The sequence below is a fragment of the Protopterus annectens genome, chromosome 2.part0, assembly GCF_019279795.1.
Source record: "Protopterus annectens isolate FY-2018-M chromosome 2.part0, PAN1.0, whole genome shotgun sequence".
NCBI lineage: Eukaryota > Metazoa > Chordata > Ceratodontiformes > Protopteridae > Protopterus > Protopterus annectens.
Window position 1 is genome coordinate 234,533,714 of NC_056728.1, and position 72,089 is coordinate 234,605,802.

The window sequence follows — 72,089 nt, forward strand, 5'->3', positions numbered from 1 at the left end:
TTAAAGGTGACAAGAAGGAAAAATACACTTTCAAAGGATTGGAAAAGGACCAGGTTTAAAATTCATAAAAGAATGGGAAACAACGAACTGAAGAGATCAAGCCTTCTTCTCCTTCCCACCCAGGACTTGCAATGATTTCTACTTCGTCACATTACCGAGGCTCATCATGGCTGACAGACTATACTCCAAGGAGGAGAAAAGGAGCCTTCTCCTTGAAGCAGGAATTACTGCATTTTTTGTCTTCCAGACCAGCATCCTCTGCTTCCTTTTTTTCCTCAAGGTCTCTTTGGAGCCCTACTCAGACCAAATGGAACAAGATGAGGTCAGTATTTATGAAGTCTCAGTGTCAGTGCGGTGTTTTCTCTGCCCCTTCTGGTTCCAAGGTAGTATTTGAAAAAGTCCCACCTTCATTTATTTCTCTTCCTTCCATGTGCCTGTTTTAGCACAAGGGCTTATGGAACCCATGCTTATGTTTTCACCTCCACAGGATTATTTTTAATTGGTGTCAAAGCCCTTGACGTCAGTGGATGGGTCAAACCAGACAATGTCAGTGCCAAGCCCAACCAGGCCCAAGGGGATCAGTGCTGGCAGCTGTTTAGCATTGACATCAGCGCCAAACCTTTCCAGCCTCTTGTCAGTGTTGATACTGTTGACGTTTGTTCCAGCAGTGCCACAGTCCACCTTTATGTCATCAGTGCCAATGATTGGCTCAAAGATTGCTCCCCTTTGAGTTACATGTGCACCCATTTGACACCAGTGGTATCAATCCCTGGTTTGATGATGGAGTTGTTAGTGTTGAGGGGATCAGACCCGGTCCCTAAGAAAGAACAGGCGTTTCCTCTGTTGGTTCTGCCCTTGAGCCTGATAGAAGCTGCTTCCTCCTATTTCTCATCAGTCTTGTCCACTAAGGAGAGACAACATTGTGCACTATCAATACTCCCTAAGTTTGGGCTTACTTTTTTTGGGGAAAGCTTGGATGAGTCCTCTCAGAAAAAGGATGTGTAAAGGAAAGCACAGACTCCCCCTTCCCAGACACAGATCTTGAAGGAGCAGTTTTTCTGAGGACACTCCATTTGGGGAGATATTGGAGATGACGTGGCAAAGAGTGTCTTGGGTGGTTGACCCAGTCTCTCCTGTAGAAGAACTTTTTCAGAGAGCATACAGGTCCTCTCCCCAATGACCTAGGTGGTCCCTCCACCAATAAACTGATCAATATGATCTATTCCAAAGCCTGGAAAGAGGGAGACATCACAGAACCCATTCTCTACAACCCAGATGGACTGCGCAAAGCACCAATGGTAGGCCCCACTGCAGTAAAGGGCATCTTGTGTATTCTATCATAATTGTAGCAGCCACCAAGAAGTCAGACCCAGACAATGCCCAAACTATTCATCTTCCTAACAAAGAAGTGTTGATGATAGATAGGCTAGGGAAGCATATATATGCACTGAGTCCTTTTACAATCAGGGTGTTGAATTATTTGTCACACATATATAGGTTTCAGAAGGATCTGATGGGCAAAGCAAGGCAGACATTGAAACAATTGCCCACAAGCAGCTGGAGACCCTAATTGCCACCATCAACTCCATGACTTCATTGTCTGTTAGGCTATTACATAATGGAGAGGATGGAGCAACTTGGGTAGTGGGTTCAGGCATAGTAATGTGGGGACAAGCCTGACTTCAATTAACAGGATTTGTGGAATGCTTTTAAGGCATCATTTGTCAAGGACCCATTTGATGTATCTTCTCTATTTGGGCAGCATGTCAAAGACAAGCTGCAGCAGTATGAGCTGGAAGTAAATCACTCACAGTTGTTGGGAGTTAGGTTCAGCTCCACAGAGGTCATTCTAAAGAAACCAAAAAGGGACCAAAAACCTTTGATTTTAAAAGCCCGATCAGCCACAGAACCAGCAGCCCTTCAACAGAAGTTCTCATTACAGGGGTAACAACTATGGTAGCCATCACCAGAGAGGCATCAGTAAAGGTTTCATGGGTCCTCATCCAGACCTAGACAATATCAACTCTAAATCATTCACTGCTTAACTCTGGAGGCAACTGGGAATTATCTCTGCCTGCACCTGCTTGTGTGGCTGGCCATCATGCAAGAGAATAGAGTCATGGAGATCATATCCAGAGACTATTCTATACTGTTTTAATAAAGCTGAAACAACCACCCTTCCATCCTCCAACAGTGCTACGCCGTTAAAGGAAGATGGCAGAACAAGATGTACAACATCTTCTCCAAAAGAGAGCCATTTAGGAGGCCCCACCAGATCAGACAGAGTCCAGATATTATTCCAGGTTCTTTGATGCCCATTTTAGATCTCATTTGTCTAAACTGATATGAGAAGAATGTGTCATTTTGGATGGTCATAGTGCAATCTGTCCTGCCAAACTTGCAAGCAGGAGACGGGATGTGCATTCTGGATTCTACAGATGCTTCCTACATATCAAAAAAGCCAAACTGTCCAGGAAATTCCTATGCCTCCAGGTGAGAGACATTCATTACCAATTCAGAGGGTCACCATTTTGTTTCACCACAGCCCCGCTTAGTGTTCACAAAATGGATGGTTCCAGTCACTGCCTATATGCATCTACTGAGAAAAGGAATATTTCCCTACCTAAATGATTGGCTCGTCACTACTATTGCTAAGGGAAAACTCGTCATCAGCAATACTTACTCCAGGTATGCCTATATTTTGGGAACTTCAGTAAACTTCCAAAATCCCAACTGGAACCTTCTCAGTCCTTTAAGGTCATAGGTTTTCAGTTAGACATCACAAAATGTTGGTATATTACTACAAGAAATAATATTTACTATAGGCCAAGCAGTCATGGTGTCTCACAGCAGACCCAATTCCAAATGCTGCAATATTCCTGAGAGAGTTAGGCACCATGGCAGCTTTCATAAGCAGTTCTTTATACCAGATTACACATGAGAATATTTCAATGGACACAGAGTCCAGTGAGGCCAAGCAGCAGAGTTTATGTTAATGACCATCAGACCATCCACAGCTGCAAGCAACACTAGTCTTTGGTGGACAAACCCAGTCAATATAGTGCCTCGGGAACCCCTTTTGTCTAACACTGGCAGCCACACTAGCCATAGCGGTATGTTTGCTGGGGTTGGACGCAGTTCTTGACCAGGACTGTCCAAGGGAAGTAGAACACAGTGGCCAAGTTGCCATTTAGCATATTGGAGATTAGAGCACTCTTCCTATCATTGCAGGCCTTCTAAGACCATCTCCCACAAGGTGCTGTGTCCATCCAGGTTAGTAATATGGCAGTGGCATGGAACATCACTAAAACAGGGAGGAACCCATTCCTACCCCCTTTGCCAAGAAGCCAACACCTTTATTAACATCTCATATTGTACAACGACAGGAGTACACATTCAGTTATAAAAGATAAAACAAACCATTGCAATTTTTTTCCTTTTCATGCGTTTTATATAGGTTCTTTATTAACAATTATTCAGTTTAGCATTAGATAGATTCCTGAGTTGTACCATCCCTGAAATTTCACTCCTCCTCCTCAACATTACTCTGTATATATTGTTCCCATAGATTCCATTATTTCTTTGTAGTTTGCTCCTTCCCTTTTTAAAGATCCCACATCTGACAATTCTTTTTATCTCCTTTACAACATTCAATAATTCTGTTATAGTTGTTTTAGTTTTTGATTTCTATTTTCTAGTAATTACGTTTTTGCCAGTCAAAAGTATTAAACTTATCAGGACTTTAATATCTCTAGGCAATTCAGTTTCTGTATCTTAGTTCAAAAGAATCATTCCTTTATTTTAACTAAGTACACTGTGGAGAATTTCTAAACTTTACCAACTTGTTGCATTCCCAGTAAACGTATTCCCAAGTATCCCTTTCTTTCCCATCACATCTCCAGTAATTGCCGTCTCTCTCTGTGAAACAAAATTCTCTGAAGTCTACTTGGGGAATACAAATACTTCTATGTAAAAATACCAAACCTGCCAGATTTTGTTGCATACTTGAAAGCCATACAAATACTCTCCCATCATTTCTTTGTATATTGCCTTCCCATTCTCACTGTCCTGTCTTTTCTGTACACTTCTAATTGATTTTTCTCATTATCATGAACTATTTCATATACCCTACTGATATCCCTGTCTTATGTTTCCCAAGAAGCCATGAGTATAGAAATGAAGCATTGCTTCACATCACTTTCTCAGAGCAATGCACTTTATGGGAACATCCAATGTACTTCAGGACAGGTTGGGCAGATACTGTTCCCTCACAAATGGTCTCAACATGTCAATAACCCAGAAAATTTTCTGCAAATGGGGAGCAAATTGTGATCTCTCTGGTACACCATCCAGAGCCAAATGCAACATGTTTCTCTCCACTGTCCCTCAACAGGGGTATCCCCGAAGAGACATCTTCACTTACATTTGGTCCCCAGGATTCTTTTATGCCTTTCCCTCCATTCCACTCACAACCAGATTTCTACAGAAAGCCAGGATGTGCAAGGCCAAGGTCATTCTCATGGTCTTGTACTGTCCATGCCAGATTTGGTTTCCTCTGTAATGGCCTCATATCAGAAGAAGATCCCTACGTCACTCCAATTAACTGCATGCTTTTTCCAATTCTAGCAATGGCTAGGGATACAGTGCTCCTGTCACAAGTAAAGAAATTGATTGTTGCTTCTCAGAAGCCTTCAACAAGGAAAATCTACAAAGGTAAACAGAATACTTTATATGAACAAGTGATCACAACATCGATCCTTATCTAGCTCCAATTCTTCAAGGTCTAACATTTATTTCAAAACTGCTGCAAAAGGGAGTTATCTGTGATTCCATTGAAGTACATTTAACAGCAATTTCCTGTTTCCATTTAGGATTTCAGCATCACATAAGATGTGTAAGGCATTCCTTAAAGGAATTTTTCACTCCAGACCCCCACTACACCCCCATCCCCCACTTGGGGTTTGAACTTTGTGTTAGAAAAGCTCATGCTATTTTCCTGTGAGACAGCAAATATGACTGACATGAAGATTCTGTCATGGAAGGCCCTTCTCTTTGTAGCTATCACAGTGGCTAGTAGAATTTTAGAGTTTCAGACACAATCTTCCAAGAGCCCTTATCTAGTACATCACAAAGACTATGTTTCTTTAATAACTGATCCATCTTTATGCCTGAAGATTTTACACAGACTAATTTGAATCAGTGCATTGATTTTACATAGACTAATTTAAATCAATGTATTCATCTGCATGTATTTACCCCAAAATTTACAAAAAAAGGTAGTCCAGAAAGCTTGAGTCAGGTCTGGTATCCTACCTGTGACCCAGTAGGTGACAAGTCTAACAAGAAATGGGGTGCAAAAGATTAGTCCAGATAAAAATCACATTAGCCAGCAGATCTAGGAGACCTTCTCTTAGATGCCCTCCCTATGTGAGGAATATAGATGCCTAGTTGACAGTTCAAGTAGTTTTTTTCAGTTAAGTAGGTAGATGGATTAGTGTTCTTGTTCTAATACATGACATTCAACATGTCAATTATTTAAAGGCAGTTACGGACATGGTGGGAGGATCCAGGGGAGATGACTGAAGGAAAATCTAGGAGATGGAAAAAAGGAGCCAATCCCAAAGTTTACTGTGTTCCCCATTTATACTGATAGGTGTGTTATTTTCTTATCTTTTTTCCCCTCCCAGATGTGAAAAACAGCTTGTATGCTTTCAGAAAAGCATCCACTTTCAGACCTAAAAAAGTGCACTCACTAGCTTATCTTTAAATAAAACTAAATTGTACACTGTTCTATTAAACCCATTAATGTATTAAGGCTGATAGGGAAGCTGCTGTCTCTTATTCACTTCCAATAACTTCAAACTATTTTCACTGAATTGCTTGCCTTTGTACCATTAAAATTTTACATTTTCCTCAACAAAGAATGCGCAGAACTCACAAGATTAATTGCTTGCACCTGCAGACAGCTCATCTCCATGGAAACAGCAATAAGAAAAAACAGCTAACAACACTGCAGATGCAGAAAGGAATCTGTCAATTTCACTTAAAACAAAATGTACATCTGCCTTCAGCTGCAGACTTAACTCTGGCTGAATATTTGTTAATGGAAAAAACAAGTTAATATCATTGCAGATGCAAGAAACAACATTTTTCATGTTTTTCATTATTTTGTCTTATTTTTCAAGCCTACTTGCTTACAAAAAATGTTTATAGTGTAAGTCAAGGGCATTAATCTAGACACTCTAGACTTTGTAAAAAATAAGTGAAAATATCTTAATTCTACATATAATATAATCAATGCACTGTTACACCCCCAGTCCTACCCCAGCAGTCCAAAATCACAGCATTTTTAAACTTGCTTTTGTTCAAACTTTCTTCTTTTGTGACAAGGTAAAACCAATATTTCTTATAACTAAAAAGTAATTGTTTACTTTGATATCTTTAACACATACACAGTCACTGAAAAGGCTCCACCCCACACATTTAAAATATCCCTGACTACATAATACATTAAATTGCTTTACTATGCAACATGCAGTTTATATCTTGAAATGTTTTATAAAAATACTGTTAAGAACAACAATTGTTTGCCTACAGTTACTTTTTACCTTTTAGTGCCCTTCTAAACATTACAGACATAAAGTGGACTATATGCTATACACTCTACCCAAATGTTTAAGGCAACAAAAGTCCAATCTTTCTCAGCCACTTTTTCTTGCAAAGCCATATTTCACAAATGTGATTGATGTTTTATAATGTCACATTTATTTACTAATTTCAGTGTTGCTTGTCTTCCTGTTCATCTCCATCTCCAACACCAGACTCTGGTTCAAGTCCAAGGTACTCCTGTGCTTTTTCTATCTCTAAAATGTTTTCATTTAGAACAATGGAAAGGTTTCACTAGAAAAGTCCCTCTATGAGCTTTATTGTCAAAAGAATGAGAAGCACAGCCCCTTTCTGTTTGCTTGCTCACTTTTACCCCCTGCCATGGTTTTCAACCCCAAATAAGATTAGGTGGACAGTCCTTTACATTTTGTTGATTGCATGCTATGTCAGTATCAAATGAAAGAAAGTTCATCATCTACAAGGACTCCAAGATCATTTTACTATTTCATCAAATTTGTGTTGTTACCTCATCAGTAGCATAAGGCTGTCATTTTTCTGCAAGTTCCTGAATGCTGCATTTTTACAATGAAAACACAGTAATTTCTACTGCATTACTCATGTGTATTTTGTAGGTGTTTTTGCCCCATACCTGCCAACCATCAAACTTCCCCCACTGGACTACAGTCTATTCATTCCCTCATACTGAGGCACCCCCTAGCTCAGGAGCAAAAGCTGTCCAGAGAAGCTGTCAATCAGATAACTATAAGTGTCACTTGTACTATCACTGGAATCCCAGCAATGAGGGAATATAGTATAGGACATGAGCTCCCTCAACTGAAGGATATGAAATCCACATCACCACAGGAACCACTATGCTCTCATCTTGTAAGTGTCTGCTCCTGTGCATTCACCAGATAGATGCCTTGGTGGTTGAATGTCACTCACAGTGCCAACCTTTGAGTTTCTAATCCTCATCCAAGGGGTTGTTGCACTAGACAGCCATTGTCTGACCCCTTCCCCCAGCATGGGCATACCCATTCTACTCACACTAACTCCAGCTTCATTACATGCCTGATCTGCTAATTGAACTAGGTCACCTAATTTTAGTCAGGGCTTTATTCCTCTACACAAATTAAGGTGGCCATTTATGTATAATGTCCAGTACTATTTGAATACATGGGTCTATATTACCATGTTGACAGGGCTGTTCATCGAACGCCCGCATGTCGACACATGTACACCGAAATACCTAAATGTCGAATGGCCACAAAAGTGATTTTTCCCCAAGGAAAAAAAAATCATTGGGCTGTTGTCAGGAATTTGCAGTTTCCGCCACTGTAGTGTGATCTTGAAGTTGGTATATTTAAGTAGAGGGGTGTGGGGGGCAAAATCCCCCCACTTCATTGCGTTTGTTGGTTTGTTTTGTTTTTTGTTGGCCCAGCAATTTTTTTCCCTGGGAAAAAAAATTGCTTTTGTGGCATTCGACATTTAGTTATTTTGGTTTACATGTGTCGACGTAAGGGCATTCAATGAACAGCCCTGAAGACATGGAAATATAGACCCAAATGCATAGTGTGTATGGGATTAAGGACATTGCTGCCAGGTTGCAAACATTTGTATTATTTGGTAAGCCAGACCTTGGAGTCACTCTGATGTCAGAGAAAAAGATGCCAAAAAGGACCGGTATTCTGGACAGAACTTTGAGGGACTCCACTGGTGACATGGGACAGTGAGGAAGAGAATCCTCTTATTCTTACTTGCTATGTATGACTACATATCCTGTTGTTGACTCAAGATACTATGGCTTCATTTACCTTTAGATCCTCAAGTTGGTGCATGATTTTACCAGGGGTACAGTGCCAAAACACTTTAGCCAGATCAAGGTAAACTGCATGGACAGCTAAACCTTCTTTCAGGGTGTTTATTACACTAAATGTATGAGGTTAAGAGTGCAACCTCTACCTGACAAAACCACATTGCAATAAGTCATGGCGAAGAAGGTTTCCGTCATCTGCCTGAATAAGTTCTATAAATATTCTCTACATCATTTTGCACAATATGCTTATGAGGCTGATTGGTATGTAATTATTGAGGTCTGTAGAAGGATCTCCTTTGTGGATGAGGACTATAACAGCCTATTTCCAGATATCAGGGACACGCCCAGTTGTACCGCTCTATTAAAATATGATTAAAGGAGAGACTGTACCAGAATATTTCTGACTGTATAAACTGGATGTCTTGGTATTTTATCTTGCCACATGAAACTTTTGTTTCTGAACTTACTGAGGACAGAGGTGCCCATTCCAAATGTAATTTCAGGTGGGATTATGTTACAGCTAGAAATGTACTCCAAATCTGTATGCTAATGTACTAGCTATATCTGTGAGCTCTTTTATGGTGATATAAAGCGAACTATATTCTTGCTTCTTCCCCTTCATTTTCAGATGTGGTTGTAAAAGGTCTTACTTTAAACATCTTTATTGACTCAGTGTACATAATTGCAGATATATATATATATATATATATATATATATATATATATATATATATATATACATTAACAGAAAACAAACCATACTGATATTTTTATTTTCACGTAGTATACATATACATTTTCTTTTCATAATCATTCACTCCAACATTGTATAAATTGTTGAATTCCTACCTTTACTTAAAACTCATTCCGCCTCATACCTCTCAGTTACTGTTATTTAGGCACAGAACAATGATTTGGGCTCTTAAATTTAGCCTTGCTCAGCTTAGGTTTATGATGTTCCTTGTAATGCCACGCCTGTTTACGGGGGGGGGGGGTCTATATTAAAAACTCAAAGTTACTGAACTTCGAATACGATATGGTCGATACCATATCATAATTCAGTAACATCGAGTTAGTAATAAAAAAATGACAGAAATGAAAAGTAATTGCTGTAAGCAGGGGGCACCCCCCACACCCCCCGCTACTTAAATATACCAACTCCTAGATCACGCTACAGTGTAGGAAATGGAAAATTTCCGTTTCCACACTGTAGTGCACTGAAGTGCGATCTCGGAGTTGGTATATTTAAGTAGTGGGGGGTGTGGAGAGCCCCCCTGCCTACACCATTTAGTTTTTTTTTTTTTTGAAGTTTTAACTTTTTTTCGGAACATTCAATGTTTTAATAGTTCGATCACTAAGGGTCGACCTTTAGTGATTCGAACTGTTAAATATTCAGTGTTCCAATATAGACCCATTTACAAGGTATATATTTTATCAACTCCATAAACTAAACTTACAAAAGGGTTCACTACAACTAACTATGTATGGTCTAGTATATAAAGACTGTCAGTTGTGAAAGAATGTGCTCCAATTTCTGATCCTCTGCGACGATTTTTAAAAGCCAGTGTTATGATTTTTAATGCTTGGAGATTGAAAGTTATGCTCCTCCTCCTGAGCATTATTCTGTGTATTGTTCACACAAATTCCATTTATTTCCAAGTAATTTGCTCCTTTCCTTTTCTAAGCATCCTGCATCCAGTTCTTTCATCTCTTTGCTATTTACACAAAAACAGCAGCAATAAATCTAGCAGGAAAATCAATAATCAAAGAAATTAATTAACTGAAGGAAGCTTTCACAAATAATGCTCCATCGGGTTTAAATGTACCATTCACTGTAAACTACATAAGCTAAAATCACATGATCCTGACATAACTTCCTGTCCTATGCAGATTTCAGAACAGGTTTTACACTAACATAACCTTGCAACCAAGATCCGCCATGACACGAAAAGCATTTATCCATTTGTACTCAACATTTTCTGTTTCCACAATTATGTCACTACCCCAAGCCTTTCATGGACAACTTGTAACACAGCAAAATGAAAACGAGAGTCTTCATTTCCATGAATGTGTTTTGTAATGCAGATAAGTGACCATCTTTATGTTCTTTACTTTTCTGATTTGTTTTATCAACATAACATGACTGACATGACATGAGGATTGCAATATATACTAGATTTTAAGAATCATAATCAGCAAAAGTTCTAAAAAACAACATTTTTGTATGTAGCTGGGTTATAAAAAGTTTTTCCCTACTAGATGCATCTAAACTGGCATATATTGCACAGGAATGCACCTTCCCTTTGACACAATCTAACATTCTCTAATTTGACTTGTTCTTTGTAACAAAATTTTTGCTTTACATCCTGTGACTTATTACATCCAAATGAATATCATTAGGGATGACATGCTTTAACCCACTGATGTCATTGCTATCTAACCGAGGAAAAAAATCTCTAAAACCTGCTTGAGGTATAAAAATACATATGCAAACACTTCCAAGCAAAAATCCTAAACCTCCTGGACTTTGTTACATATTTCAGAAACATATTGATGTCCACCCTTTATTCCTCTGTAAATTGCCTTTCCAGTTTTCTCTTTCAGATCTTTCATAACCTATTCTGATTTTTTCTTTCAGTTATCGTGCAGTATGGCATATGCCCTACTAATTATCAGAAAAATGGACCAAAAGACAAACTATTTGATTAAAAAAAAATGCTAAATCTCTGTTGGTAAAGCTGCCAGTTTGTTTTATTAAATACACTAATGATAAAAGATAAGCGTTTTCATCTGTACAATTTTCAAGACTTCATAGGTCCATAGGTAGGTACTAGGCTATTGGCCCAAGGGCTTAAGTAAGACTAGCTGACAAGGTTCCCTGGCTTACGCCTCCCAGGAAAGTTATTTTCCTGTGCCCCTGTCGAGCAGAGCCACAGAAGTGATCCCTAGGGAGTTTTCTGATCATCAAGATTTTTCTTGAAGAGTGTGAATGAGAAACTTTGCTTGACATAGATGGGTAGCTTGTTTCAGAGTATGGGAAGTCTCTGGGACAGGAATCTATCCCTCCAGCATGTCCTGTTTACTGTGGTGACAAGGTTTAGACTCCTAGAGCATGTAGTTCAGAGGGATTTGAATTTCTTTAGGTGCAGCATGTCCAACAGCTCTGGGTTTGACATAGCTTTATATGTTAGGCAGAGATCACCTCGGAGTAGGCGATATGCTACGGAGTAAAGCTAGAGTTTTTTGAGACGGTCAGTGTAAGGCACCTGTTTGAGGCCAGTAATCCGCTTTGTGAGGTACTTCTGTGGCCTTTTCAACTGCTGCAAATTTCTTGTGAGGTACTTTCCAAAAGGGGCATTGTACTCTATAATGGGTCTAATGAGTGTCGAGCAGAGGGGAACAATGACCTCTTTTTTCCTGGATGAGAACCCTTTTGTGATGAGGTGTGCCATGTAGAAGGATTTCCTGACTACTGTGGCGATGTGATTATCAAAGGAGAGACTACTGTCCACCTGGTTCCCATTCGCACATTTCAGTGTTAAGTAGACTGCCACCTACGTGGTAAGTTCATGGGTACAGAATTTTTACCAAAGCGGTTGACAATGCACTTTTTGGCATTGAGCTTGAGTCCATGGCTCTGACACCAGGCATCTGTCTCAGTGAGGCCCTTCTGTAGGATGTCCACATCATTTGGGGACTTGACTATAGCTCCTAGTTTGCAGTCATCTGCAAACTTTGTTATCCAAAGGCCTTCTGTGTTAGCCTGTACAGAGAAGTAGATACCAAACAGGAGAGGTCCCAGGACTGAATCCTGTGGTACTCCACTTGTCACTGGTTTGAAGTCAGATTTGGAGTCTGCAACTTTTACAGTGTGGGTTCTGTCAGTGAGCCATTTGGTAACCCATCTTGTGACGTAAGGATTTATACTGAGTTTAGTGACTTTATCTATAATTCCAGAATGGGGAATGGTGTCGAAAGCCTTGGTGAGGTCAAGATAGGCTGTGTGAACCATCTTACCATTGTCTACAGCTTTGGTGACTGCCTCAAAGATGTTGATCAGGTTCAGGAGGCATGATCTGCCTTTCACAAACCCGAAGTGGGTGGGGTCCAGAGTTTGGAAGTTACCAATATCTTTGTTTATGAGTTCCATGATGATACGTTCCATGGCCTTACAGACCAGGCTCGTCAGGCTAATAGGACAATAGTTCCCGGGATTAGTGGTTGCTCCCCCTTTGTGGAGTGGGATAACTGTTGCTGTGCACCATTCAGTGGGCACAAAGCCTGATGTGAGGCTATGATTAAACATGGTGCTTAGGTGGGGAGCCAGTTCGTTCTGAAGTTCGTGAAAAATGCAGTCTGGGATCTTGTCCAGTCCCATGGATGCTGTGTTTTTGGCTTTAGAGAGTGCAGCTTTTACCTGCATAGTTGTGATTACAGGGACTCTGCATTCTTCCTGTATAGATATGGGCCCTTTAGGGGGTGAGAGGGGGGTAAAGTTAGCACTGAACCTATCTGCCAGGATGTTGGCAATATCAGTTGGTTCTGTAATTTTCGTGTCATTGTGCTGTAACTCAGAGCAGATCTGGGTGTTGCCATTGAGATTCCTGACATAGCTATAGAATGCTTTGTGGTTGTCCTTAGAATCAGTGGTGATTTTGTTTTCGTAGCTAGCATTGGAGGATCTTATAAGGGATCTTAGCTTCTTACTGAGGCTGACCAGGGAGCTCCTCCACTCATGGGATTTTACTCGCTTTTGCAACAGTTTCTTCTTTCTGTTGTAGAGTTTGTTTATGGTAGGGGACCACCAGATTAGCTTCCTTTTTTTGGAGGATAGCGTCTTGGTTCTGCTTGGGATACCACGATCCATGCACTCGTGTAAGTGCTTATAGAGTGTATTTTTGTAGGATTCAGCAGTCATAACTATATTGTCCATCTGCATGGGTGTCATGAAGTTCAACACTTCTATCTTAAGAAGCATGAAGTTGGCTTTGGAAAAAAATTTTAACATGGTTTCCTTAATGGGGGGTGGGGGTGGGATGTGGATATCTAAGGTGATTAGCTTATGGTCAGATCTGACCAACAGGGAGTTGACTTCAGGTGTGGAACACCGGTCACTCATGCTGGTAATGAATAGGTCTAGGATATTGTTGCCCCTGGTGGGGGTGTGGATAAGTTGATCCAGGGCACTGGAATTTATGAATTCCAGAAAGCGTTGAGCAAAGGAGTTGGTACATGAGTAGTTTTCCCAGTTAATGGTGGGATAGTTGAAATCACCCATTATCAGGGTGTTTGGTTGAATACTAATATTTTCCAGTACATCAAGAAAAGAGGAGTGGGAATCCTGGGGCATGGTGGGGGATCTGTAGCAAGCTACAATTTGGATTGAAGTTTTGTCCAGAGTTAGTTGCACTTGGATAACCTCGGATGCATTTTGCTGAGCAACTAGACTGGAGATGTGGATATTCTTAATGAATATGGATACACCTCCAACTTTGGTGTTCCGGTCCAGGTTAGATGGCCAAAAAGTGTGGTATGAGTTATAGCCTGGTAATGCAGGGGTGCACTCTGGAGCCTTGAACCAGGTCTCCATCACTGCACTGTCATCGGATATGTCCATCCAATAAAGTTCAACCTTTTAAAATTTTCAAACTAGTCACATGATACTTATTAACAGCAGCAATTCATTATTAAAAGCACAGTGCCCTAAGGTTCAAGTTGTAATACATTGGTCGAAATAAAAGCATTATTGTTCAAGAATAAAAAAATGCACAGATGAAAATTTAGCATAAAAATAAGAACACATCATCTATATAGATATAAATATAAGTATCAATATTGGCCCAATAGTGCTTAGATCCCTAAAATTAGGACAACTAATTCACTTAATTCAAAGAGCTAAACTAAATAAATTAAGGCAAAGCTACCATTTGTTTCTGAAAGTGCATCATGAAAAGCCCAAGTAAAATGTGACATTTTATAAACTATAAAATCTGTGAAAAATCTGTAAACTAATACCATGTATGTAAAACATCAGATATCAGTATGTAAAAAAATGATGTGTAAATGTGAAATAAATAAGCTAAAATTACCATAAATAAAACTGATGCTCGATCAATAAATTATCATCCATAAATTTATGAAAGCATGATTGTGTGATTACAAAACGGCAAATGTAATGAATAAATGTTACCATTATAAGTCCTATACTTCAGTCAGTACAATACAAGTCGTTTAATGCAGCAAACTGTTACGCTATGGGATTATCATTTCATCTATTAAAGTACCACAACCTCAAATCCTAGCTAGACATCCTTTATTATTAACTATAAACCTTAAGTAAAAGAACATACCCTAATGTAATATGGTAAAATTAGTTATAACATATAATGTATAAAACCATAGACTTCATCTGGGAAGGGCCTTAAGTTTCAAGATAATACTAATCGATATGTGTTCATTTAAGCCTGGCCAATGGCAGATATTCAACAACAGCTGCCAATATAACTCCGTATTTTCTAAAAAAGTGACCATGGCCCACCTCTAATGTTTTTATGTACAGTCTCTATAATTATAAACTTAAATTCATGATTTACGTGTCCCTGGATGTATGTAAAGGGCATTATTAATTTAATTTTTTCTAATGTCATACTCATGCTCATAAATGTGTTCATGTAGTTTTCTCTTGGTTTTACCTATGTAGAAGCTTTAGCATGATTGGTATAAAGCAACATATACTACCCCCATGGTGCGTGAACCCAGTTTGAATGACAAGCTTAACGAATTGGACTACAAATTGTTTAAAATAAGGAAACTGCAGCTCGAAAATGCCTATTTTTTCGGAATCCATATAGGCCAACAGGATTCTGAACAGTTGAGAATATGGCGGTATCCCACCAGCCTTGAAAAGAACTCGCCATTACACCATGATTTCTTGGCTCTTTTTGATAAGCAGGGTTGCAAATTTTTAGAACTTTTAATTAAACACAACACAAAAGTGATTGACCAACTATCAACAGAAATTAACATTCTTGACGGGCTTATTACACAGGACCTACAATATGAACATTTTAAATAGAAACTTGTCAGAATATTTACTAATATAGAACAAAAGGTTCAGTGCCTTAAAGCAACTAAATTAGAAAAATGGAATGGAATAGGTTGGACTAATCTAACGAGATGACCTATCCTAGTCCCCCAGAATCACAAACATGGGGAAAGAAGAAATTCTGGGGAAATTATGAACAATCTCCCCCTAACAATACTAATAATTTCAGTAATCCTAACTATATGCATAACAACATTCCTCATGGCAACAACAATAATTGGGGCAATAATTATAGTACTTCTGAAAACAACCAAAGTTATTCATTGGAAGACCCTTTAGAATTTCTCCCATTGAGGCGTTTCAAAAGAATTGGGGAGAGAAACCAGAGGAACCAATGGGGACAATCATATTCTCTCACACCTTACTGGAGGGACCAGTGGCAACCGAACAACAGACCGTCATCTCCACAACCCAACCAACAACTCCGACAGCAATAAGGACCAAGAAGATAATTATGAACTTGGACTCTAGCTCTATACTGACTGAAGAATTGGAAGTAAATGGTGAGTTAAGTAACTCTGTTAGTACTATTGTAACAAACTACAGTGATTTTAAAGTATATAACTTTCCAACCCCCAATATTGGCATTGATAGGGTGGAAATGTTTTCGAAAGGGTTAACTTTTGTTCCTACAAATAAAGCTAATATAGCAATAGCCCTCATGGACCTTAAAATGTACTTAAGAAAATTTAACTTTAAAATTATGTTTGATGAGGTTTCAGCCTCCATGAACAGTTTCAGAATGTCAGGGTCATTTAAACCCCCCTCCATCTGGATCTGCAACTGATGAGAAAGTTTGTGACCAAGATATGAGGAACTTATTCTCAAATAATAATAAAGGTATCTCTTATAACATGAGTATATATGAACAGAGTCAAATGAAGTTTATTAAAGAACAGAATATTAGGATTATGAAACCGGACAAGTGGGGAAGTTTAGTAATTATGGACATACACGACTATAAAAAAAAATTTTAAACATATTAAGGGAGGACACTTATGAACTCTTGTCAAGAAACCAACTACATGGGACTTACCAAAAAAATATATTTACAGCTTAAGGATATGTTTAGAGAGAGTCATATAAGTACAGATGAATTTAATTACCTTAATATGGTTTCTGCTAAGGTACCTATGCTGTTTGGGGTCTCAAAGATTCATAAAAATGTTAGGAATCCCTCAGTGTATCCAAAAGTTGATAGATTATACTTGCATGTGCAAAATACTTGTACAAAAAATTGAAGTCACTATTAGAGCAAGAAAATCACATATGTAAGCATTCCAGGGACTCCCTAAACAGAATTAATACCTTAGAATTTAATGCTAATGATATATTCATAACAATAGATGTTAAAGATTTATATATGGTGATCCCTCAGCATTTGGGTATGCAGTGGTTTACTGACTATTTAGCTTTGAGATGAATTCCACAGGAATTAGTAAATTTATATGAAGACCTTTTGGAAATAATTTTGAATAACAATTTTTTAATTTATAAGAGGCAGTATTATTTACAAAAATGTGGCGTTGCAATGGGTTCTCCCTGTGGATCCCTTTTTGCTAATATAGTAATGGCTCAGTGGAAGCATACATTTTTGACTGGTCTTACAAGGAGTCATTTAGGTTGTACATCCATTATTTGGACGACATATTTATTGTATGGAAATACACGAAAGAAAACATAGGGCCTTTTTTAGACTATATCAATGGCACAACTGATTTTTTTGACCTTTACCTATGAGATGGAGGACAAAAGAATCACCTGTCTGGATGTCCTGTTAGAGAAATATGTGAAGAAAAACAGATTTATTATCACATATTTTTAGAAAGCCCAATTCCTTTTTATACTACAAAAGCATGCAACCCCCCCCCCCCCCCATAAAAAGACGAGTAGTTAACGGGCAACTGGTGAGGGCTGCAAGGATGATCACCTTAAATTCCTATTTTAGAGAAGAATTTTCATTTTATTTATTTATTTAACATTTGATCTGATGTTGTCAATCTTCATTCATTCATGACAGTTGGGTCTCAGTTCCGTCCTCGGAACTGACTCGGCCGTTGTAACAAGCTCGCGCCAGCCAGACACTCTTGAGCTAATTACCGATAGTACCTCTCTTCCCTTCCCTCCAGATCTCGTTTGCCACATAGAGTTTTAAGACGCGTCATGCTGTGCTTTCAAGCTAAGTGCTTTATTTTCTAAATATTTCTGGTATTTTTTCTCTCTTATAGCTCCCATCTTTAATATTTCTTAGTCACTTATTCCTTATTAGTGTATTAGAGTGTGAGTGCTGTTTTACCCTACTTTTTACCCTTTCGTTTTTCTGCTTACCATAGTTGATATAGGCCCCTCCCTTCCCTCTTACCTCAGGTAATTCTTAAATACCAAAGTTGGCATTCTTTCCTTTCTTCTTCTTCTTCTCCTTTACCCTTCTGGGTATTTCTCTCACTGCCATTGTTGGTATGTCCCCCCCCCAAAAAAAATCTATCCTTACTTTGCTCTGTTATTTAACTGTTGTTGTGCATGTGTGTGTAGTCATGTTAATGGCAGTTAATTACTCTAGTGACTTACCTTGGAAATGGCTGACAAAAAAGGTACAACTGGATTCAAACAGTGTGAGTAAGATGCCCAACTCTGATGGGCATCTTTACTGCATTTATTGCTTGGGGGTTCCCCACTTAGAAATTCAGCCTCCGTGCGATCTCTGTAATGGTTTTAGTGCCCAGGCCCTTGCAGAGCATCAAAATAAGTTGATCCTAAAGGGGTTGTTAAAAACCCTTTTTCAGAGGCTTTGTCTGAGGCGGAGGTGTCAAAACCTCCTAGAAAAGAAGCAAAAAATCGGAGCCATTCAGTTCCAGGCTCTCCACATTCTCAGCAGCCAAAATCATCTAAGGGCCAGGTTTATAGGTGTGTACTAGGCTAATGGCCCTGGGGCCTTTACAAGCCTAGCCCATAGTTTTACCCTGGCATCATGCTACCTGAACTTAGTTCCCAATGCCCTCTGTCGAGTAAAGCCACTGGAGTGATCCCTGGGGTGAATTTTCTATTTCTCATCCACACATCAAGATTTCTCTTGAAGAGGGCCAGTGAGGTGCTCTACTTGACATGTATGGGAAGTCTATTCCATAGCATGGGCAATCTCTGGACTATAAACCTGTCCCTCCAGCATGTTCTGTTGATTATGGCAATGAGGTTGAGGTTTCTGGATCGTGTTGTGCAGAGGGATTGGGATTTCTTTAAATGTAGCATTTCTAATAGAGCTGGGTCAGACATGGCTTTGTAAGTCAAGCAGAGATTGTCTCTAAGTAGGTGATATGAGACAGAGAATACTTGGAGCTTTTTTTAGTCTGTCCATATAGGACAAATGTTTAAGGTCTAGGATACTCTTTGTGAGGTACTTTTCCAGCTTCTCCAGTTGTTGCAGGTATTTAGTGAGGTACATGCCAAATGTGGCATTGTACTCAGTGATTGGCCTAATGAGGGAAGGGTAGAGGGAGACAATGACCTCATTCTTCCTGGATGGAAAACCCTTACTAATGAGATGTGCCACATAGAAGAACTTTATGACCACAGTGACAATGTGGTTGTCAAAAGAGAGGTTGCTGTCAACCTGTCTTCCCAGATCTCTTATAACGCCTTCTGTGTTCAGTGGACTACTATTGATGTGGTAATTCATGGGAACCAGTTTTTTTCCAAAGGGGATGATGACACATTTTTTGGCACTGAGCTTAAGGCCATGGATCTGACACCAGTCGTTGGTCTCAGTGAGACCTTTCTGTAGGATGTCAACATCACCTGGGGAGTTAATAATAGCTCCCAACTTCCAATCATCTGTGAACTTTTTCAGCTAGAGTCCCTTCATGTTGGCCTGGACTTCAGAGAATTAGATACCAAACAGGAGAGGACCCAGGACCGAACCCTGTGGGACTCCACTCTTGATTGGTTGGCAGTCTGACTTGGAGTCAGCTGTTTTCACAGTGTGGGTTCTACCTGTGAGACAGTTTGAAACCCACCTAGTGATATAGGGGTTAATACCTAGCTTACTGAGTTTTTCTGTTATTCCTGAGTTGGGAATGGTGTCAAAGGTAGGCTGTATGAACCACCTTGCCTTCATCCACAGCTCTGGTGACTGACTCAAAGAAGTTGACCAAGTTGAGCAGGCATGATCTACCCTTCACAAAACCATACTGTGTGGGATCCAGAGTTTGGAGATTCCCTATATCCTTGTTTATTAAGTCCATGATGATGCGTTCCATAGCTTTGCATATCAGACTCATTAGGCTAATGAGGCAATAGTTAACAGGGTCTGTAGTCACTCCTCCTTTGTAGAGAGGGATGACTGTCACAGTCTGCCATTTGGTAGGGACAAAGCCTGATGTGAGGCTGTGATTGAACAGGGCGCACAGGTGAGGTACCTGTTCACTCTGTAGTTCATGTAAAACACAGCAAGATATAGTGTTTGGTCCCATAAAAGCTGTATTCTTGGATTGGACAGTGCTTTTTTAACCTGTGCAGCAGTAATACTGGGTGCCTGGCAATCTACTGGTATTGTGACTTGTCCTGAGAGGGGTAAAGTTGGCAGTGAATCTGTCGGCCAGTATATTGGCAATATCTGTTGGCTCAGTATAGGAGGTACCATTGTGCAGTAGCTCAGAGCAAATCTGGGTATTGCTGTGGAGATTCTTTACTTAACTATAGAAGGCCTTATGGTTGACTTTATTATCTGCTGCAATTCTGTTTTCATAGCTAGCTTTAGAGGATTTGATGAGGGATCTCAACTTTTTGTTGAGGCTGATAAGGAGGTTTTTCCAGTCTTGGGACTTCACCTTATTCCGCATCAGTTTCCTCCTTCTGTTGTACAGTTTGTTTATGGCAGGGACCACAGATTGGCTTCCTTTTTTTTGGAGGAGAGTGTCTTCATACAGTGCATTGGTGTATGATTCAGCAGTCATGCAACTGATCTCCATTTGCATGGGTGCCGTGAAGTTAGCCACCTCTGTTTTTAGGATCCCAAAGTTAGCTTTGGAAAAGTTTTTCATGGTGGTTACCTTTGTGGGCGTGGAGGGGGTGGGAGGGATGTGGATTTCCAAGGTGATTAGTTTGTGGTCGGATCTAACCAGGGAGGAGTTGACTACCGGTGTAGAGCAATGGTCGCCCATGTTAGTAATGACCAGATTTCCACTGAACCGAGGTCAAAACAATCGAAATCAGCACTGACAACCGTCTCGGCACCAGACTCTACAGCCTCTTCCATGGCACCATCTATATTTATGGAAATGACTAACGTTACTAAGGTACCCACCCCTTCCATGGTACCTCAGACCCTTTCGGCACCAATAATAGTTTCTCCCATAAAACTGGTCACTCCCCCCCAACACAACCTTCTGGTCATTCGACCATGGTGCCGAAGGTTGAAAGCCTAACCAGGACTCGATATTCCCTGTCAACTGACCCCTCTGCTGGTCATCAGCTTAGTCCCTTTATTGTTCACCCAGAATCTCCCTTGGGGATGTCCATTTGTTCCAACAGGAGCCTTTCGGAGCTTGATATAGTTAGATTGGTGGATCAGCTCTTGGCGGCCAGAGGTATTCCAACCCCATCTAGAACCTCCCTCCCACCCGGAGCTGAGGTTTTTTCTCCACAGACTCCAACTTATCTTCCTCCTTCGACCTCCAAGCAGGATTTGGAGCCTTTGACGCCAATGCTCCTCCTGGTGCTAACTTCTTCAGTACCGATGGTGGATCTCACCATGGTGCTGGAACCCACTCTGTGGAACTCAGCTCAGTCACAGCCAACCCACCCATGGGACTGTGAGTTGGATGCCGGCTCTGGAATCCCTAGTATGGCACCGATTTTTTTCATGGCGCCATCTACAGTTCTGGTTGCTTTGACAGTTCTGAGTCCTCTCGTGGCTCCTTCTCTGGGGGGGCAGGCTTGTTGGAGCAGGGTGTGTGACCCCCATTCCGAGGTTGTCTTTCTCAGTTGTGGGCTCCAATCCCTCTTGAGGCAGATCTGCCTTTCAGATTATGTAAAGAGCGCTCACCTCAGCAGGCTCGCAGTTAGCTCCCTCAATGTCAGAATGTCATATCTATGTGTCCTCTGGTTCACAGCTGTCACAGTCTACTACATTGGGGCAGCAGGCATGGGAGCAGCAAGACACCTTACTGTAAGGTACCCTCTCTTCGGAGTCCTCTTCAGACCTCCCACCAATGAGTCACCCCATAAGAGATTGTGCAAGAGGAAGCATGTTGATTATCTGGAAGAATCTCTCACTGAGGATACAGACTTTGGAAGGGTCCCCACAGTCGCCCCCTGAAAGGAGACATTCTAGAACTCTTAAAGCAGAGGGGCGACTGGAAGTCCACTGACCATTCCTCCAAGGAATCTGTCTTCTTTCGGGCTTTCCATGCCCAACCTTCTACTTCCTGTGTAACCCTGCCTGCAGATGAGTTAGTCAAGCTCATCATGGAACATGCGTAGAAGGCCCCTGACACCATACAGCCAATCTGCCGGAGACCAGAGAAAATACTCTCCCCCTAGAGGATCAAGCCCACTGGTCCAAGTGTTTAGTCATAGATGTTATGGTGGTAGCAGTGGCCACAAAGAAGGAACTTGCAGAGGAGAGTTCTACTGTCCATCCTCCAATCTGAGAGTCTCAGACGTTGGACAGATTAGGGAAGTGGGTTTATGCTTCAACAACCTTTGCCATTCGGTCATTGAATTATCTGGCACATTTTACCCATCTTCAAAGGGACCTGATCACTGAACTCTCAGGAACCCTAGCAAGAGCAGTGTCTGACAAGGTATGTGACAAGGTTGCCTTCCAGCTTACCACCCTGGAATCTATCTCCAACTCCTCCATGAGGTTGATTGCACATACAACTGAAGGGGCGGCCAGAGCAGTGGATGCAGGCATTGACATGAGATGTCATGCCTGGATGTACTTTTGTGACTTCACGGACCCTTTCAAGTCTTCTTTCATCAACATTCCAATTAATGTTTCCTAGTTGTTTGGCCCAAAAATTAAAGGCACATTAGCCACGTGTGAAAAGGACAGAAAGACCCTTTCTGCTGTGGGCATATGTTTTCCACTTTTCAATGACCTTATTCCAGGAATCAGAGGTGTGGGAAGATGTGGTTCAGGAAGTCCCAAGGGCCTTTTCAGGACACACGTGGTGAGTTTTCTCCCTGGGGCAGAGGGGAGTACTCATCAGGAAGATGCCTCCCCCATGGTAGAGGGGGCCCACGTAACCAGGGTTCCAGAGATTCTTTCTCTGGGCAACCCTATCAGTGCTACCAAGGAGTGGCCTGATTGCTTACCTCTGGAGGTAGTCAGGGGAAGGTTCTTTTTGCACCACTTGGCTTGGCATTCAATAACATCAGATTCTTGGGTGCAGACAGTATTTACCAGAGGTTACCCCATCCCCTATGAACTTTATCCAAAGCCGCAAAAGCGAATCCCCGACATTCCACCCAGTCAGAGGGATGAAGCAGCTCAAGAAACTCAAAAGCTGCTCAGAAAAAAGTCATCCAAACACTCCCATCAGACGAAGTAGGATCTGGATTTTACTCAAGATTCTTTTTAGTGCCAAAAAAGACAGGGGACTGAGGCTGATTCTAGACCTCAGTATCTTGAACAAGTTTATCAAGCAGGTAAAATTCCAGATGGTCATGGTTCAGTCTATCCTTCCTTTTCTGGAGAAAGACGATTGGATGTGCTCTATAGATTTTCAGGATGCGTATTACCACATAAAAATGGACAAGCGCTCCAGAAGATATCTCCACTTTGGCTGGGAGACAGTCATTACCAATTTCGCTCTCTGCCCTTTGGTCTCACCACAGCCTTCAGGGTGTTTACCAAATGTCCATCACAGTGGTAGAAACTCATTTGAGACTGCAAGGATTCCAGGTGTTTCCATATTTAGATGATTGGCTCTTTACCACCCCCACCACTCATCTACTGCTTCACACCTTATACTACACTCTGGAACTGGCAGAGCTCTTATGCATTTCAATAAACAAAGAAAAGTAAAATCTGGAACCCACTCAAAACTTAGAATTCATCGTAACAACACTTGACATGAGATCCTGTCTGGTTGCTCTACCTCTTCACAGATTACAAAGGTTAAGGACACAGTTCTAAGCGATACTCCCTCAAGACATAGTCCCAGCTCACTTAGTCTTATAATTACTAGGGTCAATGGCAGCAACAATAACCCTAGTTCCCCTGGTGAGATTCCACATAAGGCTGCTTCAATGGCTCCTAACGTCACAGTGATCTCTGCTAACTCACCCCATGTCTTATCCAATCCACATAACAAATAGATGCAACCAGGATCTGAATTGGTGGATGAAGCCAAAAGAGGAGTTATGGAGTCTGCCCTTTTCATCCCCTCAGCCCAAGGCCGTAGTAACCACAGATGTATCCCTAATGGGGTGGTAGGGCATTTTCAGGGAAAGACAGTCCAAGGCACTTGGTCCCCCTTAGAGGCCAATTTGCATATCAACATCTTAGAACTAGGGGCGGTGCTTTTAGTGTTGCAAGCATTCCAATCTGTCCTTCCGTCGGGGACAATTACTATCCAATCAGATAACATTTACGTCGTCTGGTACATCAACTAAAAGGGAGGAACCAGATCCTATCCGTTATGTCAGGAAGCCATGCGAGTATGGCAATGGGCGATCGCTAACCCCTCACCTAAACACACTGTTTAAATTCAGCCTCTCCACAGGCTACGTGCCCACAAAGTGGCGCCCAGCAATGGTTATTCCACTCCACAAAGGTGTTGCCACAATGGACCCCGGGAACTATCGTCCTATAAGCCTGACTAGCTTGGTCTGCAAAGCTATGGAGTGCATCATCATGGATCTCATTAACAGAGACATTGGAAACCTCCAAACACTGGACCCTACCCAGTTCGGCTTTGTTAAGGGCAGATCATGCCTCCTAAACCTGGTGGACGTCTTTGAGACAGTTACCAAGGCTTTAGACAAAGGAAAGATGGTCCTCACAACTTACCTAGACCTCGCAAAGGCCTTTGACACCATTCCCCACTCAGGTATTATAGACAAGCTCACCAGCCTGAACATAAACCCCTACATCACGGAATGGGTTGCCAACTAGCTCATGGACAGAACCCACATGGTAAGAGTTGCGGGAGCTAGGTCTGACTCTAAACCAGTTACAAGTGGCATTCCCCAGGGCTCAGTCCTAGGACCCCTCCTGTTCGGCATATACTTCTTAGAGGTACAGGTAAGCACAGGAGGACTATGGCTGACCAAGTTCTCAGACGACTGCAAACTAGGGGCTATAATTGACTCTCCAGCTGACACGGACATCCTCCAAAAGGGTCTCACTGAGACAGATACCTGGTGTCAAAACTATGGCCTCAAGCTAAATGACAAAAAGTGCATAGTCATCCCCTTTGGAAAAAACAAAGTACCTACAAACTACCACATAGGTGGCAGCCCCCTAAATATGGAAGACATAATAAGGGATCTGGGGACCCAAGTAGATAGTAACCTCTCCTTTGATAATCACATTGCCAAAGTGGTTAGAAAATCCTTCTATGTGGCCCACCTAATCACAAAAACGGTTGCATCCAGATCAAAAGAGGTCATTGGGCCCCTCTATGCATCACTCATCAGGCCCATCATAGAGTACAATGCCCCATTTAGGATGTACTTTACAAGACACCTGCAACAACTGGAAAGACCACAGAAGTACCTCATCAAGAGGATCACTGGATACAAGCAGATGCCCTATGCAGCTTGACTGAAGAAACTCCAGCTGTACTCAGTTGCATACCGCCTACTTAGAGGTGATCTCTGCCTGACATACAAGGCCATGTCCAACCCAGAACTGATGAACATGCTCCACCTAAAGAAAACCATATCCCCTCGAGCCACACACTCCAGGGATCTAAACCTCACCACAACAATAAATAGGACATGCTGGAGGGATAGATTCCTGTCCCAGAGACTTCCCGTGCTCTAGAACAAGATTCCAATCTACATTAGGCAGAGCTCCTCACTAACCCTCTTCAAGAGAAACCTTGACGAGTGGATGGGAAACAGAATGTTTAGCCCAGGGATCACTTCAATGGCTCTGCTGGACAGAAGCACAGGGAACTAATCTAAGGGGGCGGCAAAAGCCAACACATTCCGGCTAGGCTTATAGATGCCTTCGGACAGATAGCCTAGTACCTACCTATGAACCTATAAGTAGTAGGGCAGTTACTCAGACAAAGCATCTGCTTTTTGTTTTCTATGGGCAAACTCAATCTGAAGGGAAGGGAAGAGAGGCACTATGGGTAACCTTAGCTGGAGAGTTTCTGGCTGGCGCAAGGTTGTTACAACAGCCAAGTCAGTTCTGAGGACAGAACCAAGACCCAACTGTCAAGAATGAATGAAGATTGGCAACACAGATGGAACATTATGGTAAGAACATGACTTCTTTTTACCTGGAAAGTCCAACTTGGAATGAGCCTATTTCCAGAGGAGGCCTGGGGAGAAATGCTCCAGACACATGTCTTTGCAATGTGGGATGAAACTGAAGCACCTGTAGGAAAACCACACAAATGCAGGGAAGACATGCAGACTTCACACGGAAGGCACCCCAGCTGAGAATCGAACCAGAGAACCTCTTGCTGTGAGGCAACAATGCAAACCACTGCACCGTCCTGAATGTGACAAGTTTAAGCATATGTTTACTAAAAGAGGATACCCAGGATGATTGTTAAACAATCTGATATCTGAATAACAATATAAAAGAGACAGTCTCCACTTTATTCCTATTTTACAAACTAATACTACTGTAACTATCACCGTCTCAGAGAACTCTAACATCAGGAGGAAAGAAGCACTTGAGAAAATGGGTAGTTCTTTAGTCACAACTTTTAATACAGATTGTGGGAAGCTTAGATGGATTCTCAGTAAGAACTGAAGCATTATGAACGATGACATACAGATCAAAAACAAGGTAGGTGAAAAAACAATTCCCGTCTATAGGAAAGGATTTAATTTCAAGAATCTGAGAATGAGAACAATAACAAGATAATAGCCCATCCTATTATGAAAAAATGTGGCCATTGTAAGTACTGTAAATAAATTTAAACAGGAATATTACACTATCCTAGGTAAGGATTATACACTACAAGGGCAATATGATTGTGACACCGTGGAGACAGTATATGTTGTTTATGCCAATCATGCTCAAGCTTCTTCGTAGGTAAGACTGAGCGAAAACTATGTGAATGCATTTATGAGTGTGAGTATGAAATTAGAAAAAATAAAATTAACAATGCCTACCTTAAACACATCCAGGGACATCAGAATCATGAATTTAAGTTTACAGTTATAGAGAACGTACATAAAAACTTTAGAGTGGGCCATGGTCACTTTTTTCAGAAAAGCAGGAGCTATATTGGCAGCTGTTGTTAAATACTTGCCATTGGCTAGGCTTAAATTAACACATATTGATTAGTATTATCCTGAAACTTAAAGCCCTTTCTAGATGAAGTCTATGGTTTTATACATTTCATGTTACAACTAATTTTAGCATATTACATTAGGGTATATCCTTTTACTTAAAGTTTATATTTAGTAATATAGGATGTCTAGCTAGGATTTGAGGTTGTGGTACATTAAGTGATGGAACAATAATCTCGTAGCATAACAGTTTGTTGCATTAAAATGACTTGTACTGTATTGACTGAAGTATAGAACTTATAATGGTAATATTTATTCATTACATTTGACATTTTGTAATCACACAGTCATGTTTTCATCAGTTTATGGATGATAATTTATTGATCGAGCATCAACTGTATTTATGGTAATTTTAGCTTATGTATTTCACATTTACATTTACTATTTTTTACATACTGATATCTGATGTTTTACATATATGGCATTAGTTTAAAATTTTTTACAGATTTTATAGTTTATAAAATGTCACATTTTACTCGGGTTTTTCATTATGGCACTTTCAGAAACAGGTGGTAGCTTTACCTTATTTTATTTCATTTAGCTCTTTGAATTAAATTAATTAGTTGACCTAACTGTAGGGACACAAGCACTGTTGAGCCAATATTTATATTTATATACATCTGTTGAGGCAATATATATATGCTTTTATTTCAATCAATGTATTACAACTTGAACCTTAGGGCACTGTGCTTTTAATAATGAATTGCTGCTGTTAATTAGTATCATGTGACTTGTTTGAAATTTTTAAAAGGTTGAACTTTATTGGGCGGACTTATCTGATGAAGTCTTGAGAGTTGTACAGACAAATGCCCTTATCTTTTATCATTTGTGTATTTAATAATCCTACTAATTATCCCCTTTTTAAAACCAGCCTCTGTTAAAGACTCAACTGAAAACTCTACCAGAGCTCAGTGGCGGCTGGTGACTTCAAATTAAAGGGGGGCTGCAGGAGACAGCTGAATGGATGGGGCCAATGGGAAGGGGTGTGGCAACTAGAAAGGGGTGGAGCTATGCTCAAAAACACAACAACTAGAAAGTTAATTAAATACGCTGCCCTGGGTGCCAAACAGTCATTACGAGAGTCCAATCAAGACAAAAGGAAGTGTAGAAGAAAAAATATTTCAATCCATTGGCTACATGACAGCTTACTTAATATCTAGATGGAAACAAAAAGGTTGTGAGGCATGGAAAAAATAAATTACTTTTTAAATACATTACTGGAATACTAGTCAAAATCAAGTATAAAAAAGAAGCTTCTCCTTGCACTGCAGTTCTAATTATAACTTAAATTCAGCTTTATAAAAGTACCAAATAACATGCTGAAAGTAGAAATCTCTGTGATACCCCCACTTGTAAAAATGTTTCTTATCCAAAAAAGACCTGCTGCCTGACAACTATCTACTTCTTTCATGGGGAAAACATGATCAAAGTAAAAAATGAACAGCAAACAAGAAACAAGCTCACAATAAATTGCTTAAAGGATTACTGCACAGGTTATGGACCACACATGATAGATTGGCATTTTGTTTAGTTTACTGGTAAAGCCTGCAAAGATGACTGCAAATCTCCAACAAATGTAATGAGCTTCTGAAAATACTGTAATCATATTCTTTATTACAAATACTGTCATATGCATTTCAATACCTAAGGCTTGTACATTATCTAGTTATGTAAATATTTTCTGCATGGCAACAACAAAAAGGCTTTCAGTGTTGGTAATTATTTAACAGTATGCTTATTAAAGGTTACTTGCATCTTACAATCTCAGACAAGCCTACCCGATAGTCATTAAAGCATTGTTACTTAAATACAAAGCAACAGGGCACTGCGACAGCATGCATTTTCTGAATAATAAGAAGCATAAATCAACAGTATAAAAATATGACAGAAAACCAGAACATTATGCAAAATCAAGGACAGATGAAAAGCCACTGTCGTACTTGTGTCTACCTTGGATGGGGGAACACTCTGCACACTTACACTGCATAACTGCTCCTTGCCCTTCTTAGACACATCCAGAGTCACTACATGGGGGAGTGGGGTGCAACAAGTATGTCACAATTTGAAATGTCTCAGGCTGATGGTGATGGCTCTGACACTCATACCTCTTAACCTCAGACCAAGAAATCTGGACAAAGCCATACATAGAAGTGGGACACAGGTCCAAAAATAAGGACAATTTTTAAATATTGCTCTTATAAACTTAGAAAGGTAATAGAATAGTAGTAGGTCTTGCATTAGTATGAATTTTCTGAGGGGTATGAAATCTGAAACTCAAATGTCTGCCATTATTTTCTAACTTCAGTCTTTAATGATTTGCCACTAATTTGGCAGAAAAACACAATTTTAGAAAAAACAGACCAAAAATGTGATGCAAAAATATAAAATTGCCACACAATACAGCTGGGAACCTGTCAAAGAAGGGACACTTTTTTAATATTAGTACTGTTAACTTGAGCAGCTGACAAAATAAGAGCATCTACATGCATTTCTGAAATAAAAGTAATCTATAACTCTGATCATTACAGTTATTTATAATTGTAAACCCTCCACATTTTCTTCCAAAATTGTCATTTTACAGAGGGGTTATTAGGGGGAAAGTAACATTTTGAGCCAAAATTGGGGACAGTTGAGAGGTGAGAGGTTTAGATATTCCTAATTCTATAAAGCGATTTATTTGCATGTACCTCTCAACCTCTTAATGCAGGAAATTTGGACAAGGCCAAATAAATATATTAGGGGAACATACAAACAGTACTAAAAATTGCTCTTGTATAAACTTAAGACAGTTGATAGAATAACAGGTCTTGCTTTAGCATGCATTTTTCTGAAGGTTATAATGTCTGAAACTCAATGCCTGTCATTATTTAGTGACTTCATTCCTAAATAATTAGCCAGAAAACCACAAATTTTATGAGAAAAAAAAAACAAAAATAAGAAGCAAAAATCTATTAATTCTGCAAAACTCTGGACAGTTGAGAGGTATAGTTCAGCCGAGGCTGTCTGAGTTTGCTGCCCTTCCCCCCTCACAAAATCATGATCGAATGGAGTCTCCTCCTGCAGCCATTCCATTGTCCCATTCCTTGGTTATTTCACCCCATTTACCATAAACACTGTAATGTGCATACTGCTTTACTTCTGCAATGATTTGGATTTCATTTGAAAGTTTTATTTTGCATTTTACAGCACAAACCCTAATAGATATCTGCTAAACAAAGCAGTGCAGTCTCACAATGAAAATAGACTTAGCATTAAAACTTCACTGCCTTTGAAACATTCATTGAAACAGCATTGAAACCCACATTCAAAGAAAATACATTTTGCCAGTGGCAGATAAAGATTGACTTTGGGCTGTTTTCAAATCATAGGCCCCTTAAACACAAAACATACACATGCTCTTTGATACACCTTCCTGATTGTATTAAATTATATTCCTTGTACAATACAGTACAGTTGTTAGAGGGCATTTTAAATGTATTGTTTTGAACATTTTTCCAGTAAACAATTAAACAAAATGCATGCACCAATAATGACAAAACTGCCCAATTCAGAACATTTCCATCATGAAAGTCTACTCAAACTTACATTTCCATCATAAAAGTCTACTCAAACTTCTACAGCCCACCAGTATCAGTAAGTATGCACAATCTCTGAAGAAGTAAAAGTCATCTAAATAATTCCACATTAAAGAAATCTGTAACTAATGAAGAGGTTGCTGCTAGCAAACAACTTTATATGTCATTGTTTCATCTACAAATAAAGTGGTTGTTGCCCTTGAGGAATAAATTGCCCATGTTGCATTAAAAAATGATAAGCTAGTAAAATTGCAGTAGGGAATGGATGGCAAACTGATAACAGGTTCATAGTTACTAGGCATCTTTGCCAAAAAGGACTGCAGCATCCACCCCATTTAAAACACACTACAGTATCAGCAATGCATCTACCTACTGTGGGAGTAAAACCCACAGCCTTCTGCATCAAAAGCAAGTACACTACCTGTTGCGCTATTAACAATGCAAGTAGACTCACCATAAGCAGTACTAAACTTTTCTTCCCCTGCAGCTCTCAGCTCCTTGTAAAATCTACTTGGCACTCCACTGTATCTCTGAACTTTGCAGCACAAGAAATCTGGAAAAAGCCAAAATGTATTGGGGGGGACAAAAGCCCAAAAAACAGGGACACATTTTAAACATTGCTTGTATAATGTTGGAAAGTTGATACAATAAAATGCTGTGTTACCACCATGCATTTCACTGCCAAGTCTTGATCTTGTACCCGGGGGAACCCTGTGCAAACAGTCAGAGCAACATAACACTATGCCAAATCAGCTGTTTTGTGAAAGAGAGGAAGACTGAAACTTAAATGACTACCATTTAGTGAATTCAGTTCTCACCATAGCTGTCACCCTCTTAGCACAAAACACCTGAACAAAGCCAATAATGGGGGAATATAGCCCCCAGACATATTCAATGAATTCAGTTCTCACCATAGCTCTCAACCTTAGCACACAAAACCTGGATGAAGCCAATAATGGGGGAATACAGTTCCAAAAATAAGGACAAATTTCAAATATCCATGTTATAAACTTAGTAAATTACTAGAATAAAAGTTCATGTACTTTCTGAAGAATATGAAGTTTGAAATTCAAATGCCTGTTATTTTTATTTAACATTTGTTAACCAGGAAAGTCTGACTTGGAACAAAAGCCAATTTTCAGCAGAGCAGGGAAAAACACTCCAGACACATGCCTTTGTAAGATGGGAAGACATGCAGACTCCACATAGAAAGCACCCCAGCCAAGACTCAAACCAGAGAACCTGTAGCTGTCAGGCAACAATGCTACCAGTGCACCACTGCACCACTGACTTTGCCAGGAACAACAAACATACAGAAACCACAGATTTTACGAGGAACAGAACAAATATGCAAAAACCTGAAATGTTTTTACAAATGGTGGTGGGTAGGGAATTCAGGCCCTTACTACCTGCACCCAAGGTGCAGGGTTCAAGCCTGAGTATTCTCTACCAACCACCATGTGTTCTCTCTAACCACCACACACACACACCGTTCATCCTCCATAGCAGCCAGATCAGTCCTGAATCACACACCCTACCTCCATAGCAGCAGATCAAACTCTGTTCCTCCTCCTCCATAGCAGCAGATCAAAATCCTCATCCTCCGTAGCAGCCTGAATCCATCCTCTGCAGCAGCCCACTCTATACAGATCAACCGTCCATCCTCTGTAGCAACCCACGCAAGCTGTACTGGTTTCCCCATGAGACGAGAGTAGGCTGGAGCCTCCAGCCTGTGGGCAATGCAGTCCAGTGTCCTTCTGGTTTGTGCGGTCATCACCACACAAACTTCTGGACTGGCAGGGCGGAGATCCCTTTCTTCCCTATCCGGACTGCCTAACACTGCAGTCTGGAGTTCTGAGTACCAGGAACTCCAGGCATGCATGCATGGAGTTCCAGGACTCACAATTTTTTTTCTTTTTACTTTCTACAGGTGGGGGGACTTGCAATTTTTTAAATTATTTTCTTTTTTCTTTCTACAGGTAATGGGGGCTGCAGTCCTACAATCCTATAGCATGAGCCGCTCCTGCCAGAGCTTAACTTTCACTTTGCACTCCACTATCTCTTTCTTTGCCTATACTCTGATATCAATCCCTGGTAAGGAATGCAGTCTTTAACCTCAGTATAGACTTCTGCTTGGACTCATCCCACTCTATTACCTTTCCCTTTCAAGTTACTTGTTCAGAATGGCTTAGTTCCATTCCCCTTCTTGCCTACTTTTCATACCCCCACTTGCAGTCATCTATATTGGTAAACTCTCATTTTTTTGCATTCATATGCTGGCTTAATTATTAGAATACTTTCTGCTACTTTATGAATATAATATTTTGTTTAGTTGTTATTCTCTTTAAGGATCTGCATCCAAAATCCTGCTTTCTCCTAATTTTTCAAACCTAATTCCCATTTCATTATCACCATCCCTTTCCACTTTAATTTATAACCTTCTGATTGTAAATATATCATAACTGCATAGCTCTAGATAGTCATTTAAATCAAGTAATCCTAATCCACCTTGTTCTATGGGAAGGTTCAGTTTATCCCTATTAACTCTCATCTCTCCCCCTCTCAAATAAATTCCTTCATCTTTATCAATTATCATCCACAACTTTTCTTTTGTTTGATACAAATATTTCTGACCTGTATAGAATACTAAAAGCACTAAAAACATTTCACTGCTTGTTGCCTTACTATCCAGGTTCTTAACCAGGAGCTTTCAGTTTCACAGTTTTTGTATTACCTTTTGTTTAGTCTCTTCTCATATATCCTTAACTGCTATAACAGAATCTTTTTTAATCCATACACCTAAACACTTCATTTTAAAATATTCCCATAAATAAGGATATTGCCAAACCAATGGGCATTTTATCTTCATTTATTCTGTATCCCAATAAGACCTGAAAATGTTTCAAAATGTTCCACATCATAAAAATGTTCTTTTCTGGATTTTTCTAGTACAAAATAATATCCTCAAATAAAGCTAACTTTTCTTGAATATCACACAATTTTATTGAATTTGTGAATACCTTATTTTCTATGCCAATGCCTCTAAATATAAAGCAAATAATAAAGTGGAAAGAGGATATTCCTGCCTTGTTCCTCTCTTCAGGCATGGCTTCTTGGATAGGGACCCTGCTACCTTAACTCTTACCTCCACTCCTTCATATATCCTCTTAATTAAGGATATTATTCCATCACAGAATGTTTACACTGCTATTACCCTGCTCATAAAACCCTGCTGACTCTACTGAACGCTTGAAAGAAACTGCAAAAGGGTGAAAAATATTTTTTTTATGTCTGAATTAAAATCAGTAACCATGTTCCACTCTCCTGTTAAAATCATATATAAAGATATATAAAGATATGTCAGATAGGGCTCTCTACATCCCTTAAATACAAAAGTATTTTTAAAGGTGTTTTGTGATATTTTCTACAAGAAATGTAAATAACTAACAGCTAATGACAGGAACAATTTCCTGAGCATATACCATATCAAAGTGTTCAGTATTTCATGTCAAATTATAACATTTTTGAAATTAATTTTGTTGATAAGCACTGTCCCTTGAATTCTTTTCTTGAAGCTGAACACTTCTGACATGACATCATGAAAGAGTGAACCCACAAAACCTTACTGGCTACGTTAATGTATAAGCTACTGTTTCATATGCTATGTGTACCAACAGGGCAGTCTTCTACAACACTTTATCAGTTATCTCTCATAGGTGGAACACTATACATTGAAAATTAACTCATATGACGATCTGTTTGTGAAACCACAATGTAAGTAGATATTTATCTAAAAAGTAGTTTTTTTGCTTACCCAAAATGCCTTGCTGGTACATGCAAACAGCTGTTAATACCCAAGTTGACATCATTTTGTGGGTCTGATCATAAGTAAAAAAATAATTGACTGTGAAACTAAAATATAAACAAAATCATATTTTTTTATTTTGAACACCTTTATTGAATTATCACTTAAGACATAGGCAAACGTATGTTTATATAAAAGAAAACAACCCATATTAACATATTCGCAGTTGCAAACTTTATACAAACTTTATACATCAGATATATTCTTTTGTATATGAATTCAGTAATGGATCAATTTCTGCCTTCCCTTAAACCTCACTCTACTTCCAAAACATTCTGTATGTATCATTCCCACAATCTTCATTTTGTTCTATGTAATTTTCCCTACCCTTTTCTAAAGATCCTACTTCCAGTTCTTCTATCTATTTTACAATATTCAATACTTCAAATCCAGTTTGTTTAGATTTTGATTTCCATTTGCTAGTAATTGTTTTTTTAGTAGCCACTAGAATTAAACAAAATGTTACTATGTCTAGGCAATTCAGATCATGTATCCCAGCTGTTCTACTGTAAGATCAGCTTATCCCACTTGACTGTTGCCCTTTTCCCTTCACAGATAAAATCCTTGAACTCTTTATTAATTACCATACACAACTTCTCCTCTGATTGATAAAAATGTGCTTGACCTATATATAAAACTATAAGGGACTAAAAATGTTTCACTGCTTGTATCTTGCTAGTCATATCCATAAACAAGACCTTCCAGTTTCTCAGTTTTTGTATAACCTTTTGTTTAGTCTCTTTCCACATAGTCTTACCTGCCATAACAGAATCCTTTTTAATCTATACTCCTAAATATTTCATTATATTGCCTCCCCATAAATATGGGTATTGCTGGACCAATTCACATGTGGGTACATAGTTTACAGTTATAGCATTTGTTTTATCTTCGTTAATTTTATATCCCAAAGAGGTGAAACTGTCTCAAGATGTTCCACAACACTGAGATGTCCCTTTCTGGTTTTGTCAAGTACAAAATAATATTGCTTGCAAGTAAAGCCAACTGTTCTTGATAACCATATCAATTACATCCTTGAATTTCCAAGTCCATTATTTTCTTTGCCAATGGGTCTGAATGTTAAGCAAATAAACCGGAAAAAGGACATCTCTGCCTGGTTACTCTGTTCAGACACAACTTGTCAGAAAGGAGCCCTCCCACTTTAAGTTTTGCCTCTGATCCCTCATACATCCTCCTAATTAACCCTGTTGTATCACAGAATGCAAATGTTTCCATTGCCCTACTCAAAATCCTAGCATAGTTTGTTGAATGCATCATGATCCACCTAGAGCAGTGGTATTTTCTTACACACTGCTTCCCTCTGGATCATTATTGTTCTATTAATGTTGTCAAACGTTTGCCTCCACAAAACCACACTGATCCATATCTATCAATTTTGGCAACACTTTTCCCATTCTTTTAGCAATTATAGCCAAAAGCTTTATAATCATGGTTTAAAACTGAAATAGGCTTTTATGATGCTGGGTCTGATGGGTCTTTACCAACTTTATGTATTACAGCATTTCTTCCAGGATGCAGGAACTTCCCCTCCTTTTAAAATATGGAAAACCTTTGTTAGCCCCTCTAAATAATTCATGTTATTTCTCATACCCCATTTTAAAACCCACTCATTTTTTTCGCACTTACTAGCTATAACTTCTGAAGAAATTTCTTTCTTTCCTAATACAGCTCAAATAATTTCCACTATCCATTATTATAATCCATCTCTTTTTAACATGTAGGCGGGGAAGTGCCAGTGTCTCATTTTTACTTCACTACCCTGCATTTTTATCTTAGTTGTTATTGGGGCAGAACCTGAAATAGTTATTGGATGTATGTCGAAGCTTTTAATTTTTGTCTAGTCCAGTTAATGTACCTTGGGGAATAATTTGTACATTCTCAGAGTTCCTGCTATTGAATTCACATCTTTCATACCAAATATTTTCCTAAATGTCTTCGGAAATCTGCCCTCTTTTGTTATATTTTCCCTTCTAGGTCTCCCTGATACACCCTCACTATTTCAAATCAAATTCCAGTTCCAACGTGTAAGTAATATTCACTGCTGAAAGCTTATTATTTCTCCCAAAATCTTCTTAAGCTCCATAATAACAGTTTTAGATGGAATATAAATACATGTCAACATAATCCTCCTCTCTTGCCAATATCTCCTTACAACTACAGACCTACCATTATCCCCCCCCCCTCTTCTATCACTACTGGAGCTTCTCTAGCAAGTAATATGATACTCCCATTTTTCTTTGTCGCAATACTCTGCTGAATATCCCTTCTGAAATCCTTTCTTTATCAAATTCTCATGCTCATTTCTTTCCAAGTGTGTCTCCTGTACCTTTGCTATTTGCACTCTACATTTCTAAATATAATTCAATACTCTTTCCTTTTTGTCTATACCTGTGAGGATATTAATGTTCCATAACATAGATAGTGTATTTATTATAATAGTGTATTTATTATAATAACTTATTATTCCTACCTATTATGCATAACAGTTTTTAATGTCTATTTCCAGCTTTTGTGTTACAGGCATCCACTAATGTTTGGCAGTTTGATCTTTTATCCAGTTGCTTCTTGTCATTCCCATTTTTTCCTATGTCACAGTTTCCAAGACTTTCTGTTTTAATGAAAACTCTCAAAAAAACAAAAAAAACCCACATATGCGGAACACCCTTGTTACTTAACACACAAAACTATGTAAATCTTCATATAACAAAGTTTAACCCTCCTGAGAGAAACAATTGCCCCAAATCAAGAGCTGCACACACAGGCTTAACCTAAACTAAAAATTAAGGTTATCCATGCTAAGATGCATGTTGCAGCTTGTGCTCATATTTATTATAATTACTGACTGTTCTTGTCTTATCTTTAGTCCCTTCCCAGATACGAAAAACAGCTCATATGTTATCAGAAACCATTAACTTTTAGCCTTAAAAAAGTGCTCTGGCTTTTGTTGCATACCAGTCAGCTTATCTCCATGGAAACTTATGAATAAAATGTACAGCTGTCCTCAGTAGCAAATGTCTCAAACCGATCATTTATTTGCTAAAGAATAACTTTTCATTACATTCACTGTTTTCTTATTTACTTGTTTACACAAAAAACTTGTTATTAGATTAAGCCAAGAACCTTAATCCAGACATTCGCCTATGCAAAACCAAGAGAAAATATATCTACTTTACATATATTATAGTCTGTGCACATTAATACAACATTCCCCCATCTCAGCAACCCAATATTACAGCAGATTAACTTGAGCATGCTTTTGTCCAGCCTTTCTCCTCCTTTTTTGCATTGCAAAACCTACATTTCTTAAATCTAAAAAAGAAGAAAAGGCATGTTTACTTTAGCATCTTTATCACATTCAGCAATAACTGAAAATGCATTATTATATAACATACAACTTACATCATGAAATGTTTTATACAAATACTGTTAAGAACAAAAATTGTTTTATTCACACTTACTTTTTTCTCTTTTAATGTCCTTCCAAACATTAATGACCTGCAGTGGAGTATATATTTCATTATCCCACAAGTTTAACAAAGTCAACAAAAGTCCAATCTTTCTACTTTTTTTGCACAACCATGTTTCACAAATGCAATTAATGCTTTATAATCTCACATTTATTCACTAATTCAGTGTTGCTGATCTTTTTCCTGTTTATTTCCATCTCTCAACCCCAGAGTCAGATTCAAATCCAATGAACTCCAGATTTTTCTAGTCACCACCTATACTTTTTTGTTTTATCTCTTATGCATTTTCATTTCAAATGCTGGAAAATGTTTCACTTGCAAAGTCTCTCTATGAGCTTTATTATCTGAAGAATGAGAAGCGGAGTTCCCTTCTCTTTGTGGGCTCACTTTTTGTTGGACATACTTTTGTACTTCCTCCTTAGCTTGTTCTGCATCAGACAATGACTGATGCTCTAGGAAAAAAATATTCTGAAGACAGCAGTTTGAATCACATACCTGCCTCTTAGCATTCCCTGATTGCTGGGATACATGTGCTTCTCTTCTGCCTGGTGTACAGTGAATAATCTTCTATAAACACTTTAATGTCTCCAATTTTTAATACTTTGCCCTCCTGCAACAGTTTTCTCAGAATCAGCTCTTTCTGCTAGTATTATTACATCTTTGCTAATACAGGTCTTGGCTGCTTTTTCATGACCAGGTTTGGAACATAAACACAATGTGCCCTTTCAGTTAACATATCCTGCTGTGGAATACCAGTGCAGTTGCTTATTTGTGCTTCCATAAAATTAATACAGTCTGTTATTTCCAGTTTCTCTGGTACAGAAGAAAATATCAAGTTTTCCCTGCATGCTCTGTCCTTTAATTCTAACATTTTTTTTGAAACGGCTCTTCTTAAGCAGCCATACTCTGCCAGATATTTCTTCGTTTCTGTCTCTGATTTTTGCAGTTTTCTCAGTTCATCTGAATAGCTATATAAAGCTTCTTCCATTTTCCTAGCCTTTTGTTATTTGAGTTGATCTACTTCTTCAGTGTTTCATTTGTTTTAATCAGCTCTGAATACATTTGATGTATATTTCATCTAGATTAATGAAAGCCATGTCTTACTCCACAGCTAGAGCTTAAACTGCTTTTTGCTGAACAGCTGCAATAGTCTTTTCAGCCAATGTTTTCTCTTCACCTTTTCTAGTTAAGTTTACTCTTTACTGCCATCCAGGCAGTGTACTTACTATCAAGTAGCCAAATTTAGTAAACCTGGGAAAGTTACTGGCTCTTAACTCTCAGTTTCTTTTTCACACTGGGAGAGCTGAAGTTAAACTGTTGATCAGTGTGCAGCCATCTTGAAAGTCCAACATGTCATAAACTTTGTTTTATTTTCAAACCACTTGCAGATTTAGTATCAATAGTATTTTGAGACATGAAAATAACTGTAAAACACATGAATGAAAAGTATAGACCTCTTTTTACTATAATGGTTACTCTATTCTTGTTAGCATTTTTCCTGTTGAATCTGTTTTGGATATTCATCTTTTTGACAGTCTACCACCTGAAATAAATGGGATGATTCTGCTGGAACAGTCTCATACAAGACCCCCCCCCCCCAAAAAAAAAAGAAATAAGCCAATTACCTTATAGCCATAGTTGAGAAATTGAAATCAAGGCTGTTTCATTGTTGTGTAGATTTTCACAATGTTTGTTTTATGTATTTGTTTAAGGTAAGTGGGCTGGGATGTACATGTCACTTTTCAACCACAACCTTGTTAGATTCAAAATAAGAGGAATAACATAAAAGGTGGAAATAAGAATATTTTGGACAGTAAGAAAATACAGACTGTATGTATTAACCTATGTATGCAAATAAACAGAAATAGTAATTGTATATGCATTACACTTTTATATACATTAAACCATTAATTATGTGACTATGAAATAATTATGATGTTAAATGGGTTAGTAACATCTAATAATAACATCAATAAGCCAGAATGCCAAGTTAAAGTCATTCACCATTATCCCAGAATCCCAGATCATCCCACACGACCCCCTAACTCATAATCATCCTGATTGCAACTTCTCTAAACCAACTAGCACAAGCACATATTGAAATTAATCCTAATTTTGTATCCACAGCTGTAGTTTTTTTTAATGGTAGTAACTAAGGAATGGTACATTGGTTTTAAATTGCTCTCCTCTGCAGTTCACATACACAGACATTGGGGGTACACATTTAAGCATATATGCAGAGCGAGATCATGGTTAAATGGGACCCTAGGCAGGATAATGGATTGGGGCTTACCCAGCAACCCCCCAGCCCCCCCCCCCCCGCAACAGCCACCCCCCCAGCCATTCCGGTGCCCCATTACGTGGCTGTTTCCCCCAAGCTACCATAAACTCTCTTCAAACCTGTCAGTGTATGTACTGTTTTCTTCTTTACTTCTACAGTGATTACAGATATTTGGATTTAATTTAAAACTATTCTATTTCAAATTTTATAGCACAAACATTGTTAAACATTTGCTAAACAAAGCAATATCATCTTACAATAAAAACAGACTTAGTGCCAACAGTAAACTTCTCTGCCCATGAAACTCACATTCATTGAAACGATTTTGAAATCCACATTCAAAGAAAGTGCGTCTGGCCAGTGGTGGAGTAAGTTTGCCTTTGGGCTGTTTTCAAAGCATAGACCCCTTGGATACATTTAGAACCATGCCCATGTTTTTTATTCATATTCCTGACTGTATTAAATTATATTTTTTGTATAATACAGCACTACTTGTTAGAGTGTGTTCTACATTTATAGTTTTGAACATTCTTCCAGTAAGCAAAGAAACAAAACATATAAACCAATAATGACAAAACAGCCCAGTTCATAACATTTCAACCATAAATGTATCCTCAAACTTCTGTCATTACAATCCAACAATATCAGTCAACATGCAAAATCTCTGCAAAAGTAAAAGTCTTTTGAATAATTCCACATTAAAAAACTGTAACTAATGAAGAGGTTGCTACTAGCAAACAACTTTATATTTCAGTGTTTTGCCTACAAATTCATTGCCTGCTACCCCTGAAGCATAAATTACCTTTGTTACATTAACAATATATGATAATCTACTAATATTGCAATAGGTAATGGATAGCAAACAGACAATGGGTTTATAGTTACAAGAGATGTCATCCAAAGGAGAACACACTCAGAACTGCAGCACCCTACCCCACCCTAAAAGTAAAAGACAATATCAGTAATCCATGTGCATGGTGTGGGAGTTGAACCAACAAACATGTCTCCATCAAATGCAAGCATGATACCCGTTGAGCTATAACACTGCTTGCAAATTCCCTAGCATAAACAGTACTAATGACAATTTGCTAAACAAAACAGCTGCATATTGAAAACAGACTTGGCATGAACAGCAGTTAACTTCTCTTCCATTGAAGCTAACAATTTCTTTAAAACGTACAGAAACTCATAATTCTTTGAATATGTACTAAAACTAATAAACTGGTTGTTGTAGAGGATTCAGGCTCTTTACTCCTTTAACTAAGATACAGGATTTGTGATGCAGCCCGGTTAAATTAACTAACCTGTCACCCCTAACTAGGGCATTACACACACACACACACACACACACACACACACACACACACACACACACACACACACACACACACGCACACTTCGCTTCTTAATTTTCCACTAACCTACAGCATAACATTCGTATGAAAAATCCATGTACCATGTTCCTCCTTTCAAAAAATGCATGCTCTACTCCTTTCCAGTCAAAATGTGCATGTGTTGTGCTAAAGCTGCATTCACATACGCTACTAAGAACACACTCTGTGTGCGTTACATTTCTTCTTTAAGGATGCATGCAGTGTGCATTCTTAAAGAAGAGATGGAACTTGTAAGTTTGAATCAGTACCCCAGCCATTGACCCTCCCAGCCAGTGTGGGCACTAGGGGAGTTTTGGAACCGGTTGTTTATGTTTGTAAATGTGTAGAGGTATGTATCTTCTATTATTTTGTATGAAATTAAAATTCTCTCGAGATTACAATACTTTAAGAAAAGATCCAGAAGTACTGACGGGTGTTGAAAAGTACAGAGATCATCAATATGCACAGCAAATGTATGCCGTGTTAAAATCTAAGTGTTAAATGCAGATAACGTACCATTTTTACCGACATTATCTATCTGCTTCAACTCTGTATGGGTCAGTGGTCGCAAATATAATAAGACAATAACATAATAAACTACACCTTTCAACTGTAAAGATTTTCACAGAATGTCCAGATTTTTAACTCATATTTTTGGTCCTTTTCTCATAAAATGGTGGTTTTCTGGGAAATCATTGAGGATTAAAGTCAGAAAATAATGGCCCACGTGTGAGTTTCAGACTTTATATCCTTCAGAAAATTTGTGCTAATGCATAACCTGTTATTCTATCCACTTTCTAAGTTTGTAAGAGCAATATTTAAAAAGTGTCACTATTTTTAGGCCTTTGTCCCACCATTATTTGTGCCTTTGTCCAGATTTCTTGCTCTAACAGGTTGAGAGGTATGCACTAGGAAGCCTTAAACGGATACAAGGACTCAACTCTCCTTACTACTAAAGAGAAATTAATCGTAGACACTAAACAGCCTATAATTGCAAAGTACCTTGCAAAGGTAAGGGAAAACAGCTCTTGTACTTTACAAAAAAGCACCTAAACAGGCATGTCCAAGGGTCAGCTTCTGGTGATTTCTCCTGTCCACCTGGGCATACTGGGGCAATGCAGCAACTGCCTCGTACACAGACAACCCTCTCCTCCTACTACCCAACACTACAACCTGTGAGAGATGCACTTACATAGCCAAACTGGAAGCAAAGCTCTCTCCAGCGAAGATTGTGCTAGATAGTCAAGAGGAGAAGGTTAGCACCTGCACTACACCTCAAGCAACACATAGCCCTTCAAAACCCACACCCACACATAGCAACACTAAACCCACATATGTGGAGGCCCTTAACATTAACCTGCCCAAGCAACATGGAATTCCGAAGCTGAAACACAAACAAACACCAGTCACAACCAAAGTGACACATAGCTCACAACACCAGTGTGCCACCCAACAACAGCCCCTAAGGCAAGACAATGTACCCAACACTTTAGTCATAGGTGACTCTATAGTCAGGCACACTGATGTCCCGCTCACCAGGCTGAACAAGGAGAAAATTACAGCCTGTCGGGTGGCAGGATCCGCCACATAATGCATGCACTCAAGTCACTCCACAACAAGTACAAATACAACTCTGTCATTGTCCATGTTGGAGTGAATGACTTGAGACGTACCTCCCTGGACTACATAAAAAGAGACATGGAAGAGCTCTCGGATCATGTGGCCCAGGCAGGTATGACCCTAGCCCTAAGTAGCATCCTGCCTTCGCTCAGAATGATACCACAGTATAAGGACAAAATGACTGACTTCAACAATTGGCTAAGCTTCTGGTGTCATTCAAAGGGGATCCACTATCTGTCTGCCTGGGTCGACATGATCGACAAATCACGATGTTTTGCCAGAGGTGGTCTGCACTTGTCACCCCTGGGATTCAGGTTACTGGCTAATGCTCTTGCCAACCCTATAGTGCCTTTTTTAGGCAAGGTTCAAAGGACAAAACCACCACTGTAACAGATACAAGCATGCAAAATCTGAAGGTAATGCTACTCAATGCTAGAAGTCTAAACCTCAAAATGCGCTCTCTCAAGGCAGGCACTCCTAAAAATGGAGAACATCAATATCTGTGCAGTAACTGAGACCTGGTTCATGGCTCCAGAGAGCACCCCTGCAATACCAGGCCACAACTCTTACCACACTTTTCGGCCACCAAACCAAGACCGAAACACTAAAGGTGGAGGAGTGTCCATATTCACCAAGGATATTCATACCTCCAGGCTAGTTACCCAACACAATGCATCTGAAATTCTCTAGGTGCAACTAACACTAGGTAAGACTGCAATCCAAATTGTAGCTTCCTACAGATCCCCCACCATGCCCCAAGATTCTCACTACACCTTTCTAAATATACTGGAAAATATTAAGATACAACCAAACACCCTAATACTGGGTGATTTCAACTACCCTGCCATTAACTGGGAAAACTACTTGGGTACCAACACCTTTTCCCAACGGTTCATGGAATTCATAAATTCCAATGCCCTGGATCAACTAATCCATTGTCCCATCAGGGGCTCCAATATCCTAGCCCTGGTCATTACCAACTTGGGAGATAGATGCTCCACACCAGTGGTCACCCCCTCATTAGTCAGGTCTGACCATAAGCAAATCCCCCTTGACATCCACATCGCACCCCCATCCCTCAGTAAGGAAACCTCCGTAAAAAACTTCTCCAAAGCCAACTTCATGCTACTCAAGTCAGAAGTGACAAACTTCATGACACCCATACAGACAGGAGCTGAAAGTTCGACTGCTGAATCTTACACTAAGGCACTGTACGAGCACATCCACTTGTGCATGAATCGTGCCATCCCAAATAGAACCAAGATGCTCTCCTCCAAAAAAAGGAAGCCAATCTGCTGGTCCCCTGCCATAATCAAACTATACAACAGAAGAAAGAAACTGTTGCAGAAAAGAGGAAGATCCCAGGATGCAAAAAACTCCCTTACCAGCCTCAGTAAGAAGCCAAGATCCCTCATAAAATCCTCCAAAGCTAGTTACGAAAATAAAATTGCCAGAGATTCCAAAGACAACCACAAGGCATTCTATAGTTATGTCAAGAATCTAAATGGCAATGCTCAGATATGCTCTGAGCTACAACAGAATGGCATTAAATATACTGATCCCAAGGATATTGCCAATATCCTGGCAGATCAACTTAGTGCCAACTTCACCCCCTAAAGGGCCCATCTCAATACCAAAAGATTGCCAAATTCTGGTAATCAAGGCAACACAGTTAGAAACCGCACTCTCCAAAGCTAAGAATACAGCATCCATGGGACCAGCTGACATCCCAGACTGCGTACTACATGAACTACAAAATGAACTGGCACCTCACCTAAGTGTCATGTTTAATCATAGCCTCACCTCAGGCTTTGTGCCCACTGAGTGCTGCACAGCTACAGTTATCCCCACTCCACAAGGGGGGATCCACCTTGGATCCCGGGAACTACCGTCCCATCAGTCTGACGTGCCTGATCTGCAAGGGCATGGAATGCATTATCATGGAACTTATAAACAAAGACATTAGCAACCTACAGACACTGGACCCCACCCAGTTTGGGTTCGTTAAGGGCCGATCTTGTCTCCTGAACCTGATTGACTTCTTCGAATCAGTCTCCAGAGCTGTGGATGAGGGTAAGCTGGTCCACACAGCCTATCTGGACCTTGCCAAGGCCTTCGACACCATTCCTCACTCTAGAACCACAGATAAACTTACTAAGCTGGGCATAAATCCCTATGTCACTCGATGGGTTGCCAACTGGCTTACTGACAGAATCCAGACTGTAAAAGTAGCTGACTCCAAATCCAGCTCCAGACAAGTGACAAGTGGAGTACCTCAGGGTTCAGTCCTGGGACCGCTCTTGTTTGGTATCTACTTCTCTGAAGTACAGGTCAAGGGACTCTGGCTAACAAAGTTCGCAGATGACTGCAAACTGGAGCCATTATTGAATCCCCAAATTATGTGGATATTCTACAAAAGGGCCTTACAGAAACAGATGCTTGGTGCCAGAGCCATGGGTTCAAGCTTAATGCCAAGAAATGTATAGTTATCCCCTTTGGGAAAAACCATGTACCCATGAATTACCACATAGGTGGCAGTACACTAAACACTGAAAGTGTGATGAGACCTAGAGACACAGGTGGACAGTGGTCTCACCTTCGATAACCACATCACCACAACAATCAGGAAATCCTTCTATGTGGCACACCTCATCAGTAAGGGCTTTTCATCCAGAAAAAAGGAAGTCATTGTCCCACTGTACTCATCCCTCATTAGACCCATTATAGAGTACAATGCCCCGTTTGGTATGTACCTCACAAGACATGTGCAACTCAGAGGCGATCTCTGCTTAACATACAAGACCATGTCAAACCCTGAGCTGTTGGACATGCTCCACTTAAAGAATTCCCAATCCCTCAGAGCCACACGCTCCAGGGATCTAAACCTTGTCAACACAATGAACAAAACATGCTGGAGGGATAGGTTCCTGACCCAGAGATTCCCCATACTCTGGAATAGACTACCCATACATGTTAAGCAGAGTGCCTCCTTGGCCCTCTTCAAAAGGAACCTTGACGATTAGATGGGAGATAGGAAATTCACCCCGGAGATCATGTCAGTCACCCTGCTAGACAGGGGTCCAGGGAAGTAAATATTGTGGGAAGAAATATCCAGGGAATTGTTATGACTAGGCTTGTATAGGTCCTAGGGCCGATAGCCTAGTACCAACCTATGAACCTATAACAAACACTATAAAACTGATTATCATAATTTACAGTATATTTTTTTAACTGTGAGTGTTTGCATTGTAAAATAATTCAAGTTTTACAAATGAGGTTTTACTGGTTTTGCTTGGACTGACTATAATAATAATTCTTCTTCTTCTACTTCTTTCGGCATTTCCCGGTTAGTGGTTGCCACAGTGGATCACCTGTCCGCTCATGATTGGCAGTGGAGTCTTATGATGTCGAGTTGCCAGCCCGGTGTCCAACCTTCCACAGAAGGCACACACACACACATCTAGGGCCAATTTAGAGTGTCCAATCTACCTACAACATGTCTTTGGGATGTGGGAGGAAACTGAAGCATCCGGAGGAATCCCATGCCACCACAGGGAGGACATGCAGACTCTGCACAGAAGGCACCCCAGCTGAGAATCGAACTGGAGAACCTCTTAATGGGAGGCGGCAACGCTAACTGCTGCACCACCGTGGCCGCCCCACTGACTATAATAATAATTACAATTCATTATTACAGTTCTTTATATCTTTTAATTCATTGTATTTCATATCGTGATAACATTGTATCCATCCTCCTATATGAATTAATGCTTTGAGCTTATTCTTTCGTGACTTTGAGAGTTCAATAAAAATATTACTCCTTTACATAGCTCTCAACCTTCCATCCCCAAAATGAGGAACACTTGCCCTCATAATGTGGAAAAAATGGGCAAAATGTGCAAGACATGCTAATGACTTTCTAACAACTTCAACTAGGAAGGTCATAGGAGGGTTAAAATATGCTGATTTCCCTTATAAAGAAGATATTTTAATGAATTAATATGATTCATTTCTATTTACCATGCATTTCACTTAAAAAATCCTAACACTGGATGTGTGACAGAGCCTTTCCATGTGAAAACTCGAGGTACATGAACTTTTTAAGACCCCAAATGAGATACATTCCTCATAATGAGGTACACTTAAGAGTTATGCTCCTTCACCTAAGTAAATCCCAAGTCTATTACATGCTACACCATAGAAAACAAACTACAATTTCCACATTTTGAGCACTATGCCTTTAAATTTAGCCCGATAGCTTTAACCTTTGGCGGCTGCGCGCAGTGACAGGAAGTGAAAGACAACAAGGCTTTCTGGAGGTGGTGGTAAAAGAGACACCGTGGAAATCTGATGGTAAGTAATAGGCACGATAAACGCATTTTGTGACACCGAACGGTAAATGGGGCAATGTTTGTGAGAGTGACTTTGGAGAAATCAAATTTGTTGTGACAGATGAGTTGGATGCAGTTGTCCTCTTATGTGTTACTGGAAGAGAATGAGTGTCGTAGATGTCACCACTGTTTGGCTTTGTTTATACTCCCTGCCTGCCAGCAGCTAGTAATCAGCTGATGGCTGTCTTCTAGTGTTGTACTGTCTGTCACGCGATTAGGGGAGGGCAGATCCAGAGTAACGGTTCCATGACCTAGCGGTCTCTTGTTATAAACATGGCTCTTGCGGAGTGGCGAACTTAAGTCTGCGTTCTTTTCATGAAATAAATAATACGACCCTTCCCCAGTAAACATTCTGCTTTTGCGGGGGTCAGTGGTTGGAGGGCTCATACTTTTGATGTATGTTTTTTCATAGACTTTTACGTCAGTGAATAATTGTCTAGAGTTTTAAGTATTAGATGTTATGTACTTTAACCAAAATTACTCTTTAGTGTAAAGCAATTGTAAGTTTGTAAAATGATTCCAGTTGCTGTTAATTTTGTTCTTGTTTGTACGTGCTGAAGAAGTTTTAAAGATGAGGTAAATGGAGTCTTGACGGCTGGAGGTGCTTCTTATTCCTTTGTATTTCTTTCCCGAATGCTTATATTTGGCGTTGTAGTGGGATTTCTGGGAGGTTTCATTGCCTATTTGCTTCATCAGCAAACTGCTTCCAGTCAGTTATTGTCATTTTTGTTTATTGTCCGGGGGAAACATCCGCTTATATATATATATATATATATATATATATATCGATGGATTTGCAGATGTTTTGGTCTTGTCAGTTGAACTCGTAATTACTGTCATCTGACCTGCAAGTCACTTGCACACTTGTACTTCTGATTTATTAAAGTCTCCATAAATGCGTTTATTTCTAAAAAATATATGTGGGCTGTTAGATTATGCTTTCCTATTGGTTAGTGTATACCTCTCAATTGCCGTACATTATGGGGTATTTTGTTCGTTTTAGGTCTCACGATCACGAATAATTTGTACTTATGGTAAATGACAGATCTTTGTATTACCCCAATTGAAATCATTACTGCACTTACACTCATTGAATTTAGGGTTGCAACTTTTTCAAATGCCCAAAGAGGGACATTTTTTGTACAAACGTCAGATTTTTCAAGGCAAAACATACCCACGGCCAGTATAAAGGACATAACTTCTCTTTTATGCCTAAATAAACGCGTATTCTTGTAGCATTTTAGTTGCTTATTATGTTTCTTGTAGCATTTAGGTGTTTCAGAAACAGAATAACTGTTTTATGCAACCATGCCTCTCAAGTGCACCTCGTTACGAGGAACGTTCCTCATTCGGGGTCTTAAGGTTTATGTTCCTCAAAGTTCCACATTGAAAGACTCTGTCACACATTCAGTGTTAGGATTTTTCAAAGTGAAATCCATTGTAAATATAAATTAATCATATTAATTCATTAAAATATCTTCTTTATAAGTAAAACCAGCATATTTTAACCATCCTATGACCTTCCTAGTTGAAGTTGTTAGTAAGCCATTAGTATGTGTTCCACATTTTGCCCATTTGTTCCACATTATGAGGGCTAGTGTTCCTCATTTTGGACATGGAAGGTTGAGACCTATGTATGCAACTATTACATTAAATATAGGAAATATGTTTGTCCTAGTATCATGGCCGGCCTTAGGCATAGGCCAACTAGGCGGCCGCCTAGGGCGCCGCTCTAGTAGGGGCACTTTTCCAGTATTTATTTGGTGTAGGTAGACTAGGATGGGGGCACCAGATGGTGTGGTGGTGGGCGCCATGGAGCACTTTTGCCTAGGGCACCAGTTGACCTAAGGCCGCTCCTGCCTAGTATCTCAGGACATTTGCCATTATGCAGGACACAACTGCTCAGACGGACTGTCCCTCTCAAAATGGGACAGGTGGTAACCCTAATTGCATTTGTTTGCATTCTTAAGTGTTGACATGTGATGTCAGAACGTTTCATAGCTCTCAAGTGTCGGTGATTTCGCGTTATATTTATTGTTTGCTCTTCATAACATTTTTGTTCTTCTAGCAAATCAGTGCAGATGGCACTTACTAGGTAATGACAGTTTTTTTTTTTTGTTTGTTTCAGATTTCATATTTTTCAGGAAATACACTCAATGTCCCAGAGAATTCCCATACACTGGAACAGACTATCTATGTCAAACAGAGCTCCTCATTAGCACTCTTCAAGAAAAATCTTGATGATTGGATGGGAGATAGGAAATTCACCCCGGGCATCTCTTCTGTGGCTCTGCTCGACAGGGGCACAGGAAAATAATTTTCTTGGGTGGCGAAAGCCAGGGTACATTTTTGGCTAGACTTATATAGGCCCTAGGGCCAGTAGCCTAGTACCTACCTATGAATCAATGCAAAATCCTCTTATTCTAGCAACTTTTAAACTATGTAACAGCAATGTTTAAAATCTGTCCCGGATTTTGGATCTTTGTCTTCATGTTATTTTTGTTGAGTTTTTTTCCCCTGATTGTTGAGCTAAAGAGTGTGTAGGTGATATTTGGTGGGGTACTGTGATTCCCAGTTAGTTGTCCAGATGTAAATCTTTAGGGTTTTGTATTAGTAGTGTAACATAAAGTAGTATTTTTTTCTTTAATGTACCTAAACGGGACTTCCTTGTGTTTATTGTTTTTGTTACAGTGATTGATTGTTATTTACTTGTTTTATATATTAAATGGTTTAAAACATGTTAAGTTTCTAGTCCCATTCTTTGGTATGGTTTGATCCAGTTATTCTTCTGAAGGCCAGCATATTATCAATAAAAGGATGTACTTTTCTGTTAATGTTGTGGTGACTGGATTTCAAATATATATGTGTAGTAAGATTGAGACTGCAAAGAAAGTTTTGCAAACAATATAATAATTTTGATTCCATAATTGTTATTGTTATGTGGCTGTTAAGTGAAATATTGTCATCTTGGATAAAAACAATATTTTTAATGCAAGATTGTGAGCTGGATTAATTTAATTTGATTCTGCAGTAGTTATTTTAAGTGCCTGTTTTGAAAAATAAACTTTTTTTTTTTTAATTTAAGGCTGGTAGTTGATGTGTTTTGATAGTCAATCAAACAGTCAGTCTCCAGACCATATGTAGTGTAGCCAGAGCACCCAATATCATGACTTCCTTCCTGCTTCTAAGAAAGCTCAAAGGACAGGTGCACATAGAATTTATGAATACCCACACAGTTAAGTTCAGTCTTGAATACTGCAAAGATACTACTGTGATTAATTTGCAGAGGCAATTTATTTCAGAGGTGAGGTGCACTTTGATAAAAAAAATCTGTTGCTTCAGTGAGTACTGTTAATTTGTTGGCATGGATTAAGGTCTTTTTAATGAGTATCTGAAATCCCATGTATTTTACAAAAAAACAAGGAGAGTTGAATTTTTCCTTGCCTTGAAAGGCCAACCAGAGTTCATTATGGAGGGGTGTCTGTAGGAAACCTAAAACAGAGAAAGGGCAGTTAATTATTATGGATAACAGAGGAACTTCAGGCCTGAGTTTCTTCTGGTTAGGAACCTCTATGATCTTTCAAGTTGACCTGTTTTGATAGGTACATACCAGTGGCATTGCATTGTAATGATGGGGCAGATGAGAGCTGAATAAAGTAGAAGTAGGACATCTTTTGGGAATAGAATACATGATTTTAGTTTTTAATTGGATGATTTGATGAGAACTCATTTATTTTATTAAAGTGGACTGTACAGCAGTTTTACGTAATCCAGCTCTCCTTGGGAGTATTTGTTAAATGCATAATCCAGCTCTCTTTGGAGTATTTGTATGTTAATGTGTAATAATTCCTAGTTTACATCCGTCTGCAAATTTTATCAATCGGAGAGCTAGGATGCTGGCTTGTAGATTTTGAGATGTCTGTCCTGATCAACAGGGAACCCAGAATTGAGCCTGAAGGGTTTCACATGAAACACTTTTCTTTTTGGAGATTGGTGGTGTATGCAATGTAACAACATGGATTCTGTTCATTAACTAGTTAGTGTGTATAAGATATTAGAATAACTGCTGAAACATTAAGTAATCAAATATAATAAAATGTAACAAGCAATGTGGATAATTTAGTTTTAATATAGTGCAGGTAATATTTTTCAAGTGAACATGGTTAAAATTATTTATCTTTACCAGGTAATTTTAAAGTAAAAGCTCAGTGTGAATAAGCAATTTTAACAAGTAATATTAACTGGTAATAAGAAATGTAGCTTAACAGGTAACATGATGCTTTAACTTCCAAAAAGCAGAGAAGTACAGTCTGTATAAAATAGCACAGTTCTCCAAGATGTGAATATAAAGAACAGTTAAATACCTCCTCCCTGTAAAATAAGTTATTTTATTTTCCAAGTACAGAGCAGTAAACATTCTATGATGCAGCACAATTTAACAGGATGTTTTGACAAATATTTTGAGACTTGTATAGTCTTGGATACCTTACTAAAATGTAATGAAAATTCTTAGTGCAACACTAAACACAGGTGAAGTGTGTTATTGTACAGTACAACACAATGTTTAGCCCATTAGAGTTATTTTGCTGTCTGAACATTTTGCCACGTAGGCTCAGTTTGCCGTATTAAACTGGAACTTTGCAATGAAACGGTTTGGTTACCACAATATGAAGGAGTAATATGATAGTTTTGGGCAGGCCCAGTGTCAAAGTAAACAGGAGTAGTATGTTAGTCTTGGGTAGGCCCAGTGTCACAGTAAACAGGAGTGCCCGGTGTCGCAGTAAACGGAAGTGGTACACTAGTTTTGGGTAGGCCCAGTGTCACAGTAAACGGGAGTGGTACACTAGTTTTGGGTAGGCCCGATGTTACAGTAAACGGGAGTGGTATGCTAATTTTGGGTAGGCCTGGTGTCACAGTAAATGGGAGTGGTATGCTAGTTTTGGGTAGGCTCGGTGTCTCAGTAAAAGGGAGTGGTATGCTAGTTTTGGGTAGGCTCGGTGTCTCAGTAAGAGGGAGTGATACGCTAGCTAGGTCTGGTAATAGGAAGACAGGCTTGAAAGTAGGGCATCACAGTAATAACTACATCCTACCACCACCAATTTTAGCCTTATGAGGTTTATTTGTATGGAGGCTGGAGGAAGTCGGGCACGTTACAGGTGCTCACACTGGCTACAATTAGTGCACCTTCATGTGGCACTGAATGTAATGTAGCTCAGCTAAACTGAACACAAAGCCGTGCAATGTCAGGCAGTTGAGGTGTGCCATGTATTGCAAAGGCCCATTACACTGTAATCCCTTGGATGCATTGAAGTATGCATGGGCATTTAGGGAAAATAAAGGAGAAAAACCTGAACCACTCGTCAAGTCTGCCTAGGTGAGGGCCTCTGTTGGTCAGCTGTCACCCCAGTGATTTGAGAACAAATGGGCTACTTGACCAAGAAAGGGTCTGATGGTTGGTGGGCAGTTAGTGCAGAAATGGCCAAAAAGATATTCCTGATTGTGTTCTGAGGTTTCATCCCCTATGTCATGGTACTTGCATATAATAATTTTGCTATTACAAAAAATTTTGGAAGTGGGAAAGTTTGTAATTCCTTTTTCCCACAGGTGTGACTGGGGGAGTGTGGGGTGGCAACGGCATTTGTATTTGGAAGGGGTGTAGGGTGCTTGCCCCATGCAGAAACAGTATTTTGCATGTTATGTCTGCACTGTATATAACCAGTGATATTCATTGTCTTAAGTCGTATTATGCCACATGTTGTTGAGTATAGATAAGTGAAATGTCACTTCAGTAAGTAGTGGTCAACTAGTTGGGCTTTAGCAAGTTAGATTTTAGTAAATTAAGGTACACCTAGATTATGTTTGAGTTAGAACCTGTGTAAGTACAATGTCCTTACATTCACTACTGCAGTATTCTTAACATATGGGATTCTCTGCCATGGAAGCCTAATGTCAGGACAGTCTTCCAAAAACTCCTACTGTTTTAAAGGTGCACCGAATGTCACCCAAAAGCTCCTTGCATAGTATAGGGCATAAAGGTGATGTTCAGGCTTGCCACAGACAGAACTTCTTTGCTGCCAGTTCGAATATATCTTTTCACCATCGGTGTGTTTACCTGTGCCCATTTTCTGCCAGTGGAATGCATTTTTGTTTTCCACTGTCTACATATGCCTGTTTGACTTCTTTGCAGTTGCAGATAAGTGCCTTGTTGGATTTTTTTTTGTTTTTTTTTCTTGTCTTGTTTTGTGCTTCTTGGAGTTAATGTCCTCTAGGAAGGGTAAATGCCAGTGTGGGATCAGATTCCCTATAAAGACCGCCATGGTAAGTGTGTTTGTGTTTGTCTAGGAGCTTTTCTTGACCATACATGTTGTTCAGTGTGTCGGGCGTTTGTCCCAAAAATTCTTCGCAGTAGACTTTCTTCTCTTTCCTTGTATTTTGAGAACCAGCATCTTAAGCTTCTTGCTATAGGTACAATGGAAGGAATCTCCTACCCCAGGGGTAAGTTGTTTTAGTGGAAAAAGTTGAACAAGGTACGACCAGAATCTTTCACTGTCCAGCCTATACCAGGTGTTTCTCCTGAGGTTGTTACAAACCTGGAGGCTCAGCCGGCTGTGTTGTCAGATTTCTCTGCAGTGACCATATTGGACACTGGTGAGGATCTGGCTGGCAGCGCGTCCAAAGAGGCTTTGCAGGCATCCTTCTTGGACATTCAGGGGGAACCAAAGTTGATTTTTTCTGAGGAGCCTAGGAGAGTTCCTCTGTTTTTAATTTGGGGAAACAAGTTCCTACTACAGTTCTCAACTGTTGTCCTGGGTGTGAGCCTTTTCAGTTTTTTGGAGGGGACGTTCTCTTAAAGAAACAAAAAATTAAACATGCCTTTTCTACTCCTAGGGATCCACAAAGTGACTGGTAGGCCTTTACTTGGCAGTTGTTTACTGTTTTAATGTCCTTAAAGTCTCCTGAAGTGGTTTCGGTTCCTGGTCCTCCTTTGTCCTCTACTCCCTGTAATAGACCCAGAGAACAGGATTCTTCTGAGGATGTTAGATTCTGGTGATGAATCCCTAACTTATTCTACTCACATTCCTTCTTTGGTCTATGGGTCAGAGGAGGAGGAATCTATTAGTCCTGATGGTCCTTTTTAGTAAATTTATTTTGGGGACGTGCACTTTAGGATGAGGGAATGGATTGTGCTCAGGCCTCTGATATCCATAAGAGATGCTATGTGTTGCTGCAGTTGGAATCTCCTAAGTCTGTGGCTATTCCTCCTGTTTTGGCTGCTTTGCTGTTTGCTTTTTCCAATACCTCTCATGCACCTAATCCGCTGCTCCTAAGAAACCTGACAAGTTTTATAGGATGCTTGAGGATTTTTTATTTTTATTTTTTATATATAAATGCCCTGCTGCTGACCCCTCTGTAGTATCTGTAGCCTCTGATGAGCTGTTTCAGTTGCTTCCTTTGCTCAGGTTGTTGCATCCTAACAAGCACAGGAGAGCTATGGAAAAGCTGGGTAAGAAGGTTTACACTTCCACTACCCTAGCTTTTATTGCTATTGATTATCAGACCCATATGTCTGTGTGTGTGCTGGCTCTTCTTTCTCAGGCCTGACAACTTTTCTGATTTTCTAGACTCTGAGGGTAAAGCTTCTGTTCTTTTCCTTGCCAGGACCTTTCTCTCCAGTTGCTCGTCATTCTTTTAAATGTAGTTGTGATGTGGCAGATGCCTCTTCTAGGGCTGCTGTTTTTGGATTATTCTAAGCTTTTTGTTTGGGGAAGATGCTGCTGGTTTGTTTGAGTCCCTTCAGGATAAGGGTAAGGCATTACAGAATCTTAAACACATGTTTGTTTCTAATGTGTACAAGTTTCAGAGGAACTACCCCGCTAAGCCTGCCTTTGTTTGTAGGCTTTCTACTAAATGTAAGAAGAGTGGCAAATGGGCTCCTCCTGCTAAGGCTCCTCAGTTTTCAGGGACTCCGAAGCCTCAAGTGCTGTGTAACTATCTATCCCTTCCCAGCCACTTTCCTTTCTCTTCACCTTTTTCTTCCTGTTTGACTTCAGATCACTCAGGATTCTTGGGTTCTGTCATTCATATGTCAGGGTACTTCATAGTGTGGAAATCCTGTCCTCTTTTTATGGGCATTCCTCAGCGTCCTCTGGAACAACTTCCCTTTTTTCCCAGAGGTTCTTCAAAATCTCTTGACTCAAGAGTATTGTTCAAGAGGTGCCTGTATCGCAAAAGGGAAAGAGTTCTACTCCAGACTGTTTTTAGTGCCCAGGAAAGAGGGCACTTGGAGACCTATTCTGGTGCTGTCTCATCTAAACAGTTTTCTAAAAGTGTGTGCAAAACAAAAACTGAATGAAATATGTGAGGAGAAAATACCACTCTGGACACAGAAATAAATATAAAATTAGCGCTTTTGTTTATAAAATATATAAACTTCTTCAGACAAAAGTATACAGGAAATAAACCATTTAAATAAGCAAAACCAATTCTAAGTTATGTTATTTCATCTGGAAATGAGAATCTTGAGTGTGTTAATGATATTATGGATCCACCTAACACACTGATTCCTTTAACACAGCAATTTGAGCATGAAAATAACAACAACTTTGGAAATGTGGGTTTTATTACCACTTTTTCTAAGGATGCTCCCTTTTTGAGGGATATCATTTTTAAGAACTGGTACTTTTTAGTCGAGGATAGTACAACAAGAAATTATGTGGGTGAAAGGCCCCTTGTAATTTTTAAAAAAGGTAGGAACTTAAAAACTAACCTTGAAACAGTAAATTATAAATGTCACCGCCCACACTGTGGGATGTTTAAATGTGGATCATGCCGTTGGTGTAAGTTTATATGCGTTACCAACATGTTTATGATCAATAAGAAAAAATATTACTTAACGGATAAATACAACTGCAATACAAGAGGGGTGGTCTACTTGGCATTATGTCAGAATTGCCCGTCTTTCTATGTTGGCAAAACTGATAGGGTTTTTAAAAATCGAATTTATAAACATTTTTACGCCATTTCTAAAGCAAATATTACAAATGCCCTGACTAGACATATTTTGGCCTTTCCCACACATGAATTTTGTTTTTTAATCATTGATAGGGTTGTTGGAAACATTAGGGGAGGTCCGACTTCCTTGCAACTTGAGGAGAAAGAACTTTTATGGCAACTTAAGTCTAACGCTTCAGTTTCACCTGGACTGAATGACACTATTTCTATCATGAGTGTTTTGAAACTGAAGTCTTTATGTAGATAACATTTATTATTGTATTTTTGTAGTCAATTATTTAAATATTCTAACTTCTATATATATTTTATGCATATATTTGTAGTGTTTAGGGTTTTATGTAAAGTTTTGTTCAATGGGTCTATTGTGTAGTTGGATATCTTATTTTGAGGCATGTCTTTTTATTTTGATGTTTAATGGGACTTTTATTGTGACTTTTTTCTTTGAATGGGAAATTATGTCACTTCTTGAATGCTTATTTAAATGGTTTATTTCCTGTATACTTTTGTCTGAAGAAGTTTATATATTTTATAAACAAAAGCGCTAACTTTATATTTATTTCTGTGTCCAAGAGTGGTATTTTCTCCTCACATATTTCATTCAGTTTTCTAAAAGTGCTTTCCTTTCGGATGTTGGCCTTTCTAGGTTTGTTTCCTGTCTTGCTTCCTCCGCCTGTGGATCTCAAAGATGCTTGTCTCCATATTCCGAGCCATCATCTATTCAGGAAGTTTTTGCATTTCTCTGCTGCTTCCTAGCATTTTCGGTTCTCTGCTTTGTCTTTGGCCTTTCTACTGCCCTAAGGGTGTTCACCAAATGCCTTGCTCCTGTGATTGCTTTTTGCAGGCATCAAGGGATCCAAATATTTTCTTATTTGGACGAATTGTTGATTCAGGCTTCCTCTCTAGAGACCCTTTTGCAAAGTCTTCATTTTTCTGTTTCCATTCTTCAGAGTCTGGGGTTCGCTATAAATTTTCAAGTCTTTTCTGATTCTTCAGGATCATTTTTTTCTGGGTTGTAGGATTCAGACAGTGCCAGTGCTGGCTTCCCTGCCCCCTCCAAGGGCTTTAACTCTCATTTCTTTCTTTCACACACACACTTTTTTTTTTTTTCTCTCTGGCTTGCATTACACCAAGGAGTTTCTGAGAGTTCTGGGTTTTATGGCATCCACCATTCCGATGCTCCCTCTGGCCAAACTTCACATGAGAAAGTTTCACTGGTTTCTGATGTCAGTGTGGCTTCAACATGCACACCCTCTAGACTTTGTAGTTCGTCTTCTTCCTTGTCTCAGACAGGAGCTTCACTGGTGGATTCAGCAGTTGTCTCTGAATCCAGGAATCCCTTTTCATCCCCCTCTTCCCTCTCAGGAATTGTTCACAGATGCTGTAGACATGGGATGGAGGGCAACATTTGGCTCCCTAAAAGTTCAGGGGGTGTGGTCACTCCTTAGCAGAAGGAACACATCAGTGTAAAAGAGCTGAGAGCTCTTCTGTTGGCTCTTCAGGCCTTTCATCCTCTTTTCTCTCCAGGGCCTCTCGCGGAATTCGCAGACAATACCACAGTGATATGGTACATCAACAAACAGGGAGGAAAGAAATCTTATCTTTGCCGGTTGGCACTTCTGGTATGGGATCTTGCTGTCAAGTTCAAGTGACTCCTCCTTCTGGTCAGAACATTGTGGAAGATGCTCTGAGCAGGTCCTTAACTCGGTCACAAAAATGGATGCTTCACAGGAATGTTTTTGGACATCATCCACCAGTGGGGTACTCCTCAAGTGGATCTTTTTGCCTCCCCTCTGAACAGACAACTTTCTCTGTTTTTTTGCCAGAGTCCCAGGTCCACTGGTGTGGAAGGTGGATGCCCTCAATTTTCTTGGAAGAGGATGTTTCTTCATGCATTCTGTCTGCTTCCTCTCATTCTGAAAGTCCAGATCAAAATTCAGTAGGATGCACACAGTCTTGTTGGTGATTCCCTTTTGGCAACAGCACTAGATCCATCTTCTACATTTAGCCAGGGATAATCCATCACAAGTTAACCTCACAGGGTGGCTGTACTATCCATCCCCACCTGTCCACACTTCAGCTGACACTGGGTGATAGGATTTTGATTCCTCATAGACACCTTTTTTCTGAGGACGTGGACGTGCTGCAAGTCCTGCAGGAGGCCAGGAAATCTGCTACTAGGAAATTCTACTTATCTAAATGGAAGAGGTTTTCTATTTGTTGTCTCTCTTGTAACCAGGACCCACTTACTGTGGATGTTCTTTGGTTCTCTCTTGTGTGAGTGAGTTGCTCAGTGCTGGTTTGGCCTATTCTTCTATCAAGGCCCACTTATCTCTCTCTGCTTGTCTGCCTTTTTCTCCTCCTTTAGCTTCTAGATTTGAGGTGAAACGATTTCTTAGGCATCTAATATTAGACCTCCCAGGAAGCCTGTTCCTCCTCCCTGGGATCTTGATTTTGCTTTAGAGAATTTGATGCCTGCAAGCAGTGTAACTGGGACCCCACCACCACTACCTTTCAATTGACTACTAATTGCAGCTTTAGTCATTCTAATATGGAGCAAGGGAAACTCAGATCTCTCTTCATTCATTTAGCAAAGGCTTTTGACTTGTGTCCCACCTTTGTCTATTTTCAGATTGTACACACTTGCTTTGCTGTGGAATAATACCTCATTTCCAGCTGCTTGGATAGTCTGTCTTTTTTAGATCTGAATTAACATCTTTCTCCCTTCCAGCACTCCTTTTTAGCATAGTTGCTGACTCGCCAACAAGGGCAGTAACTGTAATTGTTTCTGCTCATTATTAACTTCTTTACCCTGAGAAGTTATGAATTTGACAATTTACTCTGGCCATTTGATTTAGCTGTGCAAAACAACCAGCTCCTTCAAGTCCCAAGTACTGCAACTGATTGGCTTGATAATTAATATGAGTCTAAGATCTTGGGTGTTGCTTGCAGGCTATGTCAGGTGCATCCCTCACTGGTGTGTTACTGCTCCCACTTGCATAGTGTTTGTGGCATATCTGACTTCATGATATATTTTTCATGTAGGTGGGATCATACCTTCTCCATATTTCATTATATTAACTTTGCCTAGGCAGATATCATTCATTGTAAGACTGCATCTAGTATTTCAGATAATTTTTCTCTTTTATAGAAAAGAATTATACCAATGGCATCATCCTCCTAACTGCTTTAGTCTACAAACTCTCTCAGGTAGTGTCTTTTATTTTATTTTGCACCCTCCCCACCCAGTACACTAACCTTTGCACCTGTTTAACTACTGATTTCTCTTTTGCTTGCTGTGCACGTTTTGCAGTCTTTGTTCCAAACTACATTTTAACTGGTACAATATCCTGTCATGTACCCAGCCTGTAGCGCAACGCTATAATCTCCTCAGTCATTTTGCTTCTCACAGAACTCTTTAAATTTCATCACCACCCATGTTGCAGCCTATTTACAGGTAACAAAGCCTTTTCTGTTTTTACCCCAGACGTTAGAATAATATTTGTAGTTATATCAGAACCTAAACTGACTATGGTTTCTTTATTGTTAATCAAAATAATATATATATTTTTCTGAATAATTGCATGTGCACATACCATTTATTTTGTTATTTATCCCTTTTACTTGCTTTCAGATTTATATTGCACTTCACTGTGAATCATTTTTGTATGTCAGGAATCTTATGTTTAATTGGAGATCTGTGTGGAAAGAGTTTATGTGGATTGGACCAGTGACCTGGTTACCAAATTAAAGTAAATGAACGAATAAGTAAACCAAATGCAGTCATGCCATGTTAGTCGTGTGATCAAGAAACATTCCTGCATGTTCATATTGACTCCATTTGTTATAGAACAGGTACTGTTTCTGCCCATCCTCCATACCTCTTCAGAGTTTAGGGGGTGTTCAGAAATGGGTAGTCTTTATGAGAGGTGCTGATTAACACAAACTTTTTTTTTATTCATACCTGGTTTCCCCAGAGCATGGCTATAGTGACTTGTTTTTCATGTCAAAGACAGTATGTGGAGAAACTTGTACTTTTGATTTATATGTTGTCATATTCTGTGAAACTAGATAGAGAAAAAAATGGCTTTTGTTAAATAGTACTTCACCCAGGTGTTGCCCATTTCTGAAACCCACATTGTTGCTGTTAGCGCCTTTTATCAGCAGGTATTTATTTTTCCTGTACAGGTCATGCAACTTGGATCTATCTAAAGCGGAACAAATATGATTCCTGTAATTCATAGGCTGACCAGATGACTGCGTTTTCTTAACATTTTTTTTGCTTGACTTTTAATGAGTAGGTATAGTTGTGGAAAGAAACAGATTGCAGTCAGTGGCTAGAAAACTAGGAGCTAACTGTATTGTGTTTACACTGCGATCACAGCAGTGTAAACCTTTGATAGATACAGGAAAATAGACTATGTAGTTTGTAATAGTCTTTCTCTACTAGAGTTGTTTCTATACATGCCATACACTTAAGTTCTCTATACATCCGTGAAAAAATATACTTTAACCTGCACGGTTCTGATAAATCCTGTCCATACCGGTCATGGAAATGTGTTCTGTTCTTGCAAGTCTGTTTCTGAAACATACTATGACCTTGGACTTTTATTTCTTGGTGGTAGTTTAGTGTTTCTGTTCTGCTTTGTCCTGTTCACATCTTCAGCACCATGTATACATAAGTAAGCTTTGTTTGTGTTTCTTTGCATGGTTTCTCTGTAGGTTATACACGGTTTGTTTTTATTGTCCTCGGGCCATGTTACTTTCATGCATTTTCAAGAACTGTACACACAGTTCCAAACGGGGCCATTTAAAAGTTTCCTGTTTTCTGGTGTTGGTGCTTTCTACATGGCATGTCAGTTGCTTGTCCTTGTAGTTTAGGTTGTGTGTTGCTTAGACTGCCCTACTTTGACATTTCCTGTAGTAAAGTATTTATTAATCTTTTCTTTTACACTCTTTAGATCGCTAAAGTTTAGTTAGGCCATGCTAGTGACCTCTTACTAATTTATTACTTTGGTCACTAAGCCAGATAATTCTTCTAACATTTAATGTGCCTGAATGGGTACAAGGACAAGGTGCATCTTTTCTTTCTGACAGAAATAAGTGCATCAAGTTATACACTGAAGAGAGGTTTGATTGAGAGGAAATGTAGTAAATATTAAGTTTTCAGGAATACAAAGAAATGAAAATGTCAGTTTTTGTGGGTAGCTTTGTCTTTTGACCTTTCTCCTTGTTATTGCAATGTAGTATAATAATTTGTCCTCAAAACTCATCTAGAACGTTCATTTGAAGTCTTCACTTTGTTTGGGGGCTGATTCTCATGAAACGACTGACAGTAGAAGTGAGAGGCTAATTTGAAATGTCTTTGCAACATAAGTTGACAAAATTTTAGTTTAACATGAAACTAATTAATGTGTATATTTTGGGCAGATGTCTCCCTAAAATGTAATTATATTATTTGGAATACCATAAAAAGCATTCCACTTCTTAGAGAGAAGTGGACATAATTGTAAAGACATGAAGAGAATATTATTTTACCTTGAAGTCAAACTATAATGTGCATACAATGACATGAAATATATTTGAGGCGACTCAGTGGAAGAGAGTATTACATGCAAACTGACAACCTAGTAAACGGAAAGGGAAAGAAGCATTTGATGTGGTTTACCTATGTCTTCATGTTGTATTTTTAATTAGAACTGATTATCTTACACCAGTAAGATGGTGATTTCTAACTTCAGTTTTACTGATAATATGCATGTGTTTTTCTGTGTGATCGCACTCGCTTTTCTGCGCATTTCTTTGTGCAAGTGTATCATGCTTGTGTGCATAAGTGAGATGTGTATGAGTGAGACTGAACAGTGAAAGTGATCAAGCACTGACAGCAGCAGCAGTGAAAATGTGTGTGTGTGTGTGTGTGTGTGTGTGTGTGTGTGTGTGTGTGTGTGTGTGTGTGTGTGTGTGTGAGAGCTCGATGGATCAGCAGCATTAAAAAGGTTTGCATACCTCTCAACCTTTTAGCTCAAGATATCTGGATAAAACTTAATATAAAGATGGAACAAAGGTTCAAAAAATAGGAACAAATTTTAAATATTGTTATAAAATTGCAAAGTAGGTTAAATAACAGGATTTGTACTGACATGAATATTCTGTTGGAAATCGTGTGAAATCATATGCATGTCATTTAGTAACTTCAGTCGCCAAGTGACTGGCAACAACCACACATTTTAGAGTAAGGGACCAAAAAATAAAGTAAATTATCTAGTTATTTTTTTTAATTGTATGTTTTGAGTGTAAAATACTTCCTCCAGCACCATTTACATATACTACAGCAACTTTGTAACATTAGACGGAGGGAGTATTTCACATCAAAATTAGATAAAAAGTAAGTAAAACACAACAATTTTACAGACAGCCTCCAGGGTGTGTGTGTTATTGCCGTCCGCCTGTAGCGTCAGGCCTCGGAACAGCCCTGGTGAGCATTATTTCAGTAGTAACGCACACCCTGTTTGGCATTATTGCTTGCATATTGGCTAATTCAGTATCATTGGCACAGTTATGTAATTGTAAAAGTACCCAATACTTGGGTATATTTAGTACTATAACACACACAGTGTTGTATTTTGTTTTAGTATTTAGATAATTTGTTTAGTTTATTCATTCGACTATGTTTTATTTAACCTTGATTTCCTGCTTTGTAAAGGCCATTTTAGAGTTATTGAAATAGTTTCAAATATTAGCTTAGTTGTCTCCCAGTTAGAGGGTTCTGCACTATTGAGTGTTGCATCCTTCTGTTGGGGCATTAAACCTAGGGGCATTAAACCTAGGTCTTGTTTACTTGAGTTGGTGGTAGCACAGATATATGTGAAAGATCCTATGGCACCTATCAAAGAGTAGGTGAAATTGCCTCTAGTAGTATGAATACCCCCTTGGTTCTTCCTTGGAAAAAAAGGCAATAGCCTAGTAGGACTAACCTGGTCAACAAAACAGTAAATAAAATAAAAAATCTAAGGGATCAATGGATCCCATTGTAATGGTAGTAAATGTTTACATTTTATATGTTGGCATTGTTTTCTTATCTGTTGTCTGGATCAGTCAATTTTAATGAAAGTCTAAAAGAATGTTACAATGTAATAGGTGAGGCACCATTGCACGGAGAATGTAAAAGTAAAGCTATTTTAAATCAACTACATGGTAAAGATATTAAACATGTCATTTAATATTAATGGAGTAAGTAAAGGTCAGAAAAGTTAAATGCGTATAAAGTTGATGATGCATTTATAAAAGAAGCATATATTGAAAGAAGATAGCAGTAGGTATATTGGTGATATTGGCTAATACGAAGCATTAACTAGATCTTATATAAATACAAACAAGACATATTAATACTATGGAAAATATTGCCAAGAGTCAGCTTTACTTTCAGTGATACAAGTGGAATGTGTTCTGTGATAGTTCTTGTATACCAAAGTAGAGTAGTGTACACTACTAGCAAATGCACATTGATACTTGGGTCTGGGTGCTAAATATATAAGCAGACAAATGCAAATTTCTGACTGTTTTGAAATTAAGTGTAATTTTGGGAGTAGATTTTAATTATTTCCAAGTAAAAGTGACACAAGTAAAATTAAATCACCTGGAATTTCCACTGCTGCTAAAGTTTTAAAAATTGTATAGACTCCATTAACGTTATGGATTTGAACAAAAAAAATAAGAAATTCTTTAAAATTCACTCATTCATACATCTTGGGTACTTGCACTTCAGTAGATAGAATATTTATGTCAATGGATCTAGATGAGAAGTTTAATAACTTTATAGCATGCACCATATCGGGTCTTGATTCTTTTAACGTTTCCATTGGTAGTAAATAATAAGCTTATCAGTACGTTACAGAGTATCGGCATATATTACTAAAATGGAGGAATAAGTAATGGTTCTCAGACGAAATGCATACTGTTTTTTCAGTTAAATGACAAAGTATTAGTAGAAATACACTATAGGATACTTTAAACTTTTGTATTGTGGAAAAATAACATTAGATACAAAAGAAATACAGAGAATGGGGCAGGGAGTTGATAGGCATGCAACAAAAAATGGATCTCCCCCCAAAAAAATGCAAAACTGAGAACAAATATTTTTAGACATGGTGAAAGTCCTAAACAAATATAAACAAATACTTTTTCATAAAAAGAAAATATGTATTATAACTCCCAGATTACATAAATTGATCTATAGATGAAAAATTATTGCACAAGTGTAGCTGCTTAGATTAACAGAAGTAAACACAACTACAGAGGTATAGAAGATATTTTGAAAAATCCGTGAAAGAAATGAAAGTTTGCGGAGCAGCAAGGAACATGAAACTTAATAGTGTGATCTCTGAGTTGGTATATTTTAATTAGCAAGGGTTGTGGGGGGTGCAGGGAGGTTTGACCCCTGCAAAAAAAATGTTAAAAATGGAATTTTTTGTTTATTATATTTATTTTTAATGATCAAAGTTCCAAAACTTCGATCATATGGTCTCTGACATATGAATTTCAAATTTTTGGAACTTGGATATTCTAACATAGATGTATATAATATGTATGTATGTATGTGTGTGTGTATGTATATATGTATATGTATATGTGTGTATAGATATATATATATATATATATATATATATATATATATATATATATATATATATATCTGTGTATGGATCCCTATCAGATGATAAATGGGATTCAGTGAAATAAAATTTCTGACTGAGACCATAAGACTGAAATTTCAAAATACTGAAAAATCACTTGACTGAAACCCATAATACTGAAATTTTACAATGCTAAATTTTCAACGTACTGAATTGGAAAGTGGACGATATAAAACCAGAATAGGTGGGGGGGCTATACCCCCAAGGTGGGGTGATGTGCCCCCCACACACCCCCAACTGCATATACTAACTCCAGGATCGCACTACATCGCACTACCATTGATGATGCAGAGGCCCACATATATGTGGGTTTTATCATATGGCTTTTCAATTATAGCCGTTCATAAGTGTTTATGCACCAAGGGCTTCAGTTATATATTTAGTTTTGCCATAAGTTTTATTCATTAATGCCTTGTGCATCAATATATTTTATATATGGAATAATCAATTTAGTTAATATTATATGCTGTATTCAATTCATATTCTATTTTAGATATATAAATAAATAAATAGAGTTAATAATTTGGTTCATTTTGTTTAATGCTCAGCTAGTCAGTTTGGGCGTGCACGCTCTTTGCGGGAAGGCATGGCGTACACCCTTCGGACATATCTGATGTGATGGGAATTGGCTTTGACCGGTGAACCTTTTTTATGTTTCACCTTACCCCTAGGAACTGTTTGAAGCCCTAATATAGATCAAACAAGGATTTTTCGAGTAGCGTCACTATACTGGGCATATCACTCTAATTGAACTAACCACAGCATGTACGCTATTCTGTGTATTGACGTGATCTTGTGTAAAGGATCACTAACGGCAAGGATTTATTTTTATTCTAAGTCTTAGTAAGGAGTTTACCATCCTAATTTCTTTGAAATGTGCATCCTACAAGCAGTGTTAGGACACAGTAAGTTTTTAAAAATAACAGTTACTGCGATCACACGACATATGATCGTATGCTAGTTACGGCAATTCTGAACATCTTGGCTGTTCGTAACGATTATTTCTGCTGAATGCAGGCATTCTTTAACTATAATACAACTAGCGAGTTTACCATCTAAGGGATCATTCCCTTATTACATATAAACTGTTTTATAGTCAAGTATTGGTGCAGAGTGTATTTTAAATCATCATGAATGCAAGCTATACAAACTATAAACAGATGTATTTTGAAATGTCACTGTTACAACCTTACTGTTGATGCTCTTTACATGGTTTATCTATATGTACTTTAATGTTTGTTTTGATGGAACTTACGAACTAATGACTCTCTTGTTTTATGCCTTTTGTAGATGTTTTAGTAGCGCGATGATTAAGAACATGCTTTATGCAATAAGATTTATATTTATCACAAGTCATGAATGAGATATGTTTATATTTAGGATGTTGTTTACACAGTGCTAGCAACAGTTGCCGATATTCCGAAATTTGAATAGCAGATGACTTGATTGATTGAATGATTGTTTTATTAATTGGTGTACTTTTCCCACCTTGTTGGATTTAAAAGATGGAGAGTTTTTATGAGTTTTTATGTCTGAGGAAGCGTAGGTAACCCTACGCGAAAGCGCTTACTCTTTTTGTTCCATGGATTAAATATCTTTTTATACTTTGGAGACGTTGTGAGTGACTTTTTCGAACTGTGTTTTTTTGACTTGCTGCATATTGAACGTGGTTAGACTACCGTTTACTGCTATCATACTGTTTCTACATCTTGACGGTGTGTCTATTTAGTATTGGGGCTGTTTCCTGTGTGTTTTTTGGATTCCTGCTTATCTGTTACAGCTCCATACCCACGATGGAAACACCAGACATTGAGCTGCATTATAGACAGGAGACGAGGGACAGAACTAGCTCATGGGAGAGCATTTTACATCATGATATAAACCCTTTATTGACTCTGGACTTTGGGAATGCCAATGAGGCAGCCAGTGAATCTACAAATGGTGAGAATTTAAATGATTTTTTCACTCTGAGTAAATCTTTAGAAGATTATCTTTATAAACTGCAACGTCTGGTGTGGCAAAGGCTACACCTAGAAGCCTGTCTACATTTTAAGGTGGTACCCAGGGGCATGCGAGTCTTTTGCATGCCCTCGTATGGGGATAGCCACCCAACCCTGCTTAAACAATGGCAGGATTTAAATATAGACCTGGGTTTCAGGTATATGAAACTATTGATCCAATATTTTCAGCCTATTGAAACTGAACTTCGCAGTAAAGCAGATGCAACCCATAAAGAAATAACTGAGCATTTTAAATCTGAGTTTTGTGCCAATAAGCTAAGGAACCTTTGTATGCAGGTTAATGCCTTTAGTATCAGGCTTAAACAGATCAAACAAAAGAAATTGATGAGAGATCACAATGATTTTCAGTGTGGCCAGATTTTTGTTTGGCCTAGAACATATAACAATGTTAACAACAATGAAGGTGGCACTTCCACCAACAATGTGACATCAGTGAATATAACGAACAGTGACTCATTCGTAACCTCCGCAACCTCTGTACCTGAAATATTGTCTTCATCTATATCCAGGACATCGGATAATAGAGATGTTTCGTCAGCAGGACCAACTGGTAATATATACACACACGAGTCTATGGGGATAGGTACTCCACCACCCAACCAATTGGCTTTATTGGACAAGAATGCTGCCTCTACACTTGGAGCTATTCCTAAGGCCCCAATCAATGATGGCAACCGTTTTTTACCTTACCCGGTCAAACAAAACTTTCAGAACAGAGGGCGATCCAACAGCAGAGGCCCACGAAAAAGGAAACTATCAGGAGAGAGGTTTGGACAGACAAGGAGAGCAAGGCATTGACTGGTTTGGTATATAATGTATCTGATTTTGACTTGGATGATACTGAAATCAGTATATTAAGTAAAGGCCTTAACTTCATTCCAGCTAGTACTGGCATTCTAAGTGAGACGCTCATTGATTTAAGATTGTTTTGTCGCAGACTCTCACTGAAACTGTTGTTTAAAGACCAACCAAGGAATAACATATATGACATCTCAAGTTTTCAGTTTAAATCAAAGAGTACTTTCATACAGAATATACCCAGTCATGTAGAGTGCTTTCTGAAAGCCTGCGAAAATTATTTCTATGAGCTCTTTTCTTCTAAAGTTAAGAAGCCTACATACTACAACCTAACATCACTTGAGAATAAGGCGCTAAATGAACTTAAACACAGGAAAGACATTATTGTGAAACCAGCTGATGAAGGTGGCGGGGTAGTGGTAATGAATACTATTGATTACACAGCTACCATGCTATCTATGCTCTCTGATATCAACACATATAAAGAAATATATACGCAAGACATTGATCGTATAGTTCATAATATACATGATACTTTATATGATTTGGTCATGTGTAGACAGATAAGTAAGGAAATATATGATTTCTTTTATGTTGAGAATCCAATTACACCGATTATCAAGGGATTGCCTAAGATACACAAGAACATCACTCCAATACCAATGAGACCTATTGTATCAGGTGAAGGATGGGCTACATATAATATCTCTGCCTTTATTGAACATTTACTGAGACCCATTGTTGAGTCCTTTCCCTCCATACTCAGGGATACGTATCCGCTATTAGACTGTATAGGGAACATAATACTTGATGTTGATCAACATGATTACCTGTTGATTACCTTAGATGTCAAAAATTTGTTCACCTGCATACCCAATGAAGTAGGGATACAATCCATTCATGAGATACTCACCAAAGAACCAACATATAGTAAAGATAGGAATTTACTTATTTGTCAACTTCTAGATCTGGTATTGAGCAACAATATCTTTATATTCAAAGAAAAAAGTTACGTACAGAAATGGGGTGTTGCCATGGGCACACCCTGTGCTAACTCATATGCCAATCTAGTGGTCCTTGATTGGGAGTTAGATCATGTGTTCACACATACCATGTTTAAGCGAGTGAAAATGTACAAACGCTTTGTAGATGACCTCATTATTATTTGGGAAGGTACACAAACAGACTTTAAGTCTTTCTGGTCAGAGATCGAATCAACCACTACTTTTCTCACATTCACACAGGAGTACTCTACTTCGTCCATTCCATTTTTAGATGTGACACTTAACATCAATGAGAATGGACAGATCACATCTACCCTATACAGAAAACCAGTTTGGAGGAACTCGATACTCAGATATGAAATCATGCACCCCAGACATGTTTTCTTTGGTATCGTCAAAAGCCAGTTCATTAGACTGAGAAGGTTATGCAAAGATCAATCATTGATAGAGGAAGAAGCTGATTTGATGGAATCTCTATTTAGAGACAGAGGCTACAAACCCAGTATGGTTAAGGATGTTAGAAATATGGTCCTGAACCCTGAAACTAATGTAGCTACATATTCTCGACATGTGAATAGGACATCGTCTAAGGTACAAACATCTGACTCACTTAGGTACATCATTAAATACACCAGTGATGTAAAATTAATTCAAGGGGTAGTCACACAAAACTGGAATATGCTAGCACTAGATACTGCAGCTAGGGAGATTATAGGTAATAGACCACGGTTCCTTTATAGAAACTGCAACAACTTAAAAATGATCCTATGTAATGATTTACTATCTGGGTCCCATAGTACTAACTGCAATAATGTGAAACTGGGAACATACCCATGTAACAATTGCAATAGATGCAAGCATATTACCTCCGTTCAGGACTATTCACATCCCTGCATGGATTATAGGTTTTTGCCTAGATTTCATGCTAGCTGTGACACAAGAAACGTCATATATCTCGCCCATTGTTTAAGCTGTATAGCTTTCTACATAGGTCTCACTAAAAGGAAACTCAGTGATAGAATTTACAATCACCTATATGACATCAGGAAGGGCAATGATAATAATGCCCTGGTAAAGCATTTGATAGAGCACCCTACACATTTGTCCTTTCAGTTTCGAGTATTAGAGATTGTGGCATTGAACCATAGAGGTGGAGACTCAGCCAATAGGTTAGCCAAGGCTGAATTGAATTGGATCCTGAGAATGAGGGCACATCTATATCCAGGCTTGAATAATTTTATTACTATTAAGCCTGTATTATGAATGTACTCTGTTATAGGCACCATATGTTTCCTACTATGTTAGATGAAGTAGTGGTTGAAACGCAACAACCTTTGTACCATTCAGTATTTTGAATTGGCATTTTTTGTATGACTATTATCATTACATGAAAATGGCGAAGTGTAATGAAGCTATACTAGTATATGGACATCAGTTGAGTTGTGTTAGCATATAATTACATCCCAATACAGTAATGTTTGTAATGTCTTGATTTTATTAAAATGACTATTAGATTTTTGCTATTAATCATATGCATATGAAAGTTGGAGATTCGTAATGATATGGATATACACAAGTTTGTTTCCATAGCTGATATATGCTTATATACTTTACCAATAAGAACTATTGGCTTTGTAGGTATAGTGTTAAATACAGTTTAGTTCATGTGCATATTTATATTTCAGTACTTGTATGGATATCGTTTGCATATATGTCAGATGTCACATAAGAACATTGTTTACAGTCCCATCGACACATCTTATCAATATCATTGGCCCCATTGATGATGCAGAGGCCCACATATACGTGGGTTTTATCATATGGCTTTTCAATTATAGCCGTTCATAAGTGTTTATGCACCAAGGGCTTCAGTTATATATTTAGTTTTGCCATAAGTTTTATTCATTAATGCCTTGTGCATAAATATATTTTATATATGGAATAATCAATTCAGTTAATATTATATGCTGTATCATATTCTATTTTAGATATATAAATAAATAAATAGTTAATAATTTGGTTCATTTTGTTTAATGCTCAGCTAGTCGGTTTGGGCGTGCACGCTCTTTGCGGGACACCCTTCGGACATATCTGATGTGTTGGGAATTGGCTTTGTGACCGGTGAACCTTTTTTATGTTTCACCTTACCCCTAGGAACTGTTTGAAGCCCTAATATAGATCAAACAAGGATTTTCGAGTAGCGTCACTATACTGGGCGCATCACTTTAATTGAACTAACCACAGCATGTACGCTATTCTGCGTATTGACGTGATCTTGTGTAAAGGATCACTAACGGCAAGGATTTATTTTTTATTCTAAGTCTTAGTAAGGAGTTTACCATCCTAATTTCTTTGAAATGTGCATCCTACAAGCAGTGTTAGGACACAGTAAGTTTTTAAAAATAACAGTTACTGCGATCACACGCCATATGATCGTATGCTAGTTACAGCAATTCTGAACATCTTGGCTGTTCGTAACGATTATTTCTGCTGAATGCAGGCATTCTTTAACTATAATACAACTAGCGATTTTACCATCTAAGGGATCATTCCCTTATTACATATAAACTGTTTTATAGTCTAAGTATTGGTGCAGAGTGTATTTTAAATCATCATGAATGCAAGCTATACAAACTATAAACAGATGTATTTTGAAATGTCACTGTTACAACCTTACTGTTGAAGCTCTTTACATGGTTTATCTATATGTACTTTAATGTTTGTTTTGATGGAACTTACGAACTAATGACTCTCTTGTTTTATGCCTTTTGTAGATGTTTTAGTAGCGCGATGATTAAGAACATGCTTTATGCAATAAGATTTATATTTATCACAAGTCATGAATGAGATATGTTTATATTTAGGATGTTGTTTACACAGTGCTAGCAACAGTTGCCGATATTCCGAAATTTGAATAGCAGATGACTTGATTGATTGAATGATTGTTTTATTAATTGGTG